General features: G+C 31.8%; 8 protein-coding genes and 1 pseudogene across 10 annotated transcripts; 6 read left to right on the forward strand and 3 right to left on the reverse strand.

Moving 5' to 3' along the window:
- Window positions 1-3423: 3423 nt before the first annotated feature.
- On the reverse strand, window positions 3424-4356 carry LOC106366538 (mitochondrial import inner membrane translocase subunit TIM9). Its single transcript, XM_013806150.3, has 2 exons — window positions 4153-4356; window positions 3424-3788 (listed from the first exon to the last, which is right to left on the reverse strand). The coding sequence occupies exons 1-2, from the start codon at window positions 4245-4247 to the stop codon at window positions 3602-3604; spliced, it is 282 nt and encodes a 93-aa protein (XP_013661604.1). The 5' UTR covers window positions 4248-4356; the 3' UTR covers window positions 3424-3601.
- Window positions 4357-11993: 7637 nt separating this feature from the next.
- On the forward strand, window positions 11994-14679 carry LOC106366539. The gene has a single exon (XM_013806151.3). The coding sequence runs from the start codon at window positions 12247-12249 to the stop codon at window positions 14485-14487; it is 2241 nt and encodes a 746-aa protein (XP_013661605.2). The 5' UTR covers window positions 11994-12246; the 3' UTR covers window positions 14488-14679.
- A 15602-nt stretch (window positions 14680-30281) lies between these two features.
- On the forward strand, window positions 30282-32236 carry LOC111197987 (peptidyl-tRNA hydrolase ICT1, mitochondrial-like). The gene is made up of 7 exons (XM_013806153.3): window positions 30282-30723; window positions 31216-31275; window positions 31369-31451; window positions 31569-31633; window positions 31714-31747; window positions 31822-31892; window positions 31976-32236. Exons 1-7 carry the CDS (start codon window positions 30426-30428, stop codon window positions 32064-32066), a joined length of 702 nt encoding a protein of 233 aa, XP_013661607.1. The 5' UTR covers window positions 30282-30425; the 3' UTR covers window positions 32067-32236.
- A 107-nt stretch (window positions 32237-32343) lies between these two features.
- Window positions 32344-34782, forward strand: LOC106366542 (lysine-specific histone demethylase 1 homolog 1-like). The gene has a single exon (XM_013806155.3). It carries the CDS (start codon window positions 32407-32409, stop codon window positions 34501-34503), a length of 2097 nt encoding a protein of 698 aa, XP_013661609.1. The 5' UTR covers window positions 32344-32406; the 3' UTR covers window positions 34504-34782.
- A 3116-nt stretch (window positions 34783-37898) lies between these two features.
- On the forward strand, window positions 37899-41269 carry LOC106364273 (aspartate aminotransferase, cytoplasmic isozyme 2). Its single transcript, XM_013803889.3, has 12 exons — window positions 37899-38052; window positions 38206-38277; window positions 38386-38447; window positions 38534-38617; window positions 38766-38865; window positions 39132-39252; window positions 39412-39575; window positions 39661-39798; window positions 39945-40066; window positions 40319-40413; window positions 40499-40619; window positions 41074-41269. Exons 1-12 carry the CDS (start codon window positions 37999-38001, stop codon window positions 41156-41158), a joined length of 1218 nt encoding a protein of 405 aa, XP_013659343.1. The 5' UTR covers window positions 37899-37998; the 3' UTR covers window positions 41159-41269.
- Window positions 41270-41943: 674 nt separating this feature from the next.
- Window positions 41944-44131, reverse strand: LOC106366544 (non-specific lipid transfer protein GPI-anchored 7). Of its 2 annotated transcripts, none has more exons than XM_013806156.2 (3): window positions 43567-44131; window positions 43444-43485; window positions 41944-42235 (listed from the first exon to the last, which is right to left on the reverse strand). In XM_013806156.2, exons 1-3 carry the CDS (start codon window positions 43877-43879, stop codon window positions 42138-42140), a joined length of 453 nt encoding a protein of 150 aa, XP_013661610.1. In that variant the 5' UTR covers window positions 43880-44131; the 3' UTR covers window positions 41944-42137. The 2 variants fall into 2 exon arrangements, with proteins under 2 accessions (XP_013661610.1, XP_048595728.1); XM_048739771.1 differs by having other exon boundaries at window positions 43564-44131.
- Window positions 44132-49829: 5698 nt separating this feature from the next.
- LOC125578869 lies at window positions 49830-49948 on the reverse strand (annotated as a pseudogene).
- A 10462-nt stretch (window positions 49949-60410) lies between these two features.
- Window positions 60411-62310, forward strand: BNAA09G12720D. Of its 2 annotated transcripts, none has more exons than XM_048739772.1 (8): window positions 60411-60610; window positions 60699-60845; window positions 60936-61033; window positions 61192-61264; window positions 61356-61416; window positions 61506-61591; window positions 61668-61757; window positions 62065-62310. In XM_048739772.1, the coding sequence occupies exons 1-8, from the start codon at window positions 60518-60520 to the stop codon at window positions 62155-62157; spliced, it is 741 nt and encodes a 246-aa protein (XP_048595729.1). In that variant the 5' UTR covers window positions 60411-60517; the 3' UTR covers window positions 62158-62310. The 2 variants fall into 2 exon arrangements, with proteins under 2 accessions (XP_048595729.1, XP_013661611.1); XM_013806157.3 differs by having other exon boundaries at window positions 60412-60610; window positions 62081-62310.
- Window positions 62311-66693: 4383 nt separating this feature from the next.
- LOC106364274 (pectinesterase inhibitor 9) lies at window positions 66694-67776 on the forward strand. Its single transcript, XM_013803890.3, has 2 exons — window positions 66694-67066; window positions 67244-67776. The coding sequence occupies exons 1-2, from the start codon at window positions 66798-66800 to the stop codon at window positions 67584-67586; spliced, it is 612 nt and encodes a 203-aa protein (XP_013659344.1). The 5' UTR covers window positions 66694-66797; the 3' UTR covers window positions 67587-67776.
- Window positions 67777-71567: the final 3791 nt, after the last annotated feature.

Raw genomic sequence — 71567 nt, forward strand, 5'->3', positions numbered from 1 at the left:
GGCAAGGATGACTGATGAAGGTGAGGAGTCAGCTGTGAACACACGAGCATTACACTCTTTCCACAGCAGGTAGATGGCTGACTGAAAGTAGAGCTTGATGACTGGAGTAGCATGCGGATCTGCATTGACGCGAGATTGAATGATCCAGGCTGCAACAAAGTATAGATCAGCCGGAGGAGAAATCCAAACTTCAGGAGCAAAAAGCTCTCATATCAAGCGAGAGAAAGAGCATTCAAAGAAGATATGATGGTGAGTCTCTATTTCCAGATTACAAAGGACGCACGTTCCTGAGACATTTAACTCCCAACGCCTCAAGCGATCCTTGGTTGGCAGTCTTCTCCGCAAAGCCAGCCTTGATATAAACACATTAAGTGGAATATGTTCATTGAACCAAATAGTCTTGTGCCAATATCTGTTGTTGATAGTGTTTATATTCTTTTCTGACATTAGTATCCATATTTTTTAGTAAACTGATCCGAAGAGATTAGTTTATGGAGTTAACCAAACGAGGATTATAGTGTTTACTTTAGAAAAAGTAATAGGTTGAATGATAGATGGCGTGCATGCTTTTTCACATGGAAATCTGCACATATATTAAAATTGTAAGATTTGAATCATAGAGAAAATATAGTGTATATGACTGAAGTTGGGCCATTCTGAAACTAAAGATGGCTAAAATTCTTCTTTGTCAAAATGCATAGATGTGAATCTTATATGAATAGAGTTCTCCATTGCTTATAGCAGTGTAATAAACTCCGTGTGTAAAGGAGAAAAAATGTTATATAAGTGAAAACAAAAATTATGATTTTTTTTCTTGTGTCTATAGGCTCTTCGCAATTTGAAGAAGAAAGAACATATTGTGTGAAAATCTTTGGTTCGGTCAAATTTTATCCAGTTGTTTATAAAACTGTTGTTATCTGATTCATGTAATTTTTCAGTGTTGATTTAAAAGCCAAAAAAAACCATCTATACTAACTTTTTGATATTTTTCTGTGATTTGAATTTAAAAAGAGATAAAACTTTCGATAAGTTATGTAAACTCAGAACAAGTATTTTGCTTTAGAAAGCATTTACATGTTTCAAACTTATAATATATACATATATAATTTTTAAAATTATGAATATATAACATGTATAAAATGTGCCTAAATATGTTTCTCTTCTTTAACGTGTTAATCGTACTATATATAACATTATTTTAAAATTTCAAAAAGTTTATCACATACAAAAAACCATCAATAAAAAATATAATTCTCCATCTACAACAACAAAAATGAAAAATTATAAACATATAAATTTAAATTAAGAAAAACTAACATTAGAAAAACAAGAAGTTAATGTAAAAGAAAAAAATCGACAACTAATATTATAAATAAAATAAATTTATAAGACACAATCCGCGCGAAGCGCGGAAAAAATCTCTAGTATATATATATATATATTTAGTTTGATGTATTTGGCGATGTTTGTAGTGGACTAAATTAAATTGTCAAGTTTCAGACTAAATTAATATAAGAAATGTATGATGGTAAACATATATTTGTTTTATCACTTGCCCCTAGACTTAAAAATGTATATTGACATTTTTCTAATAAAATATAATTATCAGATGTTTCCTTGTAAACATGTTAAAGTTATTCACTTTATTATTTTCAATTTTTGGATTTATTGATTCTTTCATTTAAACTAACATATATTCTTTTTTCTATAATGACATTCTCAATTTTAGAAAAGAGAAGGATTTAAGGACTATACTAGATACAAATGTTACAAAATATGCAAATTACCAAAATATATACTTAATTTTGTTATGAAAGTATATACTTTATAGCATTACCTACTTAATTATAGTTTTAACTTTGTATTTGCACCCAGGCCGGCTCAGTGGGAGGGACAAGCGGTGCGACCGCCCCGGGGCCAAGCCCTTGTCCCCCCGTATAATAATAATTAAGGGGCTCAATTTTTTTATAAATCTATATTTTTATATATAAAAATATTATAAATATAATAAATCAAAATAAAAAAGATCCAAAATTATTTGATATGTATATAGTTTTATTTTCATTACAAATATATACAAAATATTACATATTAAATTTTATATATATTTTAAATATTATATGTATATAAATTTTAGAGGGTAAATTTTTTTTTTTTTGCTCTAAGGCTCCTAAGAACGTTGAGCCGGCCCTGTTTGCACCCTAACTCAATTTGTGGACTCTCCCCACTGTAATTTAACTTGTAACCACTGAAAAGGAATGAGTACTAACTGCTCAGTTACGGCCATGTGAGAAAGGGACCACGCAGCCAATGACCACAATATACCGTACGTGGAGAGGCAACAGTCATGCGGCTAGATGGAGTGCATGATGCATTTGAACTTGTATTTTGAAGAAACTCAAAGGTCTCGTATGATATCCAAACAACCAAACAAAATGAATCATACCAAATAAGTAATGATTTGGACTTTCACATGCTCATCTTCGCCAACGGCCATTAAACCTCCCACGTTACTATACCCATAAGAGACATCCACTTTACTTGTATGTTATGGTTCCTTTTTCCAACAAAAATATCGTCAAGATACATGAGAGTCAGAGAGTGCATACGTGGTTTGTGATGGCGAAAGTAAGTCATAAGACACATCAGCTCCAATAGTTGATCTTAATTCGAATTAAAGATTCCACTAGGACTATGAACTTATGTGATATTTATGGATTTACTTATGATTTAGTTGTATTAAAGTTTTACTTGTAAACTTCATTTTATGATATCTTCTAGTATAGAATTTTAAATTTATGATTTATTTGTATTAAACCTTTACTTGTAAATGTCATCTTTTTGTGATATTTTCTAATATATAATATATTAGATGTCAAATTTAAAATTTGATATTGTTTTATTTCAATTATTTATGTTATATTTTCAACAAATTCTGGTAACATGATGAGTTTAAGATAATATTCAACTTTAGAAATTTTAAAATATAAAATATGTAAACCTGAAACCAATCAACAACTAATAAACTAAAATTTAATGACTATTTAAACGGATCCAAAAATCTTTGGATACTAAATCGTACCAAACGCTTAAGAACAACACCAAACCTGAAGCTAAACAACAAGACTACTAGAATAACTTAAAGGATACTAGTGCAGGAAGCAGATGCCCAACCCCAAGAAGATAGCGTAGACACTCAAGAACCCACCACGACCAGCAGCATTAGGAATGACCCCACAGGAAGAAGCGCAAACAGAGACGGTAAGAAAGAGGGAAAAAGAAAAACATGAGCGATTCTCATTTTACAGGTAAGACGTTTTGGTACAAAAAATGTCCAAACCCAATATATCCCGTCGATCTTGAAAACACAGTACATACAAAAAGCCAACATAATATAAATATATAATGGTTTGGTCACTAGAATACCGATATGAAATGATTATTCATAGAACCTTTTGAAATGATTAATATTCAAAATCAGATACAAAATAACTTCAAAATACACGAGTATCATTCTCAAAGAACAGTATTGAGTAGTTGTCTAAACCACTAAAAACCGGTTTATTCCGTGTTCCAACACATAAACCGGTTTATTCCGTGTTCAGTCTTGAGTTGGTGCGTTCTGATTGAGCTCAGAAAACCGCTGACCAACACGCATCGTGTGCTTGAGGAACTTCTCAGCGCACCGCATAACACAAGTCTCCTCTTGTTTCTGAAGAGTCTTGCGCGTAAATGAATCCACACAGTCCACGAAACACCTCTCCACCAACGAATTGTACATCCTCAAGCTGAAAGTTTAGCAACCAAAGTTACGGTCTAGAAAAAAAAAAAAAAAAGATCGATTCTAGCCAATGCATATAGATTGTTGTTCCATTAACGTCCAGAAGCAGCGTCTGATTAGCTGAACTGGTTTTAAGGAGATCTTTTTATTATCAGCTTCACATTTCAGACAACAAGCTACAGGTTTCAAAGCTGGTTGCGAAATAAGAACCATGTGAAGCTTTCAAACTTTCAGACAGCAAAAAGACAAAAATGGAACAGAACAAATCTCAGCTTACAGAATCAAGACTATATAGATCAATACTTAATGCGTTTCTATCTACCGGTTGAATCTGTACTTCAAGAGAGAGAAAAAACACAGAGAAGACGAACCTATCACGTAGCTGAAGCTGATCGATCATGGAGGCCATTTTCGCTTTGTCTTCTTCAGCAAGACCATCGAGTCCAGCCATCATGCTCGCGTCCATTTTTCCTAACCCTTTTTTTCTCTTTCTTGGTCTAGATCAGCAGTTCTTCGTCGCCTCCTTTATTCTATTTTCATTCTTCGTAAACCCTAGTGACCTTCTTTAGTGGGCCTGATGGGCTTAGTTTCTGACATAAATGGAAAACTTTGATAAATAATGGGCTTAACTTGTATAAGTTTGGTTTTAATCAAGATGAAAGAAACCAAGCCCATCCATCTACTTGGGTTTGACAAGTATTTTTGGAAATTAATAGCAAACCATGTTTATCGGGGGAATAATAACAAAGTATTTGGAATATGCAAGTGAAAGTATAGTCGTTTTAAAATGATCTACAACATATTTAAAATTTTCCAAAAATATCATTTCCCTTAACTAATTTATTCCATAATCTTAGAACATCCACATTGATTTTTTTTTTGAAGATACTATCACCAATTATTAATATTTAAGTAAAAAAGTTTTCAAAAATGAACTTGAGAGGAACATATTAAAATCTAATTTAGACTTATGTCGGAAAAACTCTTAATAATGATGGTGTTAGATTAAAGTTAACTATTGCAAGTGTAACATTTAATACGTAACAACACTTCAGTCAAAATTAGTAATAGTTGTCCCTACATGTGCAATCATTCATAATCTTAACGGTTATATTTGTAACACCGTGTTTTTTAAGTTGAGAACCAAGGCTCAAGTTAAGAATGGTGGACTCAACTTTCTTTTGGTGGGATCCATTGACCCCTTTCGGATTGTTATACACCTATCTTAGTTTTGATGGGTCTAACAGATTTGGTATTCTTCTCTTTGCCATGGTTGCGGAAATAAGAGGAAATGAACTTTTTATGGAGGCAAATCACATATATTATACAAAGTGGTGGCACTTGCCACCTTCTTGGCTAACTTACATCCGCCACTGGTCGCTGTCATCTGCTAGATCAGATAACCAGGTTAATCTGATTACCACAATCACCTTCTCATCAGAATCAGATTAACCTTTATGGTGCATTGATATTACCCGTCAAAAACCATTCATCTCCAAGTCTATTGGGAATAGGGTCAGGGACTCTAAACCGCTGCAGCTCTGCCCTCCTTTAATCTGGCACAAGTCTATTATCCCCAAGCATGCCAATGCGACCACCTCTTGGTTATTTATAGGGGTTTGGATATTGATAATATGTATTTGCTATGTGGTTTGTTGCCTGAATGCATGAACCATTTATTTTTTTACTGCACCTACTCGCAATCAATCTGGAGAATAGTCATGTCAAGGCTATCTATCTCAAACAGCCCTCACCGATGTCATGAGCTTATTAACTGGCTTCTCTCTGCGCAATTAGATAGGAATACAAGACTGGCTGCCCATAAGGGATGGCAGACTACAATCTATACTATTTGGCAATATATAAATGATCGTTTCCACTGGGGATCTCCATCACTCCTTCACAACTTGGACACCGAATTCTTGATACAATCAAGACAAAGTGCTCAGCCATGGTTTCGTTGGGACAAAGCTGGGGATTTTGCTTATTACTCGTTGGAGTACTCCACCATAACATCTATAATCTGTTGCTTTGTTATAATCCACTATCAGACCACTGATCCTGTTATTCTATTTCTGCTTCTTTGCTTCCTTTGTAAACTTTTTTAAATAATAATAATAATTCAAGAAAACCTTTTGACAAAAAAAATACCATACTTTTACATTTAACACTCATACAAAAAAAACTCCGTATGCTGTATTTAAATGAACTAGATAGAAAATAATTAGTTTGTTCAAATTGATTTAGATGCAAATGCATTATAACTGTAAGTGGACTTGACATGGTAACGTTGTAGAGACTTGGTTCGGCTAGTGAGTTGAGACGAAGAAGTTATTCTTCTTCTGGTGTCCCCTTTCGTATTTCTCGTGCCGAACATGCAACATTTTCGATCCCAAAAAAAGGAAGTGTTGGTCTTTCTGATTGCCAATAATAGCAGCCAAGATGTCATATCAATCCGGAGAATCGGAGATTATCTACTATCGACTTAATGTATCTAGACAATCTGAATTGAAACACAATTTAATAACATACTAGATTCTGACCCGCGTTAAAACGCGGATATGTTTTATTTTATTTAATTTATTATTGAAAAATAAAATTATTGTGAATGTTAAATTGTTAGATTAGATGTTTGGTTGTTTGGACTTCTGTTACTACTTTAGTGGTTAAAAAAATATTTTTTAAACTTATGCTTTGTGTAGTTGTTAAGATCCAATTTTTAAAGTGGCTTATCTATTATTTTAATTAAGTTAATATAGAAATGATGGCTAGATATTTGAAACTTTTTGATCAGTTTTATTGTAGAAAAATTATGTGGTTTATATTTCTTTCTATAAGTAAAATATCTAAATTTTCTTATGCTGAAATTTTCATAATCGTTTAATTTTCATTATCAATATAATTTGTAACATTTTTAGAACTATATATATACTGGATATATTTCTAAGATTCGTTAGCTTTCAAAATTATAGGAAAATTGCTTAAGTAAATTTTAGGTTTATCCTTAATATTAATGTAACTGATAGTTGCATTTATTTATAGTTAAGATCTGTTTAACCAAGCAATTAGACTATTGTGTTATGATTTTATTAGATTTCATTAAAATATTAATTATGTATTTTATTTGATTATGTGATACCTGATATATATTATTATAGATAGTTATTTTTATCTTCAAATAAATAAATATAAAATGGCTTGACGATTTTGCATAGTAATGTATAATGAAAATTATGCATAAGTAATTCATACATAAATATTGATTTATGTTATGAAAAGTGTGTTTTTGTTCTTGTATATAATTTTTTTTTTAATTTTCTTAGTCATCTAACCCATTGGTTTTATAGTAGTTTGTAGATGAATTATATTATTTGGTTGATAAACCGATGTATAATGTGTAAGTTAATATTGGTTAATATGATATAGAATACGACCATATACATGACTCAACTAAGACTTCAGTATATAAAACCCAGTGACACAGTATAGAGTTAGTTAAATTATTTTCATAACTTTACATACCAATAATAGTTTGTATGTTTAAAGAAAAATAAAACTGTGTATTAATTGATAGATTAGGTGTGCTTAACATTTATTATACACACAAGTTTTTCTTCAATGGATTTTTTCAGAAAATGAATAAAAATCATAGGTAGTGATCTTATAAAATGAGTGAAAATATCTTGGTAACTTTAGAAAATTTGAGTATTAAAATAAGATCTAAAGTGTAAAATCTTTAATACCTTTAGATTGGGTTATATTATTCTATTTGTTACTATTATCATTATGACATATATATATAATACAGGTTAATTTTAGCACACAATTACTTTCTCAACATAATGCACGAAAGGGTTTCACCACCGATTTGTGAATATTGATTCCACACGTGAATTGCTTTCAATTGGATGTTCCATGCAGTTTTGAATGCCCTAATCTCTGAAAGCAAGGTTATTGATAAAATGGGAGCCATGGAAAAAGGGTGAATTAAGGTTTTTGTTTGAAAGTTTTCAGCTATGAATATAATGAAAATGTAGGTGAGTGAATTATATATTTATAGCGTTGAGATTAGGTCTTTCAGATAGAAATTATGGGATAATTTTAGTATATACCGCATATTTGATATGGCAGAATTGATTCTTATTTGTTAAGATTTTGAGGAAAAAAACACTTGATTTCTTGTTATTATTTGTTTAGGTTTTGAATTTGTATAAAAATTATGTGATCTAAATTAATCGTTTTGTTTTTTTTTGTTAGGATAATGTTAAGAAATGATTTGGTTGTTTTAGATAATATTGTTAGAGTTTTCAAAACTATAGGAAGAAGAAATACAAATCGTGTCTGGTTCTTTTTTTGTTAGCGTCATGTTAGAAACTTTTTGGTTTGTTCTAGTTGAGATTTTTAGAATCTAAATTTTTTTAAAAAATTAACAATTTTAAATTTCATATGAAAATATTTACTTTATATAATGGATGGATTTAAATGAACTTAACGATTTAAAGTAATGGAATGGATAAAATTTTTATATGAAAACGTACGTAATTCATATGAAAAATTGGTATACGAAGTAATAATTCATATTCCATTACGCAAATATCGTTTGTATACATATTGTATATACATACGAAGTAATATGATTCTTTCTTTATGTTCAAAAAAAAAAAATATATGATTCTTTCTAAGGAGGACTTTCACAACTCCACAAATTCAAACATGGAGACAATGGGGAGAAGAAGAAACAAATGAAAAGTGTGTATACATATTGTGTAAATATTTGTATATTTTAATATATAGTAAACAATCATACGATACAATTGATTAATGAACTGTCGAAGATTAAAATATAATTTACTCATGCTTGGACATATAAAGGTGAAGATTTTATTATGGATAGTCAACGATTTTTATTAGAGGGGAAGTTATTTTGTATTATTAATCTAATAATAATGAATGTTATATTTTTCTAATCAAATGTAAATAGGTTCAAACTTAAATGACACTCTAGAAAGGGTCCAATTTTAAATCATAACTTTCAAAGGTAGATAAAAAATAGGACTCTATTTTAATAGATTAGATATAATTAGGGACAATTCATATTTAATACATGGGCTCATCTATTTATACTATAGTACGATAAATGTCTTTTTGACTTAACGATCGTATAAGTGCATTATACGATCGTACACAAGAAGGTGGGAGACAGGTGTGACGTGTGGCTATACTGACACTAAGACATTGACCAATTAAATACGGACCCCTACTAATCTCCACTTGTTTACTTTAATTATCGTTTTATTTTAGTTGATTTTCTATATTTTGTTTCTCCCATATTATATAGTATCTTTTTACAAAAAGATTAGCCAATTAAAAATAGTAATTGATATCGATTTCTCATAGTTTATAGATCTTATGAAGGCATTCGATTCCTTGTGCATGAGAGGCTGGTTAGTAATATATATATAAGGATACTATTAGTTATAAAATAGTCAAGAGATTGACAGAGATAAGTTAAATACTGGGACTTCCAAAAAAAAAGAAGAGACAAGCTCAATATTGGATATTCACCTAATTTGTATGAATAAGAAAAAACATAAAGCAATCTTGAATCAATGCGACATTTAAATAAATGAAATATTCAGGGTTGACAAAAAAAATGAAATATTCAGACTACAATCTACAGATAGTGCTGGAGACCAATAAAATTAGTGATAAATAATGTGTCAAGTACATAGTACATATATAAGTTATAATCTACATATTTTTGTAAACTATGAGAATTTTGGGCAAGATCTTAATCTTCCTATAAGTTTGGGACCAACTTTTGCTAATACATGATAGTATAACATAACGTATTTTCCCACGGGAATCAAACTAAACGCATAACAAAACCAACTATTTGTGCTAACTGCTAACCCAATGTCTAACGCACCATTAGTATTTTTTCCTTTTACCATTGGTATTATTTGCATACATATGTTCTTTTTTTTTTGTCACGAAAATTTGCATACATATGTTCAAAAATCAAAACCCCACTACATATCTTTATAAACAAAAAGATTCAACAATAGATAACACATAACTGTATAAGCTAGTAGAAGTAGAGTATATATAGATAAGTCCAATAAAAGTTGGGTAAATAACTTTATAGACAAGAAAGTAGAGTTAAGAGAACAACGAAGAAAAACATGAAACGAGTGTTGTAACTTGTAACGACCATGAGACTCACGTATACCACATTAAGACAGTAAAAAGGAAGAGTAACAAAAGTCGTTGCGTGGGGAAAGAGTGAGAAGTCAAAAATCTATCCTATACTAAAAGGTGAATATGAAGTGTTTCTAGCCTGTTCACGTAGGATAATATATTAGACCAATCAAAACATTTGGTTAATACACGTAGGATTTTTGCTTGAAGTGAATTATGAAATAGGCTGATAGAATAACTTTTAATTTCGTTTGCTTATCCATCAACACGAGAAAGAAAAACGCATAAGTAGCTCAAAATATTTATGTTCACATACAATGTATCTTCCATACATTCATTTTGCTATTTTCAAATTTATTTATTTTAATATATCTTTACAATATATTAGACACACAGTTACATGTAATGATGATGCCTTACGAAAGAATATCAGAATAAACATTAAAACCTCTTCACGTAGTAGGCATTTCTCAAGTAATTTGACTCAGATTTCTCCCTTGCCCTCTCATTAACATCAAACCTCATATATTTTTTTACATTGCTGATGCAGAGAATAAAGACAAGGAATAAGCTTACACGTATTTTTTTCAAATAAGCATATGAAAAGTAAGTGTTTCCAGAGGTCTGAAATCAAGTACTCGCCTAACTCGAACCATCATAAATTTTCCTTTTATGTCTACAAAGTATTCCATATGGGTACGATCTTCTACACTCGACAAGCGAACATACCTTCGTGTGTATTACTTTTAACTTTTTAAAAAATGCTTGGTCGCTAGGTTTAGTATTAATTTGAAGGTTTTTTAGATTTCTTAATGCATACCCGATGTTATTTTTAAAGTTATATTGCCGGCATGCGTTCTTATGATTTTTTTGCTTCTCTAAATAAAACCACAAACCCTTCAGATCAATATGTATGATTTCTTTTTCACTCTTTTCATATATTCAAAATTCTTTGCCTCTAAAATTTTGTCAAGATATTGAACTTACATGAAAGATGCGTTGTAAATATAGCTTTTGGCCAAAGGAAATCATCAAAAAAAAACATTAATAAAAGAATAACAAGATAACTACCTACTTCCCAAGTTCAAAAACTTTGTAATTTTTTTAGGGCAAATTTATCAAATGATATTGCATAGGGCGGACAAATTTATCAAACTTTGTAAGTTCTTTGTATAAACTAAAAAGAAAAATACATCACCACATTATCCGTCCGTAGGGCGGACACGGACCTAGTGTTTCATAAAAATGCGGTTATACTAGTGTGTGTACATGTGTTTATTGCTTGAAATTTTCAACCATATTATAAAATCCAGTAAATATTTTTACTGAAATGAAATAATTATTTACTGGGGGAATGTCCTTTTGGTCAACAACACAGAGACACACACAGTCTTCACTTCCTCTGTCACAGACTCACAGCACAGTCTATAGAAACAAATTAAATTCATAGGTTGCCCAATTATACCCACATTCTGAATATATCCCACATAGACAACAAGACACAAATGGAAAACCCCAGTCATCATTCTTGTATTTCTTTCCTTTTTACATTAATAATTAAAAAACAGCGAAATCAATTAAATTCGTATTTTTACTCATTTATTAACACTTTCACACAATTATCTACTTTAAACCATTTAATGATTTTGTACTAAGTTTGTGAACCTGCTGCTTATGCTTATGTCATGAATGATTTCCCTAAACTGTAATCATATGGGTGGTTACCGGTTAGTTCACAACACGAATTATACCATTTCAAAATTCTTAAGATACCAAATTTGATTACGTTGATAGTTGATACTATATAATAGTACAAATTATTATTTTAATATATGCACAAATAAGAGAGATGTGAGAGAGTCTAACATCCAATGCCCTGTTTCCTTCTCGTACGACGTGGGCCTCTGGTCTCAACCTTGTTCCTATCAAACGTTCCCTTCAATGTTACATTTTCACTACACGCGCTTACCTACAACGCGTGCGTTTCAAAACTTTCCTCCCTTATTTTCTTCTCCTCTCTCTCCTGTCTCCATTCTCTGAATTTTCTCAGTTTCTTAAAAAAAAACCGAAGAAACACGATCAGTGAGAGCAGAGAAAGAGAGAGAAAAGAGAAAAAAAAGATCTAACTACACCATGAGATATCACCGGATCTCCGATTACTCCAGGCCACCGGCGAGTTTCCCGGCTAAAATTTAACATTCTTTTTTTTTAATTTACATTTTTCCGTATTAAAACGAAGGAGTTTGGTTGATTATAGAGTTGCAATGTCGACGACGACGAACGCAGCTCAATCGCAGTCGCCACAACCGTCATCAGAAGAATTAGCGTCGAAAGCGTTACAGAAGCGTTACGAAGGATTAATGACGGTGAGAACAAAAGCAATAAAAGGCAAAGGCGCGTGGTACTGGACTCATCTCGAACCGATCTTACTACACAACACCGACACTAACCTCCCCAAAGCCGTCAAGCTCCGTTGCTCCTTATGCGACGCCGTTTTCTCCGCCTCTAACCCTTCCCGCACCGCCTCCGAGCATCTCAAACGCGGGACTTGCCCCAATTTCAACTCTTTGCCCAAACCCATCTCCACCATCTCTCCTCCTCCTCCGCCGCCGCCTCCGCCGCCGTCTAGTCGGAAACGCAACTCCTCCGGTGGAAGCTCCGTCGAAGCTCCTTCGCCGTTAAATCATCTTCCTCCGGGGTCTTACCACGTGACGCCTCTCACCGTCGTTGATCCGGCGAGGTACTGCGGCAGAGAGTTGCACTTTCCGGCGGCTCAGGGGCATTTGATGCTTTCCGGTGGAAAAGACGATCTGGGTCCTTTGGCTATGCTTGAGAACAGTGTGAAGAAGCTCAAGAGTCCCACGCAGACGCAGAAGCTAAGCAGAGCTCAGATAGACTCGGCGCTTGCCTCTCTCTCCGACTGGGTGTTCGAGTCTTGCGGTTCTGTTTCTCTCTCTGGTCTCGAGCATCCGAAGCTGAGAGCTTTTTTAACGCAAGTCGGGTTACCGATCGTCTCACGGAGAGAGTTCGTCGCCGGAAGATTGGATATGAAGTACGAGGGTTCGAGAGCTGAGGCTGAGTCGAGACTCGGCGACGCAATGTTCTTCCAACTCGCTTCCGACGGGTGGAAGTTCGAAAGCTCCGGCGAGAATCTCGTGAGCTTGATGGTGAACTTACCCAACGGGACGAGTCTGTACAGACGAGCTCTGTTTGTTAACGGAGCTGTTCCGTCTAACTACGCTGAGGAAGTTATGTGGGAGACGGTGAGGGGTATTTGCGGTAATTCACCTCAGAGGTGTGTTGGCATTGTTTCGGATAGGTTTATGAGTAAAGCGTTGAGGAATCTCGAGAGCCAGCACCAGTGGATGGTGAATCTCTCTTGTCAGTTTCAAGGGTTCAACAGTTTGATTAAAGATTTAATTAAAGAGCTTCCTTTGTTCAAATCCGTCTCTCAAAGCTGCTCGAAGCTCGTCGGTTTCGTGAACAGCACGGCGCAGATGAGAGACTTGCTGTGTAAGTATCAGTTGCAAGAGCAAGGAGAATCTAGACTGCTGTTTTTCCCTTTGGAATGTTCGTTGTATAGTCTCCTTGAGGACGTGCTTAACTCGGCTAGAGCGATTCAGTTGCTGACGCAAGATGATGCGTGTAAGGTTGTTCTAATGGAGGGTCATTCGGCTAGGGAGGTAGCTGAAATGGTTGGGGATGTCGGGTTTTGGAACGAGGTAGAGGCGGTTTATTCGCTGTTGAAGCTCGTTAAAGAGATGGCTCGACGAATAGAGGAAGAGAGGCCTTTGATAGGGCAGTGTTTACCCCTTTGGGAGGAGCTAAGATCAAAGATAAAAGATTGGTACGTTAAGTTCAATGTAGCTGAAGAGAATCAAGTTGAGAAGCTAGTTGAGAGAAGATTCAAGAAGTGTTATCACCCGGCTTGGGCTGCGGCGTTTATACTTGACCCACTTTACTTGATAAGAGACAGCAGCGGGAAGTATCTCCCTCCATTCAAGTGCTTGTCGCCGGAGCAAGAGAAAGATGTTGATAAGTTGATAGCTAGGCTTGTGTCTAGAGACGAGGCACATATTGCAATGATGGAGCTGATGAAATGGAGAACTGAAGGGCTTGATCCGGACTATGCAAGGGCTGTCCAAATGAAGGAGAGAGATCCCGTTTCAGGGAAGATGAGGATAGCTAATCCACAAAGCAGTAGACTTGTTTGGGAAACTTATCTTAGTGAGTTCAGGTCATTGGGGAGAGTTGCTGTTAGGCTTATTTTCCTTCATGCTACTTCTTGTGGGTTCAAATGCAACTCCTCTCTTTTGAGATGGGTAAACTCTCATGGGAGATCATCGCGTGCAGCCATGGATAGGGCACAAAAGCTAGTTTTTATATCAGCCAATTCGAAGTTCGAAAGGCGAGATTTCTCCAATGATGAAGAGAGGGATGCTGAGCTTCTCACTATGGCTAATGGTGAAGATGTTGATATTCTCATTGACACATCCTCGGTGTGACTTGTTAATTTTTTACTTCTTTTATGTTAGTTTTCTTTAGAACTTGGCCATTTTGTAGATTGCTTGAGTTCTTTTCTTTAATTTCTTTTTTTTGCTATTACTTGGCTCCTTTTAGGAGGTGAGAAAGAGAGCCATATCATTGTATTTCTATAAGCCTATTTCGATCATAATTTTAGGCGATTTTCGTTGTCCTTTTTCGATTGTAGCAATGATCTTGAGATTGGTTTTGGAATTCATAAATACAAGAGCCATATTACCATTTAAATAATTTGTGTTTCTGCATAAGCTTGGCTTGAGTAGTGATGGAATATAATGTCAAACGACTTCTATTTAGGTTTCTTGTCGTGTCTTAATCATCAATATGTTGGTTCAAAACCTCAAAGCTTGTAGTTAAGAACATTAATGGCATCAACAGAAGATTCAACGACAGCTTCATCTTCTCTATAGGACATTGTAATGATCCCTTTCTCTGTCTCCTTTGTTCTTTTTTCACTAGCGTTAATATTCTTTAATCATGACTGAAACCAATGTCTTTCCATTTCAAGAAATTGGATTAAAAACCTTTTTTAATTTGAATTTTCACGGTTTTTCTCCATCATAAAATGATAGTTTCTCTTGATGTCGACGACGAGGAAAGATGTAAACCTTTTTGTTATCCAACCGGGGTTTTCGCTTTCACTGCCCATATGATTATGATTTATCTATCTAACTATCAATTTACCCTAGTATTTTTTTTCCTTTTACATCCTTTCTCAAAAAAGAAGAAGATATATATATATATGTGGATCCCCACAAGGAAAGCTAGTTTAGTGGGAGGTTCTTGCATCAAATCATAGCTTTTTTGATGTAATATTGAAGTTCTGAAAGTGAAACTGTTGAAGTAGAAGAACAATCTTAAAACTTAAAAGCTTAGACCCGAAAATTCCAAAACCTTGTTTGTTGTTGGTTGGGGATTACAAAAACTTGATTTGGTTTTCATGGATAAAGCTCAAAGATTCGATTCTTGTAGATCTTGTAGCACAATGTGTGTTTACCCATACTTTGTTTTGTTGTGAATGGTTAAAAAGGTCAAGTCTTTTGTCCTTTTAACCCAAGCTCATGATTTGTAGTTTTGTACTATATATATATATGACCATTTCTAGATTTTAAGAGAAAAGATTTTTTTTGCGCAAACCCATGATGTTATGATCTTGTAAATAAATTACAGTATAAGAAATAAAAAGTCAAGAACTGCTGTTTGAAAAAGTTTTAGTTGTTGTATATCTTTTGATATGCAAATCTAACCACCATAAGCTTTATCAATAGTACTGAACTTTGAAATTCTAGTGGTGAAAAATGTCATAAGGAGACTGACTCGACAACTAAAGTGAAACTACACAAATTAAGTAATAACTAATAACAGAACCACCAATAAAAATATAATAAATAATAAAATAATGAATATTTTTTTTAAAAAAAAAAAATATATATATATATATAACTATTAAGAATGTAAACAAAACACACATTCATTTTGGATGGTTTTTTTGCCAGACAAATAGATAGATCTAAGTACTCTCTCCCTTTTTTTGTATGACAATGCCTTGTCAACAACCATTTTCTTACAAATATGTATGTATCTATATTCTTCAGCATAAGATAGTATTGATAGTTTTCCAACCGGCGAGTACTAATCGATCAATTTGCAAGTGTTGAAAGTAATTGTTATGGAGTGCAAACAAATTGGATTGCTTTTAAATTATTCATCAATAATTCATTTTTACTTGCCAAAGGAGGGGTTAAAATTCTCAAGTATATATCAATAATTATACCCCACAAAACAGCATAATATGAAAAGAATACACTTTATTTTTGTCTTGCAAACTTTATACTTGATTGGTATTAGATTCACCTTACCCACCTCCATTAGCTGTTGATCTCAAGAAAATTCAAAACTCGTATATCTACAGAAAATGTTTTGACTAGAAACACAAATTATCTCAGTGTTTATACTTTATACAAATACATTAATAGTGAACACTTCTAAAAACAACCTTTAAGAGATTATTAATACTGAATTTTTATGTTTTAAATACCATCATTTTAAATTTTTTAATTAATATTATAAATATTATGAATACAGCTATCGATAAAACCTTATAATTCATATTTCATTTCAAACAAAGAGATCAAAGAAACAATGTTTTACTAAACAAAGAACACCAACCTTGAAATATGTATATATGAGTGTACATTTTAAAACTTTGGAAATCATAATTTAAAACTGTTTTGATAAAATAAAGTTCATCGATTACTGTTTACAAAACAATTTTTAATATGTTATAAAAACATTCATTCTAAAAATTTAATATATTTATAGTATTTTTCTTTCATTCTTTGAAAAGGAAATTTATACATATATATACAATTATATATTATATTTTTGTGTCGTATAACTTTCTAATAAGATAAACATTACATGGTTTAATCCGTCTCCAAGAGTTTCACCAAACTTAACAATTTTATCAACTTCAGTGTTTTAATACAATACAAATTCTACTGTATTAAAACACATATTGTATTAAAACACTGTACAATTTTAGGATGACTAACTTTTTAAAATATACAAATATTTCTAACCGTTGTTGTGGTTTTTTGTTAGGTTAAATTTTTTTGGTTTAAAATACTTTTTCAATTTTTAGTTTCCATCCAAAATTTGGATTTTAAATAAATTATTGTTTAAGGATATGTTTTCTTTAACATTGTTTGTGAAACTTTGGTAAGTAAACGTATCTCCTTCTTATTTTAACATTTTAAATCTTTTATTTAAACTTCTTAAGTTTTTCGGGTAAATTATTAATTTATTTTTCTTTAAAATTTTCCAGAAATTATTACATATTACAACGGACGGCAACATTTTGATGAAGTTCAATAGTTTACAAATTTTGAGAAAGGTTAAACATTTTATTATATTATATTGTTGTAGTTTTAGCTACAACACTAATGTTATAGACTTCCACAAGTACATTTTTGACAAGAAATTAGTATTGCTGAATCAATAATTAATAATATATATATATATATATATATATATTACATATACGCCAAAGAAAGAAGTAAAAAGTGACGACCTCAAAAAAATAGTTGGAATTATTGATTTGGTATTCTGGTGGTAAGACAGAATTTCCTGTCGGCAAATGCTGACTTCTTACCAAATTCTCTTTCATTATTTGAATTTTATTTTTAATCACTTAAATTTCATTTGTATAAAAGGTTTGAAAAGTTGTAAAGATAAAATTATAATGATATGGTAGAGGACAATCTTTTCAAATTACACAAGAATCTCGTCCTCTCCCAATGCTCTTTCATCATTATACAAATCTATTTTTGATATATAAATAATATATACATATAAACAATAAAGTAGATTCGTTTTTCTGTGACATGTTTTTTTTTATAAAAATGACGACATACCCTGTTAAATGTGGTAGAAAAATGCATTACTATTGGTGGTTATCAGCTGTTTTGAAAACTGGACCGGACCGGCCGGTCGAACCGGTCCGACCGTGACTCGTTGAAGAAACCGAGTTCGGTTCGGTTTAAAACCTGGATTTGAAAAAACCCGGTGAAACCCGGTAAAATCGGTGACCCGGTTCAACTTCAAAACCCGGTTATAAAGAAATCAACATATAATAAATATTTTTTCAATTGTTATTAAAATTTAAAATTTTGTAATTAATATTTAACTTTTACTATTTAATTGGTTTCATTTTAATTCTAATTTTATAAGAAAAATGTTTAATTTTTTTTTTGCTTTCATATTCTATTCTCATGTTTTATATTAATAAAATTTAATACTTTTAGCTGTAAAATAAATAAATACATAATTTAGACGATCAATCATTTTTTTAAAATCAATTTCAGTTGATATACTATTCACTTGTTAACTGTATATATAACTAAACTTATAGTTATTGTTTATTATTTAATTAATAAAAGAGAACATAGAAAATATTATATGTATAACTACATTTTAGATCTAAATAGTGTAGTTATATATGATTGTATATATTTATTTATTTTTAAATATAAAACCGGTCCAACCACTCAACCAGTAGCTATATATATGGAGTCGGTATCCAGTCCGGTTTAAAAACATTGGTGGTTACCTATATAAATATAATCAGTCTTATTACAGGTTGTAATTATTTTATCTGTAGTTTATTTCACCTGGTAATTTGTGTGATCACTGCTTATCTGATTAAATAATGAGACAATATATACTTTCTTGACATTAAATCTGATGATTACGCTAATGTCCTTGACATATGGTACAACGGACAGAGATCATTGCTCTTATGTATGTATCATTGCTCTTATGTATTATGTATATCTAATTTCCTTTCTATGTTTATATCAACGGTAAAACGATTCAACATATGATCATCCTAAAACGACTATACCCATCATAATCGATAATTTACCCATCATAATCGACTGAAGCAGTTCTTAGTGTAAGATAGGGGTGGGCACTTTACCCGATATCCGAAGTGGCACCCGAACCCGATCCGAAAAACCCGAACCGAAATCCGAACCGAAGTAGCAAAATACCCGAACGGGTATTGAATAAGGAGAGATTGGATACCTGAACCCGAACGGATAATACCCGAACCCGAATGGATATCCGAAGATAACCGAACATATGTATAATTAACCATATATTTCTAGTTTATATCTCTCATTTTATATAAAATATTTATATTGATACTACACATACTTTAAGTTCATATGATATACATACAATTACGGAAAAAATGATTTGTTAATCACTTAAAATGCATGTCAAGTTTTTTATTTCAAAAATTAACAAAAACTTACATAAAAAAAAACTAAATTAATGTCTTTTTAATTTTAAAATGTTATGTCCAAATCTATTAACCATTCAATCTATTAAAAATAGAAAATTAGTTAACTAAAAGTTATATTTTTAAATACAACAAACTTGAGAAATGAAAATTTTAATTTTTTTTTTCAAAATCTAAATATCCGAACCCGATCCGAATTAACCGAATCCGAACTAAAAATACCCGAACCCGACCCGAAGTACAGAAATACCCGAACGGGTTCTAGACCTCTATACCGAAATACCCGAAAATCCGAAATACCCGACCCGAACCCGAACGGGTACCCGAACGCCCACCCCTAGTGTAAGAGATCATATCACGAGATTCTCTCATGATCTCAAACTTAATGTATACCGTTCTATTTAGGAACCTTCTGTAATTACTTAACCTAGACTAGTCTCCTCTCTTGTTTATATTCTGCCTCCTATTGTAAAGTTCATATATATATCGTGATATGATCTCTTACACTTACGGAATTCGTAACGATAGAAACTATGTGAACCTTTTAAAAGTTTGATATATTAAAATTTAGTTTCATAATGTTGTTAAAATAATTGAATTATTACATAAATACCATGTGGTCTGAATTTATCAAACAAGAGATTGATTTCTATTATATGTTTTAATTAATTTCCATTATTAAATAATGTGAGATATTACTATATAGTCTTAGAAGTTAGAACGTTTCTTTCTTCTTCTTTTTTGTCAAAGAGCAATTTATTTTTGGTTTAAATGTTTCAAAAGAGCAATTCTAATAGAGAGTTGAGCTCCCAAACCAAATATCTCAAGCTATATTATCCTTTTTATTGAAGGGATTTCATCATAGGATGAAAATCCCTTTTCAAAATACTTTATTAATATGTTTAGCTCTGCTCAGTTATAAGTTTTGAGAACTCTTGTGAGAATTCCTCCTCACTAATTATGTTCTTAACAATAGCCGCTCAGTGAAAATGCTTTTTCTGCTGACAAAAAAATAAAAATAACAATAGCCGCTCAGTTACAACAGTAATTTTATAAACTCTTGTGAGAATGCCTTTTCTGATGTCGACAATCCCAAGTTTAACTAGGAATCTCACTGAGTACACGTTGTCATGTATATTCACTGAGTACACGTTGCTGAAGGAGTAGTAGGAGTAGCAGGTTATAGCTTACAATGTGTAAGAATACGTATATATAACGGCTTCGTTGATCTGACAAGGTCGTTTGTGTTTTGGCACGTGAGGTCAAACATCCCAAGTTTAACTAGGAATCTCATTGGGAACATGACGTGATTGTCTCAATCTTAATGACGTTATGTATCTCAAGTTCTTGAAGAACATATCAAATTATTAAAAAACATTTTCAACAGATTTGTACAGAAATTATTGTATTCGTATTAATACCAACTAATAAATAGCTAACGTAAAGGGTACATGTCCCTTGTTTTAAATGTTTAATTTGAAAGATAGTGGTGATTTTGAGATTTTGAGATTTCATTGTTTTTGATTTTTGAATTTCAAAAACTTAGTATAGTCCATTTTTATTAGTTTAAAATTTTCAAAATTCATTCAAATCTCCTGTAGTTTAGTTATTATTGATTCTCTAATTCTAACAAAATCTAGTGTTCTTGAGAGATGAATTCTATTCATTTTTACTCATAAGATTCAACTTTCAAAATATCATATGTAACCTTGTTATTTTCAAAATTCATGTGATAAAAAACTAGAAAACAAGATAACTATTCTTACCAATATCTATTGCACCTTTAATCCAAATTATATGTCTAAAACTATAATTCATTACATTTATATACTTTTACATTTTTAGAATATATAATTATTTTTATAAATAATTATCATTTTGAATATAAATATTAAAAATTACATCTATAATATTAATAATTTTAAAATAAAATTTTTAAAATATTTTTTAAAAAATTGAATTTTAAAAAGAAAATTTGAGAGCCAAATTCTAGGTTACGCAAACAAACCTGAATTTAGAAAATATTTTGAAAACAAAAATCCAAAATTATTAAAAAGTTAAAATTTGAAAACATATTTCCAAATTATAAAAGAAACTTATTTATTCTCAAATTTTTTATTATTTTATTACTTTTATATATATAAAGCAAAGGGTAAAATCATCTTTTGTGTTTTTCATGAATTGTTTTGGTCATTTTTCTCTTTGAATACTCTCTTTGTGACAACAACTTTAAAATGACTATTTAAGAAATTTTTAAAAACTTTTTGTATGTATCACTATTATTTTCTTTTTAGTTTGAAAGAAAAAATAATAATAATGCTATATGATTTATAAAATAAATAAATTGTATATTTACTTTACAAAAAGAATGATAGAAAATAGGTAATACAAATTCATGAAAATCTATACTAATTCAAAAAAGTTATGATCAAATTTCATAAGTCGATGTATATAAATTTTCACAATTCACATAACTTTTAAAATCTATCAACTCTTAAAATTCACAAACTCTACACAAATTCATGGAGAAATTACATGTTTACCACTTTCATGTTACCACTTTTCATTTTTACCATCACTAAGAAGATATTTTCAAAAATACATTCTTCATTAAGTGGTAAAAGACTCTTATACTCTTGTTATTTATATATATAATAAATCATTATTTAAATAAAAAATAAAAAAATAAAAAATAATTAAAAAATAATAAAAAAATAATAAAAAATAAAAACAAAAAATAAAAACAAAAAATAAAAACAAAAAAATATAAATTTTATGTTTTCGAATCATAGTTTTTCAAATTCAACATTTTTTATAAATTTTTTTTTTTAATTTTTTTTTTTCGAATTTTTTTTTTCAAATTTCTTTTTGAAAAACGAAAATTATGTTTGAAACTATTTTTAAAAATTTTTAATATATTTTTTAAGTATTTATTTATATATTTATTAAGTATTTATTTATATATTTATTAGAATCCTAAATTTCACATTCCAAAAACCCTATTTCACCCCACCCCTCAACTCTAAACCCTAAGTCTAGATTAGTTAATCCTAAGGGTATAATTGTATTTTATCATTCATTAAAAGTAAGAGTAAAATTGGTTAGTGTGAACATGAAAAATGGTATTATGAATGTACCTTTTGGAACTAGATGCTTATAATTATTATATTGTAAATTTGTCATTTTTTTTGTCAAAGAAAAATAATATGTTATGCCAAAAAAAAAAAATGTCATGCAAGTACGTCCTTACATTGTAATGTTTTTACCATGATATTACACAGAATAAATAATTGAGATTTGTAACTCTTTTTCTTTTCAAAAGGGAGATTTGTATTTTTTTTCCTACTTCATCTATAAAAATACATTTTTGTTCTGCCTGAAAATGTATTTGTAAAGTAGTTTTATTAATATATAATAATATATAAATGGGTTTCTTAGAAGTCCATATTGTTACTCCATGTTTTAGTTATATATTTTTAGACCATCTCCAATGTATTTCTCTATTTTTACCTCTAAAATAGAGAAACTCTATAATAGAGGTGGATTTTACTCCAATGTATTTCTCTAAAATAGAGATCTCTATATATAGAGCAAAATATAGAGGAATACTATTTCTTCTTCTATAAATAGAAGAGAAAATAGCAATCTCTATTTTATAGGTAAAAATAGAGATGGGTTGAAGTGATTTTGCCTCTAAATACTATTATAGAGATAGAAATAAAGGTGGGTTGGAGATGCTCAATTGCTAGAGATGCTCAATTGCTAGAGATAGATAGTATTATTTGAAATGAGGGACCATTATTACTTACGAGGGGTTGATACGAAATGCATAATGATAAAAAGAGACTGTGACTTATGTCTATCTGAATTATGATTTTGAGTAATATTATAAACATTCATTATACTTTCTTATGGAGCATGTGATGGAATTATTTCCTCTAGATTTCGTTGTTTGCAAGCAAATCATGAATCAACACTATCAATTACAATATCTTATAAACATATAATCATACTCTCATTAGCACCATAAACTAACATTATTTTTATTAGTAACTTGTTATGTGAGTTAATGTTGTAACCAATCATCACAAAACTTGTGGTTATTTATTTTGTTTTGTTAAAAACGTATGATCTTTTACTCATACAAAAAGGGGTGACGTATATTTCTCATCCCCTATATATTATTTGAGAAGCATTACAACTTCTTTTTGTAGCCACATGTCATCACTAGGATGATTCTTAGAATCATTAGAGAAATATGTTAGTCCATCTAATTATATAATAAGTTTTTTATTAAACTAACAATAAATTCATTATTAATGTATTTCATTATTTCCTTAAATAAAACTACGAAATTGCCTAATATGGTTAAAGTATATATATGACAATTAATGATTTTGAATAATAAAGATTTGATAAAAATTAGTGTATATTCTATCATATTTGTTTAATTTTAAACTATTAAATAAATTGAACAACCACAATAACCATATAATAAAAAATTTAGATTTTTCTATATATGTTATATTTTGAATTTTGAAAAACGATTATAAATTACTAAAACTGTTAAAAGTTTCACATTGAAATGATTACAAAATTATATAAGTAAAAAGTATAATTTAATTAATTATTAATATTGATATATATATATATATATATATATATATATATATATCGTTTTAAATTAAACTATAAACCATATAAAATACATAAATCTTTTAGTTTCAAAATTTACTTTGAACAATTTTTTGGTAAAAGTTTTGAACGAACATTGACAACTTATTTGTTTAAAATTATAAATTATTAAAACTATTAATCTCACAATGAAAATTTTGTTGTTAGTAATTTAAATCTTTTGCTATAAAAGATACAAATGATCAAAAACACTATATGAGTAGAAATCATCATTTAATAGACATTAATATTAAAAATATACTAAAATATACTATTTATGTTAGTATTATTTAAATTTAATTACATATCCTATCAAATATTAAAAAAAAATTGGATTAATAAAATTGATTTATATGTTCACACCAATTTAATTATATATTTAATAGTTACTGACTTTTAATTATTCAATATATATTTATTATTTCATAATATGTAAAAATATTTAATACAGAAAATAATTTTTATATAAAATGTTCATTCCGCGCAAGGCGCGGGTCTTAACCTAGTTTTCAATTATAGTTCAATAGCAACAACGCCAACATTTTTGAAATAGTATATCAGCACCAAAGTTCAGATATGTAATGTTTAATTTTAATATAGTTAATACTTGTATAATAATTTGAAGGTCAGTATAGGATCAGTATGCAGATATATATAAAACGTGTTACGATAAAGCTATAGTTAAGAGAGTGACTGAGAATCTGCTCTCTTTCATAAGTGATGTTTGTTTTTGAGACAAATCACGTTTATATCGCCTTTTCTTAATTAGGTATGGAAGATTCTACTAGTTTGACAAATATATGAACTAAAGTCAGTTTTGCTTTGTCGTTGTATGTGCTAATAATAAGTTAGTTTAAAGAAAAACTAGATTTTAATCCGCGCTTAAAAGCGCGGGTTTATTTTCAAAATTAAATATATATTTAAATAAATTTCTACATAATATATATAGTGTATAGATTTGTGTACATTTATCCGAAACCACGAACTAAACTGTAGCAAACTGAAGAAGAAAAACGAAACCTACATTAAACTGACTTTCATAAATAATCGAGCAAATCTTAATCGTGAAACATTGAAATGGTATGAAAAACATTTTATTTTTGAAAATGATTTAACTCCTTTTAGTAGGAATACATATGTAGTTTATTGACGAATTAAGATATAAACATTGTTTTCATATTTGATTCGGATCTGCAATTGGACCAGTAAACTGGTGGCCGTATATAATATGGACCGGCTTATATTCTTCATGCAAATTCTATCATGATTATACCAACTGATATGTTTCCACAAAATTCAGATTTAAGGAAAACTTATTAATTAAAAATCTGATAAAACCGAAAATCATGCCATTAACCCGTGAACCGACACAGGTTGATCCAATAAAAACTTAGAAAATTTTGATAATATTTTTTAAAAAATTGATTATAATTCTCATATATTTTATAATAATACGCAAAACTTAAAAAACTATTTGATTTGTCTTTTAAACGTAAGATTTGTGTGGATGAGAATGGGGCTTACCAATTATGAATGACAAAATCTTCAATAATTTTAATGATAGTGTGAATTCGCAAACATATTCTCGTTTAAAAATATTGTAAATTATATGATTAACCCATAGAAGGAGTAAAAATAGGTGAATGATATGGTATATAATGTTATTGAATATTGAGTTACTTATTGTTAGAGATAAATAAGGGAATACCAAAAAAATGTTAACCTAATGAAAGGGTCCAACAACTTTTTATAAGTAGATTTTTTCAGAATGTTTCTCTTTTAATAATATAGATAATAATTACTGCTCCTCGACCAATTGACACAAGATTTTCTTTTTCCAAATTGGCACACTTTCAGACTAGTAAATTTTTGCATTAGCAGATGCCAATTTAAATAAGTTATAGATTGATTTTCAATATGAGAGACTGTTTTTAGAAAATGTTGTGAAAGGCCTTAAATACAATAACAAGAGTTTATATGCATTTGGGTTTACAACTTAGCTTATTTTATGAAACAACAATCATTGGGATTGATCAAAATCTATTCGAAACTATGAATATCCAATATTTACATTTTTATAATCGCTTGGCACCCATATTTTAATAGTTTGTATACTAATGTTATCATCATATAAAATATGTTATCATCATATCATAACAACATAACTTTTTGGTCAATAAACATAACTTTTTTTTTTGAGAAAAACAATTTTAATCAAATGTAATAGTGTTTCCTCCGAAGAACTACTCCATGGAAGCGGTGCCGTCCCAAACAATTAGGTGGCTTAAAGCATTTGAAAAAGATGTGATCTTCATATAAATTTTTTGTCCCTTTTAAAACATCGTCTCAAAAACAAAATTATGTGTATCCATCGAAAGGATCAACGTTTTTTAAAAAATCATTGCTGGGAAGAGTTTTTTTTTGTTTGTCAAATAAGTTAAATTTCCTTTTATATCATTTTGATAGTTATAACATTAGAAAATAAAAACTGGTAAAAAAGAATGAGGATCATGCAGGTTTGGTATTAATATTAACTCAAAATTCAAATAGATGAAAAATGTTTGTATACAAAATTTGAGATGGGGCCTAAATTTTTTAAAAAAACTACTAGATTTTGACCCGTGCTTAGAAAGCGCGGATTTATATTTTGAATTTAATAATTTTTAATATAAATTTTTATATAAGATAGTTTATAAGTTTGGCCATATTATTCGGAACCGAATAATCAACCCGTACCAAATTGAAAAAATGAAACCAAGCTTGAACCAAAATTTATAAATAACCGAGCATATCATATATATCTAGAATCAAGATAAATAGATACCTGAATTTTTAAAATACAAAATATATACCTACAAATATTAATTATATGTAATTTCTAAATAACCAAATATCTTAAATATACTATTTATAAGCTGAAGTATCCAATAAAAATAAATTACTCAAACATTTTTTTCAAATATTAAAAAAAAATATCTTAATAAGTCCTCAACATTCGGTCTAATTTTCCACTAAAATGAACCAAAACACCAATAAGTGGTATCTAAAGTCAAACCAGTAAATGCAGTCACCATATATAATCTAGTTTCAATTTAATAAAAAATCTATTATTTAAAATCCTTTAAAATCTAAAACTCATATTAACTCGTGAATCTATACCAGATGACATGGTAAAAATCTAAAATAACATGATAATATTTTTCAAAATTTGATTAAATTTCTCATATAAATTTTACTAAGATATAAAATTGAATAAACTACATTTTCTATGTTATACATTCGAGTTTATAGGTTTTATAATGACTATATTAAGATTAAATTTTTGAGTTTTAGAAATAAAATTATTATTAAGTTGAGTATTGTTGAGTTACTATAAATGTTAAAAATAAATAATATATTTTATTTAAACATAAAAACATTCTAAAAAATGCTATAATTTCCTGAGAAAATATTTATACAAAACCCTTTCTCCTAATAAACCCAGTTGTAAAAGATTTTCATCACAAAAATAACCTAGGAAGGTTTTCAAAGAAAAAGCTATAATTTTGAAATATAATTAAGCTTGTTGTTGTACTGTAAAGTATTTCTCTAATCGTAATTGGAAGTTAATATGTTTTGACCGTCAAAAGGTATCATGTTTTTAACTTTTTGTTAACCATACTTGCATCATGTTTTTATGTTAGTTTGGGTCATAAAACATTTAATATGAATTAAAAGTATGGTATTCTTCAGACTTTAATTACCAATAAATCCAAATGTTTTTTATAGTAACTGCTTTTGTTACAGAAAAATGATCGTGGGTTGTATGATTATTAAATCAGTTATAAAATAATCTGTTTTTCTTAATAGGTTTAGTGGCACAAAAGTAATATTCCAAGGAAAAATAGGGGTAAAATATTTCAATGATTCTGAATTAATAATATTGATGTATAAATCTTTGGTGTATTATTGTAAGTTGAGTATTAAATAAGAGCATTGGTTATTTTATAGTTAGAGAAATATAAGGTAATTGATTAGTGTATAGTTAGACTAATATAAGGTGAGACCAAAAAAATAATTAAATTTAGTGAATATGTCCAACAACCTTTTATAAGTAAATTTTTTGGAACTCCTTCTCTTTTAATAGTATAGATGTGGCCTAATGCTTGTGCTTTAGCTGCCTTAAGGAGGAACGGGCCTGCATGGAAGAGAAAGACTTGATAATGTCAAAACATAACTAAAGTTCAAATATATTTGCATACGTGATGTTAAACGAGAAAAATGTAGTATTTACATGTAGATGGTAATAAAACAAAATCATGCAATGAATCAAAAACAAGAACCCTTAGAGAAACGTCAACTAAGACCATGTAATGATCTGTACATTTGACATTTTTTTCTTCTCTTTTTAATATTAGACATCATCATCTCTCTCACTCTCTTTCATCTAATTATACAACATACACTTCATTTTTAACACCCGCAAATTCTATTCACATATTAGTGTTCAGATATAATATATTAAGCTCTTATAGAATATAAATGCAGACTTGAAATATAAATGTCTGTCTAGTATATATTCACTAGTTCGATCTTTTTTTTGGGCAAGTCACCAGTTTGGTTTAAAAATCATCTAATTCTAGAACAACAAAACAAATTACTTATTTTATTAACCTACACTTTTGAGGTTTAGTTAGTTAAAAGTATACCGATTAAAAATATATATAATATTCCATATTTGTATCTTGACTTTGTATTTTTAAAATAAATAAAAAATTTAATTTCTTCGAAAAATTAAATAATCAGCGATGAAAACATAACTGATGGAAACCGTTCTCTCTCAAAACCTTTGGCGATTTTACCATCGATTCTCTGAAAGCCCCGATCATCATCATTCCTCCGGCCGACTCCAATGTTAGATGTACTCTTTCTTTTTTTAGTTCTTCGTTTGTTGTTTCGGTGAACAATTGTCTTCATCAAAATATCATGTTGTCTTCATCAATGTTTCACCTTCAATGGATTTCTGTTTATCTCTTTGTTCAAGAGAATGATTTTCCGGCCAAATTCCATGGATCCAATGAAGTTTGTGTCGGCTTTCCTCTTGTGGAGTTTTCTTCAAAGGATTTCGATGGTTCATGATAAAACCGGTTCGTTTCTCCCATTACCGAGTCCTAATTGGTTGCCAATATTTTATCTCCAATTTGGGAGAGATAATCCATAATCCGGTTTGAGATCCATGGATTAATCATCTAGTCATATCTTATGGGGTAAGGGTGATGAATCTCCAGATATATGGTTATGAACATCGTTATTTGTTACGGAATTGAAAGCTATATATTGTGAGGATGATATGCACAATTAGTTATCACCGGGACTTGGAAATACGACGTTACATCGAAAGATTGCATTCCATGGAGTTTGTTATTCGAAAAGAAGAAGATATCACTGGGAAGCAATGGATGGTGGACAAATCACTTTTGGTCGTGATAAAGGCAGCTTGTTCGTTTTGGTTAGTGGAAGTTGATGTGGCATGTTCAATGGGCGTAACAAGACTTGCAATAATGAAGGGAAAACATATTAATGTTCATTGTTTGATACAATATATGTGGTATCGGGTTATGAGCAAATCTGAATCACTAAAAAACCCTTAGAATATGCAATGGAGGAGACAATGGTTCGGAAATAGAGATGTTTTTCTTTTGTCGTATGATGATGTTCGTATAATCGTTGAAAATTGTTAACTTCAGTAAATTGGATTCTTTATGGAATGATATATTTGATCAAAATTGTGAGTTGGCCAATATTGTACAACAGATGAAATTGGTGTTTATAGGATCTATGTTGCGATGTAAGTTATGGAGTTTCATCTTATGGATTTCCATAAAGCCAAATATAATACTCACAGGAGAACCAGAGTAAAAATGCATAAGAAAATTAACAGGATAGATATCCTGAAAATTAACAGGATAGATATCCTGGTTATAGCTCGGAGAACACGCAACAACGACTCTTCAAAAAAATCATTATCAAATGTTATTTGCGTTGTGTTGCCGTTATGCTGTTGTTATGTTATTTTATTTATGTATATTTGTATTCTTTGTTTTTTGTTTGTAATTTTATGTTTTGCAATTTCCCTTATATTAATATAAATAAAAATAATTGTAGAAAAAGAAAACATAACTGATGGATACGTATACCCATTTGGGCTAAAGGATTAATACTCTCCCAAGCCCATTCTAAACATACGATTGGGCCTCGATATTTAATCTCGGAACCGGCGGTTTTGAACCGTGTAAATCAAATTCAAAACCGGCTAAGCAAACCGTGAACTTTAATAACCGAAAATTTGGCAGCCACGCAAAGCTAGGGTCTTCCTCATTTCGTCGTGTCACTGTTCATTGACATCGGAAACTTCTCAGCCACAGAGCGCCGTGAACAAGAATGGCGGCAATCAGGACGATGACGAACTTGATCATACGCGAGTTTATCCACCACCCTCTCCTCTTCCTCTCTTCGTCGAAATCGTGCCACTCTCTTTTTCCAACGCTCCGTCGCACTCCCGGGATCGCTCTGGTTCACTCCAGTTCCCGATTCGGATCCTTCCGATGCGCGGCGTCGAATTCTGGTGGCGGTGATCGGAAAGTTTCGTCACGGTTGTCTCAGGTGCAGCAGATGCTTCATGAGGCGGAGGAGAGAGCTAGCTCCGCTGGCAACGAGCCTACTCCTCAGATCACTCTAGGTAAGGTTTACTTGCTCTTCATGTGAATGTGATAACTTTAGATAAGATTGAAAGTTTGTAGATTTAGTGAAACTATGCAAGAACTGTGTTCTGTAGTCTCATTTTGATGGAAACATTTGTAGAAAATGTTAATTTTGAGGGAATTATTTTCAGAGAATGTTATATTAATTATGTTCGATAGTCATTTTGATGGAAACATTTACAGAAAATGTTATGATAACTCTATTCTGTAGTCGTTACGATGGAGACATTTACAATTTTGATTTTTGTTTACATAGTTTCATTTGTATCTCTCTCTTTGGTACTTGTAGAGGATGTTACTATCGACGGTGTTTTAGAACTCTGTTCTGTAGTATTTTTGATCTGTTCGCATAGTTTTGTTTGTATATGTGTTTAGTACTTGCAGAGTTAGTGATACTATGTATGGACAATGTTATAAAACTCTCTTTAATAGTGATTTTGATGGAAACATTTTCATGTGAATGTGTGCAGACCATGTTACGCTTAACTTTGCTAGAAGCGGTGGTCCTGGAGGCCAGAATGTGAACAAAGGTCTGACCTTTACACTGTAGTTTGTGACTACTTGATGTATCAATCAATGCTTGTATATCGTTCACATGTTACCTACTTTCTTTTTTTATTCAGTGAATACCAAAGTAGATATGCGCTTCAATGTGAAAAACGCCTACTGGTTAAGTGAGAGGATCAGGGAGAAGATCTTACAGACGGTTTGTTTCTTACGCTATTATCCCTTCTACAATACTATGACCACGAGTTTTATTTCTTGTCATGTTCCATTTAGCAAGTAAAGATAGTTGTTTGATGTTTGGAGCTGATCTCAACAGGAGAAGAATCGAATCAACAGGGACGGAGAGCTTGTGATATCTTCAACCAAAACCAGGACGCAGAAGTCAGTAACCTAACAATCTTCTCTTTCTTGTTCCATTTTCAAGCAAACATTCCCATTTTCTAACAGTGTGTTTTACGCAGAGGCAACATCGACGATGCACTTGCAAAGCTACAGGTAAACTTTCTAATTGAATGTCACAATCTTTGATTCTGTATGATGCTGAGATGTTTTGGTTTAAACTTCAACAGGCGATTATTGATGCGGCTTCATATGTCCCACCTCCACCATCAGAAGAACAGAAGAAGAAAATCGTAAAGATGTAAGATCCAATCCACCTCCATGAATCCATCTCTCTTCCTTCACATCCTCAACGCTTACCAGGTCTTTTCTTTACATTTTCAGGGCTGCAAAAGCTGATGAGAAACGGCTTAAAAGCAAAAAAGTTCTTTCGGACAAGAAAGCTGCCAGAAGAGACCGCAGTAGCTGGGATTGAACTTAAACCAATACAATGGAGTTCACGTTGAGTCCAGAAGCTTTAACTTAGATGAGCATGCCATTTTCTTGGCGTTTAATGTTACGCAACAATCAAAAAAAAATATCATTCAACACTTTATTCTATAGTTTATATATATGTTTACTGTCTAATGAAATGTCTTCTCCTGATCTTGCGTTTGTGTGTTGAATCGATACGTTTAAACCAACGCTTACTGCAATCGATATTGGGCCAGGCCCATATATAATGGAGCTTTAATTTTATAAAACGCCGTCGTCGTCGTCTTCTCTCACTCACTCAAAACCACAAACGCTACACAGATCATATAAGCTTCACTGCAATGGAGCAAAACCAAGAGATCCGACCCGAAAGCCCGGAAAATCCGAAGATGGCCACGGATAATTTGACCAACGCCGAAGCCTCTCCAACGAAGGAAGCCTCCAACACCGACGTAAACGACGGCAAAATCGACAAGAACGTCGCCGCGGCGGATCCAAACCCTACACCCGCCGCGAAGCTGCAACCAAGCGAATCCGACGAGGAGGTGGACCTCCCAAGCATCTCAGAATCCCTCGGGGAAGAAGAATCCTCCGATCTCGTAACAGAGCCACAATCGCAAAACCCTAATCCACTAGAGCCGGGACCCAGGGCGAGAAAACGACGCCGTAGGAAACGTTTCTTCACGGAGATAAACGCGAACCCAGCTTTCCCTCGTAACCGCCGCAACAGCGTCGGGAAAGAGCTCGATTCCGAAGCCATAACGGCGATGTCGGTAGGGTTTCCGGTAAACTCGCTCACAGAGGAAGAGATCGAAGCCAATGTGGTATCGATCATCGGAGGCAAAGAGCAGGCGAACTACATCGTCGTGAGGAACCACATCATCGCCTTGTGGAGATCCAACGTCTCGAATTGGCTTACGAGAGATCACGCTCTTGAGTCTATACGATTGGAGCATAAAACGTTGGTTGATACTGCTTACAAGTTCCTTCTTGAGCACGGTTATATTAATTTCGGTTTAGCTCCGGTTATCAAAGAGGCGAAATTGAGGTCCTTTGACGGTTTGGAGCCGCCTAATGTGGTTGTTGTGGGTGCCGGTTTAGCTGGTTTGGTGGCTGCTAGGCAGTTGTTGTCGATGGGGTTTAGGGTTTTGGTTTTGGAAGGGAGAGATAGACCGGGCGGGCGGGTTAAGACCCGGAAGATGAGAGGTGGGGATGGTGTTGAAGCAATGGCTGATGTTGGTGGGAGTGTGTTGACTGGGATTAATGGGAACCCTCTTGGCGTGTTGGCGAGGCAGCTTGGTTTGCCTCTCCATAAGGTTAGAGATATATGTCCTTTGTATCTACCTAGCGGTGAGCTTGTTGATGTTGGTGTTGATTCTAAGATAGAGGCTTCGTTTAATAAGTTGCTGGATAGGGTTTGTAAGCTTAGGCAGTCGATGATAGAGGAGATTAAGTCAGTAGATGTGCCGTTAGGTGAAGCGCTGGAGACGTTTAGGTTGGTTTACGGTGTTGCTGAGGATCAGGAGGAGAGGATGCTGTTTGATTGGCATTTAGCGAATTTGGAGTATGCGAATGCTACACTGTTGGGGAACTTGTCGATGGCGTATTGGGATCAGGATGATCCGTACGAGATGGGGGGTGATCATTGCTTCATCCCCGGCGGGAACGAGACGTTTGTGCACGCCTTGGCTGAGAATCTGCCTGTTTTTTATGGGAACGTTGTGGAGAGCATTAGGTATGGAAGTGACGGGGTTGTGGTTTACGCGGGGGATAAGGAGTTCTCCTGCGACATGGCTCTTTGCACGGTTCCGTTGGGTGTTCTGAAGAAAGGTGGCATCGGGTTTGTTCCTGAGCTTCCTGAGAAGAAGAAAGAAGCGATTCAGAGGTTAGGATACGGGTTGTTGAACAAAGTGGCGATGTTGTTTCCTTATAACTTTTGGGGGGAAGAGATTGATACGTTTGGGAGGTTAACAGAAGATTCGAGCACGAGAGGAGAGTTCTTCTTGTTCTACAGCTACTCTTCCGTCTCCGGTGGTCCGTTACTTGTAGCGCTTGTAGCTGGAGACGCCGCGGAAAGGTTCGAGACGATGTCGCCTACTGATTCCGTTAAAAGGGTGTTGCAGATACTACGCGGGATTTATCACCCGAAAGGGATCGTTGTTCCTGATCCGGTTCAAGCGCTCTGTTCCAGATGGGGACAAGACAAGTTTTCGTACGGTTCTTACTCGTATGTTGCGGTGGGATCATCTGGTGATGATTATGACATTTTAGCTGAGAGTGTTGGAGATGGAAGAGTGTTCTTTGCTGGTGAAGCGACGAACAAACAGTATCCGGCTACAATGCATGGAGCTTTCTTAAGCGGAATGAGAGAAGCAGCAAATATACTTAGAGTTGCTAGAAGAAGGGCGTCAGAATCGGCTTCAAACCTTGCTAAGTGAGATCTAATCGTTAGGTTCATTTTTAATATCGAATCCTGGAAGTGTCATAGATGTTCTTTGGTGCTTGAACTTGCCTTCGTCTTCTGTATCAAGTTAGTGCTCTTCGAGTTTGACTTTGGCTTGTTCTACACCACATTATCGTCTAAGTTCATTAACTATGATTGTTGTGTTGGGGAACTTGGGATCTTGAAATGATATCATAGATGTTGTGTTTGATCTTCAGCTATGATTTGTAACAGTATCCTTGGATTTTCGTCTAATCATGTGTTGTTGGGTTTCCATGTCAAGTCAAATATACGGCAGAGAAAGGGTTATAAATCTGATTTGCAAGTCATTGAAACGCAGATCACGATGAAGAAAGTGTCTTTTCATCCCATTTTTGTCTTCATGTTCTGCATCAAATCATTTCTCTTTGAGATTGGTTTTGGCTTAGACACATTATCGTCTTGTTCATTTCTTACTCTGGTGGAATGCTGGAATTTATGAGTGTGTGTGGCTATGATTGTTGAGTTGGGAACTTGTGATCTTGAAACGGTCTTAGAGATCTTGGCGTTTGATGTTCAGTTTTGTTTGCTTAATATCCTTGTAATGATTATGAACTATTGGGTTTCCTTGCTAAAGTCTAAGTTCATGGTAGAGTAAGGATTATAGACTTGATGTGCAGATCAATGAAACACAGATCATCAGGAAAAACGTTTCTCTCTTTTCATCTTGTTGTGTCTTCTTCTTCATAAGCAACAAGTGTCAATGTGTGGACATTGTGTTGCAATGACTTTTGATTCGGATCGACCTCGTTCGATTGAATATATTTATTATGTCAGTAGATTATCCAGTTTTTTGTTGCTTGATTAATGAAAACAGTGAGGGAAGTAATCTGGTTATGTTAGCTTTTGTTCTGCATTACAAAGTACAAACCATCAGAAGTCCCAGACCGAATGGGATGATCTCTAGGTGTATTGTATACGTGGTTTGGTATCAACTATCAAGAGAGAGAGAGAGAAGACCAAGTCTTTGAGCTAATATATAATATGATCCATCGTAAATTGTTAAATCTGCTTCATGTATGTATATTACTAATAACCAGGTGGAGTATATTCCTATCTCTTCTTTTAATATACACTAGATTTTGACCCCCAAGCACGTGTTTGTTTTTTAAATTAATGTATAGGTTTGAGTACATTTAGCAGGAACCGCAAACCAAACTGAAAAAATTGAAAACAAAATTTAACTAAACTTCATAAATAACCGAGCAGATTATAAATCTGTAAAACCGAAAAACTGAAACGAACTGAGAACCAAATAGATACCTAAATTTAAAAAATATAAATTATACTTAAAAATATTAATTGTATTTAATTTATAAATAACCAAATATCTGAAAATACTATTTACAAACCGAATTACCCAAAAAAAAAACAAATTACCTAATCAGTTTTTAGTCAAAAGATTAAAAATTGTCCTGATTGTCCGATATTTTTATCCGAACTATCCTATATTTAAAATGGAAACCCCAAATTATCCGATATTTTTATTTCTAAATCCGTAATTATCCGAAATACCATAATCAAATAAAAACTGAATTTGACTCATTTTTTTTTTTTTTGCATATTAGCCGGTTCCCAACTTTTCTTAGAAAGCGTGCATTTTTTTCACTTATTAATTCAAAATTAGTTTAAAACTACCATTATTTTTGTTTCAAATCTTAACAATTGAGGTTTTATGTTTTATCATTTGTTTTTTTATTCGAAATAGATTTAAAGATGATATGTGTGATTTAATAGTATAGATATTATATGCTAAAGAACAAAGTGTTTTCATTATGTAAATGTAGTAAATATATTAATTATCGATTTTTCCATTTAAAACATTTTGTAAATTTTTTATCTATTTAAAGCATTACGCATTTAAATCAGTGTTTTTAAACTCAAACTGGACCCACAGTTGAATTGATAACTTGGTGATGCGATATTTAATCTGGTTTGGATTTTAAGAGATATCCATTATCTTAAAATCCCAAAAACACTAAAACTCGTAGTTTGATCGATATCTAATCTAATTTGTTTTAAATTGCTATTGTTTAAATTCAGAAGTTACTTTTAATGTGTGCATTTTATATTAAATACTTATTATTTTCAATCTTGTTGCATTTTAATTATATGTCGTAATCTGCATAAATTAGAAAAATCTTATAATATATTTCTATAATTATAGGATGTTTTCTTTACAAAGTATTTGAGAAATTGTGTAAAGTGGTTTTCTCATAAGTTGTCTAGTAAGATATTTGCTTAGATATCAGAATAAAAAGTATATATATGTTTATTTATTTAAATGTATTTATTAGATATCAGAATAAAATGTATATTCTCTTGACTGCAGAATATTTGATAATACGGTTTTTTGTGTAATTTACTTAAATGTTTTGAACTACACGTTTTCAAAAGTTAACCTGTTGGTTAAATGGTTAGCTATGACTCGCAACAAACCCAACCCTTAAGATGATGATGGTTTAACATTTGACAACATAGTTAGGACTGTGTCTATATAATAGTCAACAAATTCAGATTGTAGTATTATGGAGTCAACATATTTCGAGATCAAAAACATTCAAAACGTAAATCTATCGACGTCTCACATAGTTTTGTTATGAAGCTGATGAAAGAAGTTGGAAGACATAGTTTTGCAAACATCATTTGTTGCTAACGTATAAACGTTGGTTTGATTAAATATAATAGGATAAGGATATTCGTTTGTTCCTATAATTGAGTTAAATTATATTTTGGTTATTATAATACGTTAAGTTGAAAATAAATAGGTCCAACAACCTTGTTTAAGTAGATTTTTTAGGAGTGATTCCCTTTTAATAGTATAGATTCATGAAGCAGATTTACACATTTTTTTAAACAGAAATGATATAATTCCAGTAAATAACAAATAAATATTCTAACAGAGATGAGTTTTTTATTTTCAATTTATAATTAAATAAATCCACTCAGTGGAAAAATTATATCCTATAGAGTTGCATACAATAATCCAGATTTAAAAAGTCAGAAAATTATAAAGAATAATGAGAAAGTTCCGTTTAAACCGCCAAGATATAAGAACACGCACCGATGATACTCGTGAACAATTAAGAAAATACTTTATCTTAGACCGTTACGTTTTTTTTTTTTGGTTTTTTTCGGTGGCATTGGGCATGCCTTTCTCTTCTCACACAACATTAAGCACGGCTCTTATCGGTACGGTACACCTAAAATCAAATTTAAAATGACCATATGTCTCAGTTTAAATATATTATTTTCATATAAATACAAGTTTTTAATTTAAGAAATGAATCTTTTATCTATTTAAAAAGGCATCTTTATATTTTAAAAGAATTTGTTTAGTTAACCTAATCACGCTTTGACTTCACATGACACTCCTTTAAGTAACTGGTCGACGGTTTCTAATGTTTATCCAAATTTACTTCAACACTTCCGCTGAGTCAAACGTTTTCTCATGGATTCTAGTTTTTCAAGCATTGTTCCTGCTCCCCAAGATCCCATACTCACTGTATCTACTAAACTTTACTCTAAGGCTCTTACTTAATGCTTCTTTCTTGTTTTACTAATGTTGCTTCAATCAATAAAGTCATCATATGGAGCTGTTAACTGATTCTATTAGTGTACAAGTTGTGTTTAACTTTAACGTTTTTATTACAAACAGGTATATTTTGCTAGTAGAGATGATCCTAGTCCGGTTAAGTTGAATTTGAGCGGAGGTTCCTATCGCTCTGAGGTAATTTTGTTTTTTGTATTTTATTTACGTTGCATGGATCTTTACAGTTCACGGTCTCAGTGACTAGGTTAATTTAGTCTTCTCTTGGATTGTTTTTTCTTATGAAAGGAAGGAAAGCCTCTTGTTCTTCAGGCTGTGAGACGAGCTGAGCAACAGTTAGCAAATGACATGTAAGCCTCTTGTTTGTAAGGTTGTGAGACGACTTGTTTCTTTGGTTTCTTGTTTGTTATTTTTTTTTTCTTGGGTTTACCTCAAGGTCTCGGGACAAGGACTACCTTCCCCTTGATGGACTTGCTGAGTTTAACAAATTGAGCGCCAAACTCATCTTAGGTGATGAAAGGTAACAGATTCACTGCTATTTATCTCATATTTTTTTGTTTAAAAATAATAATAATAATCCGAGGTTTGATTGGATTTTCTTTTGTAGCTAACTGCTGGAGTTGATGTTTTTTCATTCTATTATAAATATTATTTTTTGTTTTTGGCAGTTCTGCAGTGAAAGAGAATAGAGTTGTTACAATCCAGTGTTTGTCTGGTACTGGTTCTTTGAGAGTTGGAGCTGAGTTTCTAGCAAAACACAACCAAGAAGTAAATATTTCTCACTATTCATTTATAATTTGGTAAAATAACCTTTAAATTTTATCATACATGAGTCATGACTACGTACATGTAACTTAGTGTCGTGATTGTGTTACCAGTCTGATTCACACTTATGTAATGCATGTTGTTGAAAAACTAAAAAAAATTCTTAATATTCAGAAAGATGCAAAACGAATTAACCATATACTCACAAAACTTGCAACAAATCTCAAGAGTTCTTTTTAACTGAAAATTATGTTTCTCGTTGCTTTCAGCGTGTCATACTCGTTTCAAACCCAACGTGGGGAAACCATCCTAATATTTTCAGTTTGGCGGGTATGTCTGTAGAATATTATCGGTACTATGATCCGAAAACCCGAGGACTCGACTTCAAAGGTTGATTTTATAATTCTGTCTACATGCCAATTCTTTGTCTATCGTATTCATCATTGTCATTTTTGTTGGCTTCTATATATGCATTACTCATTAATTGACCCATTTACAAATGATGTTTAGTGGTGTTACACCAATCATAAATTCTTAACCTCAAAACAGGCATGCTCGAGGATCTTGGCGCTGCACCGTCTGGAGCTATAGTAGTATTGCAAGCTTGTGCGCATAACCCCACAGGAGTTGACCCAACACTCAAGCAATGGGAACAGATTCGACAAGTTGTGAGATCTAAAAGCTTATTGCCGTTCTTTGATAATGCATATCAGGTAATTCATATAAGTATTTGCTTTGTTTCTTTGTTTTACCAACAAACGAAAGATTTGGGTTTAAATGTTTTCCGCTAATTTTCAGGGTTTTGCTAGTGGTGACCTTGAGTCAGATGCACAAGCTGTTCGTATGTTTGTTAATGATGGAGGTGAATGTTTGATAGCTCAAAGTTTTGCCAAAAATATGGGTCTTTATGGAGAGCGTATTGGGGCTCTTACCATTGTAAGGAACCAAACTTTTTTTTTTGTGGTAAAATAAGGAACCAAACTTAAATCTATTCCACACGCAAACGTAGAGCTAGGCGCCTAGGTTTATATAACTAAAGCATTTTGAAAAGTTTATATAATCTTTGTGGGTGTAATGTGAAGGTATGCACCTCAGAAGATGTGGCTAGGAAAGTAAAGAGCCAACTGCTACTTGTTGTGAGACCTATGTATCTTAGCCCACCTATTCATGGAGCATCAATTGTTACCACAATTCTTAAAAACAGGTAGCTCTTATTATAGGAGCTAGAATAGTTCTTAAATTATTTGAAATGCCTATGATTATAACAATATTAATTGTTGGAGCTTGAATATACGGATCTTGAATTTGATTCTTGTTGTCAACAATATGCATAATGCCGGTTTGAAAACGTATAGTGATGCATGCATTGATCACACTAGCACATATAAAGGTTACATACCTTTTCTTATGTGAATTTTGATTACGCTCAAAGTTTATGTGTATACATTTTTGGCAGTGATATGTACAATGACTGGACGGTTGAGCTGAAAGGAATGGCTAACCGCATACTTCGCATGCGCAAACAGTTAAATGAAGCTTTACAAGCTAGAGGTTTGGTTTAATGATTTTTTTCCTTAAACTTTTTCGTTAATTGAATCATTCAAAAGTTCTGATATTTACCATTTTGTTCTTGAAGGCACACCTGGTGATTGGAGCCACATTATCAGACAGATTGGGATGTTTAGTTTTACGGGGTTAAATGAGAAGCAAGTTCGCTTCATAGCCAAAGAGTATCACATTTACATGAACTATGACGGGTGAGGGATATTATATAACTTATCGTCAAATTTTAAAATAGAGTTAACAGCAAGAAAGAAAACCATCTCCAATATATTTTATATTTTTCTATAAAATTAAAAAAAAATTATAATAAAAAGAGGCTCTAATACATATCTTTAAAAAATATATTACTCCTGTAAATCTAGAGAAGATACAGTAATTTCTATTTAGAGTAAAAATAGAGGTGAGTAAGAATAAATTTAATGATTTATAACATTTGAAGTTAAAAAAAGCAATGGTTTGGAGATTTTCTAAAGCAATTTATTGAGTATCATTTTATTCTGAACTACATGAGCTAAGATAGGTGCATATAAATTCTAAGAAAACAGCTGGGAAGATCAATGAATCTTGTCATCTCATTTATTCACCTACAATGTTGTAGGATGTGATTTCCTTCTTTTCATTCACTTTCGTTGTAAATGCTTATTGCAGGAGGGTAAGCATTGCAGGTCTAAGTTCTAAGACAGTTTCTCAACTCGCTGATGCTATACATGCTGCAGTTACCCGTATGGCCTAATCTAGCGATTGTGTTCTTTGTTGTATAATATCTATATGATTTCTTTTGCTTTTTACATTTCAGAAGCGAAAACAACCTGTTTAATATCTATATGATTTCTTTTTTTTTCCTGATGGACTGTTAAACCGAACAAAATGAGGACTGTGACCGTTATAACAAACGAAGAACGCATAACACTAACTCATTACTCAAACATAAACCGCCAGGCAAGCAACCAAGTTCCAATGGTTAAGGAAGCTAAGCATAACCTCTAGCTTCTTCAAGAAAAGGAAAATGGAGTTGCTGATTTCAATACCCGTAGCTATTCCTTCTGATGAATAGTTTTGGACCTCAAAAACGTAATATCTCGGCTCTAAGTTTGAATCTATTCAATTATAAAAATGGACCCTAATTTTTTATGTATTTTCATATTTTAGTGAAAAGTATTTGTAGTTTGTTATAAAAGGGCCCTTATGTAAAAAAACGTGAAAACAAAATTGAACCATGTACCCTGGATATATGCTTAGAACCGGTACTGTTTATCTAAGCTACATTACCATTAAATCATTATATAAACATGTCACAGATAGGGCCAAGCAAGCAAGCAACCAAGTACAAAACTATCTAGCTGCTTCCTTCCCGACGATTCTATGTAATTTCTCCCTTTACTCCATACGATAAGAGATACTTAAGGAATTTTTGTTGTTGTATTCTTAAATTAGTTATCTAGCAGCAATGAGCTCATTTTCTTTTTAATTTTCAATTTCTATCATAACAAAAATCATACTCGAAAGAATCACACTGAATAAACAAACATCTTCCAATCCCATCAGAAGAATTAAATCCAATAGTTATATAATGTTAGAACATGGACACAAATGACACGTGAACAATAACAAAACTTTATTTCATCCTTAATATAAGTTTACCACAACAAACAATCTCGAGAATTATGAGCTAATAATAAACCGGTAAACCTGGTAATTCCGGTTAAGTTTTTTCAGAAGAAGATGGTTGAAACCAAAGACAAGATCACGGTGGTGACTCCATAACCGGTGAGCTTGTTTCCAACTGCGGTGTCGTTTCCTCTTTTTCCTGCTGTTATTATAAATACATACGATAAAAAAGGGTCAACACACAAACAAATGAATGATAAAATATAATTTTGAATTATTTTGAAAAAAAACCATTTACCTAACATGTTATTGATTATTGTTCGAATAATTCAAGTCAATATCGGAGGCAAAAGAAAGTACAAGAAAAAGCTAGCATTCACACTCAACACTGAAGTCTCGGGAAAATAAAAATCTTTGTGTTCTTGTCTCGTTGACTTAACTTAGACCATCTCCGATCTATTTTGCTATTTTTAGACCATTTCTAATGGTTTATTCTATTTTTTACTCTAAAATAGAGTAATTCTATAATAGAGTTTGATTTTGCTCCAATGGTACTCTATTTTAGAGTAGAAAATAGAGTGATGAACAAAGAAAAAACAAATTACTCTATATTTAGAGTAAACCTATTTTTCACTCTATTATAGAGTGAGAAATAGAGTACCATTGGAGCATTTTTTACTCTAAACTCTATTTTAAAGTGAAAAATAGAGTGGGGTTGGAGATACTCTTACCTCTAAAATAAAGAAACTCTATGATAGAAATGAGATATGCTTTAATGTATTTCTCTAAAATAACAATTTTTAAATATAGAGTAAAAAATAGAAAAATGCTATTTCTTCCTTCATAAATAGAAGAAAAAATAGAGATCTCTATTATAGAGGAAGAAATAGAAATGAGTTGGAGCAATTTCACCTTTAAATGCTATTATAGAAGTGGAAATAGCTATGGATTGGAAATGCTCTTAGAGAACTCCAACTCACCCCTATTTCTATATTTATAATAGTATTTAAAAGTAAAATCATTTTAATCTATTTCTATTTATGCCTCTAAAATATAAATTGCTATTTTTTCTTCTATTTATAGAAGAAAAAAAATAATATTCTTCTATATTTTGTTTTATATGTAAAGATTTCTATTTTAAGAAAATACTTTGGAGTAAAACTCATCTCTATTATAGAGTTTCTCTACTTTAGACATAAAAATAGAAAAATGTATTAGAGATAGTCTAAAAACATATGATTTTACAACTAAATTCCAGCTAATCAATAATAAAATGGTAGTATAATTCACCAAACGAGACTTGAAATTAAATTCTAAAAATTGATAAACCAATAAATATTTGAGAAAAATATATTCGATATATTTTTTTTAGTTAAAAAAATGTGAAGAGCAGGTGAAGTTAATTTATACCTGGAGGAGGTAAAGAAGCTTTTGGCGATGAAGCTCCAGTACCTGAAAAATAAATAAAAACATTATTTCTAGTGACTAATTAAAATTAATAAATCTGAGAGATCTGAAGAAGTCACAAGCTACCGGAACAAGCGGAGAGATCAGTGGTGACGTCACATCGACGGCTGAGATTTAGAGCTTGTGCAGTACTGACGTTGAACTGAGAGAGCAAACCAGGAGTGTTGTAGACGGTGCAGAGACATGGAAGCTCATCCTCCACCGCTTCCTTTATCGAGTCACAACAATCCTTTGGTGGCTTCGTGGTCGTTGTCAGAGCACTGAAGCAGGGGACTAGCTTGTTTACGCACGTCGTAGCCGATTGCGCTTCCACCTGCTGCAATGAAACCAAAATCATCGCCGTCATCGCCGCCGCAAAGATCATCGTTGCCGTCGCCATTTTCTTCTTACTCTCTTTCTAACGGAGGTCCGTGTTTATTTTTATTTCTTGTAGGTTTGGGGTTACTTGTGGCTTTTGGTTTTGCTTTTGTTCGGTTTTAAATAATACAAAGTTGATTAAGGAGGAGACCTTTCGCATTGTTTATTTATCTTTTACACTATTAAATTTATATATGTGTGTGTGTCTTTTCCTTTTCTAGAAATAAACATTTTGTCGTTTGAAACAAATGTTATATCCCATATTTTTGACGAATAAAATTCAATGTTTGACAGGTAAATTATAAATTCATTGAAAATGATGTTCCTTGATTACATTTACGCATCTTTGTTTACTTTCCGCACTACTCCCTCCGTTCCTAAAAAATGTATGTTCTGGAAAAAAAAATTTGTTTTAAAAAGATACATTTTTTACTTTTTCAATGTATGATTTTATGAAAAATTGTAAGTTTCAAAAAAATTAATGGTGTTTATTGAATTTCTCTTGGCTTAAAGTTATGGAAAATTGTTATTCACAAAAAACAATGCATATTTAATGAGTTTTCTTAATATATGTGAAAAATCTAGAATATGAATCTTTTAAAAACAGAGGGAGTATTTAATAACATCTCTAATGGCTTACTCTATTTTTTGACAGGTAAATTATAAATTCATCGAAAATAGAGTAACTTTATAATAAAGTTTGAGTTTACTCCAATAATATTCTATTTTAGAGTAGAAAATAGAATGATGAAAAAAAAACAAATTTCTCTATATTTAGAGTAAACCTATTTTTCACTATATTATAAACTGAGAAATAGAATACTATTAGAGTATTTTTTACTCTAAACTCTATTTTAGAGTGAAAAATAAAGTGGGGTTAGAGATGCTCTAATACTCCATCTGTTTCATCCCTCCGTTCCTGGAAGTTAAATTTTTTTAAAGTGTTCACACTTATTAATAATTCAATAATGTTTATAAGTTAATTTTTTTTACTTTATTATACACTTTCCAATAACTTTTCAATAATAAAATTTAATCAATTCAAATATTTTTATGTAATGTTTTTTAGAAGTATAAAAAATACCTTAAACATATAAAAAATCTATCTTTGTAGAACAAGTAAAAAAATTAAAACATTTTACTTTCGGGAACAGATGGAGCATATATATATATATATATATATATATATATATATATATATATATATATATATATATATATATATATATATGTGTGTGTGTATGTGTTTTTAAATTTCAACTAATACTCTCTCCGTTTCGAAATAGATGATGTTTTAGAGAGTTTTTAATGTTTCAAAATAGATGATGTTTTGATATTTTATATTAATTTTATATTTATTAAAAACTATGTGACCAATGATGTTTTATACTTATTTTTAAGGATTGACTAAAATTAATTTTGGTTTATATTTTTAATGTTACTTTTTAGGAAATAGTGTATATCTTAATTCTTGTGCACACACCCAAAACTTGAAGTATTTTGAATTAGAGGAAGTATTTTGTTTAAAGCAAATGTTATGTTCCATATATTTGACGTAGAAAATTCAATATTTGACAGGTAAATTACAAATTTATTGAGAATGATGTTTCTTGTTATTATTGAAAATCCATTTCCTGTTATTTTCAAAAAACAAAATGATGTTTCTTGTCACTAGTTGTCATTTGACGTAAATGTCTAGATTCTTAGTACTACTCGCTTTCATTCTTGTACAATTCAATATGTAGATATGCATATGCCGATACGCTATCTATAACTTTATAGAAAACAATCCATGTTCCAAACGCAACTGAAGTGGCTAATTTTGCACCGGTAAAGTGTTCGGCGGAGCTTTGCCACCACGATTTTACCATAGTCAGATTAAAACCCGGTAAATTAATAAATATAATAATTTGGTAATTTCGAGTCCAAAGTAACAATTTTATAATTTTATATTTTGATAATTTAGTGTTAGTAATAAATAAACTAAGTTGAAATAAAGTAAATAGCAAAAAATGGGTATTTAAGTTGAAAACACAAAACATGGTTGCAAATTAAGTTAGACCTCGAGGAAGAAGAAGAATATCAAAATTACATTTGTATCCTTTTTAAAAAGATCATTAAACACACAAAAATGCATTTTGGTGTTTTCGAACTCGGGTTCTATCGAAAATTTAAAGATTTATTCATCACTTTTTTGATGAAATATTTAATTTATTGATCAACTTGAAAAAATATATGTACAATGTTAGAGAGCTTTAACCGAGCCGAAAAAAATAGTGACTACTCTAGGACACGTGAGCCTCAAACCAACGAGATAAAAGGCCCTGCAGCTTAGCCCTCACGTAGTACTTTGTAGACATAATACGGTTTCTCACGTCTTGTTAATTAGCCGAGCCAGTTGGTCCACCGGTTTAGCTGTATTATTGTGTTTCCTATCATTCTTCTCCCTCCAAATGAAATAGATAGTGACTTGCAGCACCAATCTTAGGAAGATGAAAGTAAACCGGTCATATTTTCCTGTGAGGAACCACAGAGAGGTGTATCCCAGTATGGATCAGGTTTGGCTCCAAATAAATTCCCCACGACCTGCAGCCATAACGTGGAAGTGTACGGACAGGCGAAAAAGGTTTCGAGTCTCATCCGGTTCACCACAGAATAGGCATTCTTGTGGCTGACCCCATCTACGAGTACGGTAACCAGTAGCAAGCCTATCTCTTAATTAAAGATGTGTTGCATGGTTTTAAAAAAACTAATTCATTTGTCATTTCATTTCCGATAGAAAAATATTTAAAAGATGTGTAGTATAATTTCTTTTTAAATAACTACTTCATTTGTCATTTCTGGATAAAAATATTTTAAAGGTATGTATGTAATATAATTTTTTTAAAGAGTTATTCTCCGAGTTCTCTTTGATTTTCTTCACTTTTCTGGTAACTCATTAGGCTCAAGTGAACCAAACGCGTTCCGCCTATCGATTTTTTGAATCTAGAAAAATATAAACAATATATAAATACACGATTAGGTGTTAAAATTAAATAGACATATGTGATATAAGTGAGTAGGGTGGGCAAAATTTGGGTTTGAGTTGGATTCATTTGAGTTTGTCTGGATCTGAAATTTTTTAACTGAAGTCAACCGAAATTAGTTTGGTTATGTTTATGTTCGGTATGGTTTGGTTTGTGTTTGTTTCGGTTTTGTTGTGTTGTGTTGGTTCAGTTTAATCAAGTTGGTTATCGTTTTGTTATAGTTTGGTCACAAAAAACTTAATTTATAAAAAATAAAACAAATCATAATTTAACACTAAATTATTAACTTCTTTATATATAAATGTACATTACATAAAAATGTAGAAGATGAAATCTAATAATTTTATATTATTATCTTCGAACCTAATATAAATATCATAGGTAATTTTTTTGGTTTTGTTGTAATTGTACAAAATTCATGTTCTTTAACATTAGAGTTATGTTTTTCTATTCATTTAAAAGTAAAATATATAAAATTATATTTAATTATTTAAATTAGATAGTTAAATATTTTTAATTTTAATATTATTAGTATACTTAATTAGTTTAATTAAATAAATGCTTCAGTGTTTCTGTTTGGTTTGCCTTAAACCCAACTAAATCGAACTATTTGGATTGATAGGTTTTTTAAGAGTTTTGGTTTGATTTGGGTCTTTTTGAGTTTGACTGGTTCAGTTTGACTTCTCGGTTTTTTCTTTGCCAACCACTAGAAATAAGCGTTGAACCCGTCAAACTGATTTAGGCTGCTGTTATATGTGAATCAGTGTGATGGTGGTCCTATACAACCATTTTATTCTTTTCTCAATTCATTTTTTTAATAAGTAAAATATTTGTGTTCACAACTACATCGTCATCGAAGTTAACCGAGAATGTTGCCATATGTTTTTTGAACATTTTCAAAAATACTCTCCATTTTAAAGTTCACAAAAATTTATATTTGAAATTTCAAGGTGGTATTCTCCAAAAATAAACTCTTAAACTTAATTTCAAAATTATTTATAATTTACTCTATGTGTCTTTATATTTGTCATAGTTAATATAAATCCATAAAAAAATTATAATATATCTAGCACATATATTAAAATATTACACTAATATTAATTAACAAAATGTTACACCAAAATATAAAATTATAAATAGAAATTTATAATTAAATATTAATTTAAAAAGCAAAATACCACAATATTCCAGAAAATTATTTTCGTAATGCTCCAACTTCGGCTACACAAAATTTGTTTGGACAACATCTTAGAGGTTCTAGAGCAAATTTACTAGGTTATTAGTGTTTATAATATTTAAACTTGGGTAATAACTATGTCTTCATGCATCTTTTAAAACGTTTTTAAGTTTCTTTTGTAATATTCTTGTTATTTTTAAAATATTATAATTTTTTTTAAAAAATTTATTTAATTTTCTGTGTAAATTTTGATTTTATAAAACTAAATGTGGAATATTTATGATATACAAAAGTTTTAAAGATTAAAACGATAAATGAAAAATTACTTAAAAATCATAAATGTGATGTGTAATTGATTATAAGGACAAAATGCAAATAAAAAAAATGAAACTTTAAATTTGGAGTTTTGAGTAATGAATGAAGTTTCACTCATTAAAACTCTAAATTTAAAGTATTGAAGTTTATTTTTGGAGAGTAAAAAACTATATATTTAAAGTTATATAATTTCTTTTGGAAATGCTCTAAATTAAATTGATCGGAGATGCTTAGATCTAAATTGAATTGATCGGAGATGCTTAGATTTACTTTTCTGTCACAGTTTAAATTTACTTTGATCAGTTTTTGTATGACCAATAATTTGATTGAACTTTTATTGATTATGTTCAGATAAAAAAAGTTTTTTTAGCGCTTTTCGTTAAGAGAATGTTGAATGTTTTATTTTGATAATTATAATATATTTTTATTTTTTTACAGATAGTTTGAGTATTGAATCTATTTAAAAACGTGTAATATATGAACTTTTATTCATGACATTTCATATGCTATGAAATTTTCTTATGATATCATGACATGTATTGTGGTGGAGACCTAATATCGTTTTCTTCAAAACTCTTAACTCGCATAGAATATTTAAATATCAACTAAACAGTAATCGGTGTTAGCACTTTCCTCAGATGGCGCTTTAGTGCTTCACATATCTATATATTAACGTTTTATGCTGGCAAAAAGAAAAACAAGAAAACAGCGATGATATAGGTGTAAAGTTATTCACGGATCTTTGGAATTATCTCAATCACATGGATGATGCATATCTTTCGTTTATGTCTTATAAAAGTTCTCATTCAAACGCAATTATTTCCTTATTAGCTGCGACGTGGTCATTCAAGTTAGAGATTACAATTTCTGCAAATAGTTGTCTGCTCATCATCTTAAGCACATTCATGCTTGATGCATATTTTAATTTATATCTTATATAGAGTTCTCAGCCAAAGGCAATTAATTTCAGAATTTCTAATAGCTGCTACGTGACCATGACACTTAGAGATTACAGTTTTCTGCCAATAGTTAGTCTGCTCATCTTTATAAAATTAGTAATGACTTCTTCTTTTATTCCAACAAAACCTCTCCATCGACGCCACAAATATTTCAACTAAACTGTCAATGATTTTAACGTTTTTTTTTTTTGCTAAAGTTTTCACCAACGTAGTTTAGTGTCCACTTGTTTACTTTCTTTTTCATCACCTTAAAATATGGAGCAAATTAGCCAACCAGTATATATATAATTGTTGTGCTATTTCAGTTCCCTTGAGGTTTGATCAGATGCTTCGTGGTCCAAGTTATAGGTTGTATTATTTTGAGTATCCTTTTATCAACTCAATTTGTTGCATACTTGCATTTATTTTAATTTTAAAGTTTTTGTAATTTTCCTTGATTATCATTTGCTTTTGACATTAAAATTGGTGGATTATTTTAACGCGTTTTTTTTAAAAAGGATACAACACGAGAACTTTCCGGGAGGTCACTTATCATAATACTACTTTCGCCCAAACACGCTTAACTGCAGAGTTCTGATGAGATCCGATGCATTAGTGCTGGTATGATCACACCCAGAGAGAGGATCCATCTGTAGCGGATACATGCCAATTGTTTACGAAATATTTTAATATCCGGAGAGAGGATCCATCCGTAGGCTGTACTTCTTCTTAGAGATTTGTTTGGGTTATTTTATAGGTCTTGGATATTATATGTTAATTATTTTTTAAAAAAATGAAAATGGTTTATCGGGGGAATTTTTATATGATTAAAAACTGTCTAAATTATCACATGGTCTAACGCCACAAGTCACACTATATGCATGCATTATTTCATTTAATGTATCCTTTCTATATCAATTGAGAAGTATTACAATATATTTTGATAGTCACATGTTATCATTAGGATGATTTTTAGAATTCTTAGAGAAATAAGTTGGTTCATCTAAATATATAATAAACATTTTATTAAACTAACCATAAATTCAATATTAAATTTGTTATTTCCTTAAATAAAATTATGGATTTGCCTAATGTGGCTAAAGTATATATGATAATTAATGATTTTCAATAATCAAAATTTGATAAAATTAATGTATCTTCTATCATATTTGTTTGATTTTAAAATATTAAAATAAATTAACATTAGTCATATAATAAAATTAAGATTTTTCTCTATATGTTATAGTTTGAGTTTTTTTTAAACGACTATAAATTACTAAAACTGTAAAAAATCTCAAATTCAAATTTCGTAATCCATGGTTTAAACTTTTTGTTATGATAAGATGCGAATGATTATAAAATCATATAAGTCGAAAGTCTCATTTAATAACTATTAAGATTAAAAGATATATATATATATAGGCATGGGCATTCGGTCGACCGTTCGGTGGACCGTTCGGTTTCGGTCCGGGTGATTCGGATTTTCTGATTTTCGGTGTTATGCTCAGAAGTACTATTCGGGTTTTACTAATTATCAGATCGGTTTCAGTTCGGTTCCTTCCGGGTTCGGTTCGGATCAGATGTAACCAATGTTTAAAATCCTCCAAAAATATATTTTTTGAACCTCAAAAATTGACAATTGTTTTTTCAAAATATAATAATTGTTTACAAATCTAATTAAAAATTAGTTAAACTATCTAAATTTAACTAAAAAGTATTCAAAATAACAATTAAAACAAACTAAAAAAATATTTTGAATATTCTAAAATATCTAAATCGTCTTAAAATATATAAAAAAATTAACATATTAAACTAATTTTGGATATCTTCGGATCCTAGTTCGGATTTCGGTTCGATTCGGGTTATAACCAAACACCAAAGTAAAACAGTTTGGATTCAGTTTCAGTTTTTCCGGTTCGGGTTTAGATAGATACTTCGGGTTGAGTTAAAAACGCCTAGGCCTATATATATATATATATATATATCGTTTTAAATTAAACTACATACCATATAAAAATACATAAATATTTTAAAAGAGAATTTGCGAAATGACTAAGTTTGCAAAGAAAATTAAGTGCATGTCATTGATTTTGACATAATTAGAAAAATAAAAATTATGCTTCCATTCGTCCGGTTTTAACCCTCTCTTGTACAAGTAGAAGACAGAGGAGAGATGTACATATAGCGTAGATAAAATGAGGTATGGCTAATATTTTAGCAAAATGTTTACATTTGGGAGAATATGAAGAAGCCATATCACATTAATAATAACCACATACAATTTACGGCTGTGTTATTCTATTTTGATGAAATAGTATAGGACACCAACATGACATCTAACCACTACGTATTAGACCCTCCCAAATCAGCTAAATAGTATACCTAAACGATTATTATATTACCCTAATTATAAAAGCTAAACCCTAATTTATACTATTATTTGCGAAGTAAATTTTTGGAATCGAACTCTCAAGTTAAAAGTTAGAGCGGTTAATATCTATTCTACCCTTAATGAATATTTAGATTAAATTTATTCAATATAATTATTTTAAAATAATATAATAACATAGATATCTATATTAGTATATATTAATTTTGGTTTTTTTTATATTGACAATAATCTCGCTTAGCCTTTCTATAGGTTTTATTATTTTCGGTTACTTAAAATTTTATTTATGACTGTAATTTTGGATAATAAGTAGGATGGAGGAAGAAGAGGTATTAGAAGACAATAGAAAGAAAAAAGATACGACCAAAGAGATGAAGTTAAATAGGTGATCATCTAATCGCTTGATCAACTTTTTTTTTCTGAAAGAGCATCGTTTGACTTTGATCAACTTTGTGTCATCTCTTTCTTAAGTTATGTTTGTCAGTAGGTATAGTTCATGCATTATGTTAAAAAGGAGAAGGATACAACCAATAAGATGAAGGTTATCTAATCGTTTAATCAACGTTTTTTTCGGTAAAAAGTTTGATCAACTTTGTGTCCTCTACTTCTTAAGTTATGTTTGTTAGTAGCATGAACTGTTTTATGTTTTCTATTTTTGGTTACATCTTCATAGCACAAAAAGGAAAAATAAAGAACAAGGAAAGAAAAAGATGTTGAATTCTATTGTAATCATGATGCTGATCAAGAAAAAGAACCATTATATATTTAATTATAGTTAACATGATAAACAATTGGCCGAGATTTGGTTGGTTTTGAGTCTTTTGACATGTGTTTCGTAGTTATCTTTTATCAGATAATAATAAATTATAGTATATCAAATATTATTTAACATTAATAAATAACTAAATATGTTAATATAATTACTTATAAATTAAAAAGAATATAATTGAGTTGATAATTATCATTATATAAAAATAGTTTATATTGTGTTATCTATAAAATTATTTAATCATAAATTCAAAGTTAAAATGAATGATTTTTCGCATTCGTTCATACCTTTAATATATTTTTATATATAATTTAATTTTACATTAATAATATTAGAATTTTAAGAAATAGGAGAACTATTATATATTGTGTTGTTATATTGAAATAATATTTTTTATAATAAAATTTTAAAAGACTAAGATATAAAATAATTTATAATTAAATAGTAATAAAGCAAAATAGTTTAGGAAATATGTGAATATTTTTGAAATTTCAACAGAATAATAAGTATGTATATTTTAATGAAAAAATTTGTCATATATATATAATTTGATGTTTGATTTAAACTTTTTTAAAACACAAATAATAATTTTAATTTAATTAAACATAAATTAATAAGTATTCGTAAGAAAATTATGCCCGCATGTGCGGGCAAAACACCTAGTCAATAGAATATAAGCTCAAACATAATGAAGAATCTAACATGTGTACTTAAAGTGAGCCGGTTATACCTTTCTCATTTGCAGTTACCCGGTAAACATAACATATCACACATAATATATGGTCAGAAATAAAGGAAGAAAGAGATACCCACGTTACACGTTAAATAGTTAATTGACCATATACATATGCATTGAGTGTTTTATTCCATATACCGAAGTAGTATATGAGGACTAAACTACACCCACAATCCTTAAATACTAAATACTAAACATTAATCCATTCTGAATTTTCTATACCATATCATTAAATTAGTATATGACTCCAAACCCACTCACAACTCGTAAATACTAAACTTTACTCCAAACTCTCATTCCTAAATACTAAACCCTAAACCTCACGCTTTCCTCTAAATACTAAACCCTAAACATTAATTACTAAACCCTAAACCAAAATATAAACCCTAAACATTACTTACTAAACCCTAAACCCAAATATAAACCCTAAAACCCAATTATCAAAATATAAACCCTAAACATTAATTGTATACTAGAAATTAGAAAAGAATAAATTTGTCAAACAATCGATGGTGATAGTAATACCAACCGTAAAAGTGTAGGTGATTGGTCGGAGTAACATGAAGTATATATGTTTGTCAATATCCCTGAAAATTAGAGATGTAAGTGTTATTCTATTTCTTGTGAATGGTACAAAAATACAAGAACTGATTCATACTATTTAGTTTGGTAATTTGATGTGTTCTACCATTAATCAAGAAAAGAGTACTAATATACAACCATTAAATGTTGCGCAAAAAACTGCAACCATTAAACATAATAGAACATGAAACTAGCTTACTATTGATTGATGAACACGTCAAAAAAGAGAAATGTCGAAATTGAAGATCACAACATATTGTTCGTTTTCACAGAAATAGTATAGAAATACAAGAGTGAGAAGATACTATATCTAATTTTGTCAATGAAATTTTTGTTATAAGTGACATAAACGTTTTGCTATAAAAGATACAAATGATCAAAAAACATATATATGAGTAGAAATTATTATTTAACAAATATTAATACTAAAAATATACTATATATGTTAATATTTTTTAAATTTAATTATATACCATATTAAGTAAAAAAAATTGTTTGGATTAATAAAATTTATTTACATATTCGCACCAATTTAATTGTATATGTAAAAGTTACTGATTTTTTAATTATTCAATATATATTTATTATTTATTAATTAAAACATAAATTATTTTTTTATATATAATGTTTATTTCGTGCAAGACGTATGTCTTAACCTAGTGTTTATATTATATGAATACGATATATACAAATGATGTATATCAGTAGATATACGCGTTGCTGACACGGTTCTTCGTGTTATTATTACTGACTTATATTATTACTTGTCAATTTTGAATGTTTTTCCTTAGAAAATATGGTTCTTGGATTGTTATTGAGTCAATTATAAATTTATTTTCTTCAATAAAATTTAATTAGCTATTTAAGTGGTTATTTGTAAAAATTGATTTGGTTATCAATATCACTAAAATACATTTATATTTCTAATATGTTTTTTAGAAAATACATTTATAATGGATGATTTATCAAAAAAATGATGTTTCGTTACTGTATAAGTGAGACATAATACGGAAAATGATTTGATGATCACAAAATCAATTATAAAGTTTTAAATTCGTCCCTATGGACCTCCTATCTCTGCAGCCTCCAACCTAAGGGTTAGTGATCTCCTCTTCCTAGAAACTAACGAGTGGAATATAGACATAATGAGGCTTCACCTACCTCACCATGACGACCAAATTCGTCAAGTAATTCCGACCTCTTTCCGCTCACCAGCCAAACTGATCTGGCTGGCTGATAAAGTGGGTGCTTATACCACCAAATCAGGCTACAAACTAGCACCTTTGGCTACGCCGAATCTAGCAGCACATGCGATAAATTGGAACAAGTGTGTCTAGAAAATCCCCACTTCACCCAATATCTAACACTTTCTTTGGAGGATTCTAAACGAGGCGCTCCCTATAGGAAACTTGCTTGCTATTCGAGGACTTACTGAGCATATCCATTGCAAGAGATGCGGAGAAATGGAAACTATGAATCATCTGTTTTCAGAGTGTTATTTCCCTCCAAAGAGGTTTGGCTTCAAGCTCCTCTGTCTTTCACAGACCGCCAACAGGCTGGTACCCAAAACATTCAAAACATGTTAGCAAGGATCCCATATGACATCAACCTGCCAGCTTTTACTCTGGTCTCAACTCCGCTGATCCCTTGGTTCCTTTGGACGCTATGGACGGCCAGGAACTTACTTCTTTGAAGACAAATCCATCTCAGTCCAAAACTGTATCAGAAAGGCAGTCCTAGCTGCAAAAAGATGGGAGGAGGCCCTCCAACCAGTTCCAAATCTTGCCTCTTCGCCAACTCCTCTTATGGCTGGTGATAATTTACGATTTCCATCCTCTCTCCGGTGCATTAGTTCTAGTATGATCGCACCCGGAGAGAGGATCCATCTGTAGCGGATACATGCCAATTGTTTATGATATATTTGAATATCCGGAGAGAGGATCCATCCGTAGGCTGTACCTCTTCTTAGAGATTTGTTTGGGTTATTTTATAGGTCTTGGATATTATATGTTAATTATTTTTTTAAAAAAGAAAATGGTTTATCGGGGGAATTTTTAGATGATTAAAAATTGTCAAAATTACACATGGTCTAACGCCACAAGTCACACCACATGCATGCATGATTTCATTTGATGTATCCCTCGTATATCAATTGAGAAGCATTACAACATATTTTGGTAATTACATGTTATCATTAGGATGATTTTTAGAATTTTTAGAGAAATAAGTTGGTCCATCTAAATATTTAATAAACATTTTATTAAACGAACCATAAATTCAGTGTTAAATTTGTTATTTCTTTGAATAAAATTACAGAATTGCCTAATGTGCCTAAAGTATATATGACAATTAATGATTTTCAATAATCAAAATTTGATAAAATTAATGTATCTTCTATCATATTTGTTTGATTTTAAAATATTAAAATAAATTAACATTAGTCATATAATAAAATTAAGATTTTTCTCTATATGTTATAGTTTGATTTTTTTTAAAACGACTATAAATTACTAAAACTGTTAAAAATCTCAAATTCAAATTTTGTAATCCATAGTTTAAAATTTTTGTTATGACAAGATGCGAATGATTATAAAATCATATACGTCGAAAGTCTCATTTAATAACTATTAAGATTAAAAGATATATCGTTTTAAATTAAACTACATACCATATAAAAATACATAAATATTTTAAGGGAGAATTTGCGAAATGACTAAGTTTGCAAAGAAAATTAAATGCATGTCATTGATTTTGACATAATTAGAAAAATAACAATTATGTTTCCATTCGTCCGGTTTTAACCCTCTCTTGTACAAATAGCAGGCAGAAGAGAGATGTATATATAGCATAGATAAAATGAGGTATGGCTAATATTTTAGCAAAATGTTTACATTTGAGAGAATATGAAGAAGCCATATCACATTAATAATAACCACACACAATTTACGGCTGTGTTATTCTATTTAGACGAAATAGTATAGGACACCAATCTGACATCTAACCACTACGTATTAGACCCTCCCACATCAGCTAAATAGTATACCTAAACGATTATTATATTCCCCTAATTATAAAAGCTAAACCCTAATCAATAGAATATAAGCTCAAACATAATGAAGAATCTAACATGTGTACCTAAAGTGAGCCGGTTATACCCTTCTCATTTGCGGTTACCCGGTAAACATGACATATCACACATAATATATGGTCAAAAATGAAGGAAGAAAGAGACACCCATGTTACACGTTAAAATCGTTAATTAACCATATACATATGCATTGAGCGTTTTATTCCATATACCGAAGTAGTATAGGAGGACTAAACTACACCAACAATCTTTAAATACTAAATACTAAACACTAATCCAATCTGAATTTTCTATACCATATCATTAAAGTAGTATATGACTCCAAACCCACTCACAACTCGTAAATACTAAAATTTACTCCAAACCCTTGTTCCTAAATACTAAACCCTAAACCCTAAACCTCACGCTTCCCTCTAAATACTAAACCCTAAACATTAATTACTAAACCCTAAACCGAAATATAAATCCTAAACCCAAATATAAACCCTAAAACTCAATTATCAAAATATAAACCCTAAACATTAATTGTATACTAGAAATTGGAAAAGAATTAATTTGTCAAACAATCGATGGTGATAGTAATACCAACCGTAAAAGTGTAGGTGATTGAGTCGGAGTAACATGAAGTATATATGTTTGTCAATATCCCTGAAAAGTAGAGATGTAAGTATTATTCTATTTCTTGCGAATGGTACAAAAATACAAGAACTGATTCATACTATTTAGTTTGGTAATTTGATGTGTTCTACCATTAATCAAGAAAATAGTACTAATATACAACCATTAAATGTTGCGCAAAAAAATGCAACCATTAAACATAATAGAACATGAAACTAGCTTATTATTGATTGATGAACACGACAAAAAAGAGAAATGTCGAAATTGAAGATCACAACATATTGTTCATTTTCACAGAAATAGTATAGAAATACAAGAGTGAGAAGATACTATATCTAATTTTGTCAATGAAAATTTTGTTATAAATGACATAAACGTTTTGCTATAAAAGATACTAATGATCAAAAAACATATATATGAGTAAAAATCATTATTTAACAAATATTAATACTAAAAATATACTATATATGTTAATATTTTTAAATTTAATTATATACCATATTAAGTAAAAAATTGTTTGGATTAATAAAATTTATTTACATATTTGCACCAATTTAACTGTATACGTAAAAGTTACTGATTTTTTAATTATTCAATATATATTTATTATTTAGTAATATGTAAAATAAATAAAACATAAAATAATTTTTATATATAATGTTCATTCCGTGCAAGGCGCATGTCTTAACCTAATGTATATATTATATGAATATGATATATACAAATGATGTATATCAGTAGATATACGCATTGCTGACACGGTTCTTCGTGTTATTATTACTGACTTATATTATTACTTGTCAATTTTGAATGTTTTTCCTTAAAAATATGGTTCTTGGATTGTTATTGAGTCAATTATAAATTTATTTTCTTCAATAAAATTTAATTAGCTATTTAAGTGATTATTTGTAAAAATTGATTTGGTTATCAATATCACTAAAATACATTTATATTTCTAATATGTTTTTTAGAAAATACATTTATAATGGATGATTTATCAAAAAAAATGATTTTTCGTTACTGTATAAGTGAGACATAATACGGAAAATGATTTAATGATCACAAAATCAATTATAAAGTTTTAAATTCCGTCCCTATGGACCTCCTATCTCTGCAGCCTCCGACCTAAGGGTTAGTGATCTCCTCTTCCTAGAAAATAACGAGTGGAATATACACATAATCAGACTTCACCTACCTCACCATGAGGACCAAATTCTTCAAGTGATTCCGAGCTCTTTCCGCCCACCAGCCAAACTGATCTGGCTGGCTGATAAAGTGGGTGCTTATACCACCAAATCAGGCTACAAACTAGCACCTTTGGTTACGCCAAATCTAGCAGCACATGCGATAAATTGGAACAAGTGTGTCTAGAAAATTCCCACTTCACCAAGATCTAACACTTTCTTTGGAGGATTCTAAACGAGGCGTTCCCTATAGGAAACTTGCTTGCTATTCGAGGACTTACTGAGCATATCCATTGCAAGAGATGCGGAGAAATGGAAACTATGAATCATCTGTTTTCAGAGTGTTATTTCCCTCCAAAGAGGTTTGGCTTCAAGCTCCTCTGTCTTTCACAGACGGCCAACAGGCTGGTACCCAAAACATTCAAAACATGTTAGCAAGGATCCAATATGACATCAACCTGCCAGCTTTTACTCTGGTCTCAACTCCGCTGATCCCTTGGTTCCTTTGGACGCTATGGACGGCCAGGAACTTACTTCTTTGAAGACAAATCCATCTCAGTCCAAAACTGTATCGCAAAGGCAGTCCTAGCTGCAAAAGGATGGGAGGAGGCCCTCCAACCAGTTCCAAATCTTGCCTCTTCGCCAACTCCTCTTATAGCTGGTGATAATTTACGTTTTCCAAATTGCTTTGTGGATGGAGCTTGGCAAGAATCATCTTTGCTTGCAGGTATGGGATGGACCTTAACATGCTCAGCTACTGCTCCCACCATAAAAGACTCCTCCTTCCGCTCCAAGGTTGGATCCGCCCTCACTGCTGAAGCTTTGGCTTTCGAGAAGCTCTTTGAAGCCCACTGAAGGCGAATGTGTGTAACCACTCTCCACATTTACTCAGACTCAATGGTCTTAGTCTCTACCATGTGCTCAGGGACCGTTCTGAACGAAATTGCGGGCATCTTATCAGATATTCGAAGCTTTATGTCTTTCTTTTAGTTTCTATCTTTAAGTTTATCTCTAGCTCTGCAAATATTGTTGCAGATGTTTTAGCTAAAGCCGCTCTGGTTTGTTTAACCGTTGTTTCCCATTTACTGCAAGAGTAATTTTCCTTCAGTTTTAATGATATATAATAGAATGTTGATAAAAAAAAAGTTTTTAATGGACTTTCCAACGACCATCAGACGGATGATGTACTTTGATATAGATAGAGTGAACGCACGTGATAACCCACTGACTATGGCAGGCGTACATTATCATTAGCTAAAATCCAGAAAAATGATATTTATTTCAGTTATACAGTTATCTGTGCGACCAATTGCTTGAATAACACTAATCAAGCAAAGGAAATAGTGGCCTTGATTGAGAAGAGTTAATGTGGGAAAGCCTCCACGGCAAGGAGAAAGGAGAGGGTTTCACACAAGTCTTGGTGACAATGTGTGATTAGTTGTTAACTGTAGCCAAAAAAAAGGATTAGTTGTTAACCAGTAACAACACTGGGGCTATAGAATAAGTCAGTTCATCATAATCATATGTTCATGTCAAACTTGAAAGGCTTCAGAATGTATATATTCATTCGGGCCATAGAAAGGCCGCCCAAGATTCAGCTTAACTGGGCCTTTCCACAAAATTAATACTTGTCCTCCTCATATTGTCACGTGGACGAACGATGATCATCAGATCAAAACGTTTCAACGGTTACAGTCTGATCCAACGCCTCTAATCAATCGTAATTCAACGGCCACAAATAGTCCCGCCATAAAAAAAAAACAGATAAGAGATAGTTAAGGAGATAACGTAACGTAGCTAGTGAAAGCAAAGCCGCCCACAAAAAAATAAAAATAACAATGGCTTCGCTCTCAATAGGAATCGCCTTTGCTAACACCGTCCGTACAATCCCGAGATTTAATACAAGAAGGGGCAAAATCTCCTGCGAATGGGTAAAGAACGAATCATAATCCATCTTTTTTTTTTTACGATTCTTGTTCTTGACTTTGTCTGAAAATTTTCTTGTTAATCACAAGGAAGGATCCGAAAGGTATCTTAGGTCCTGCTCAAACTGGTCATATCGCTCGCCTTGAGTTCAAACGCAGGCTAGAGAGAGACTCCGAGGCTAAAGAGGCTTTTCAGAAACAACTCCGTGAAGAGAGAGAGCGTCGTCAAGCTCTTAGAGAGGTAAATGAAAACTGAAACTGGTTTTTACATATTCATATATGGATAGTATTGTTTGACTGATGATGCTTGTCTCGTCATGGGTTTTGTCAGTCTAGAGTTGTACCAGACACTTCCGCTGAGCTCATTGAGTTCTTTCTTGATACGGAAGCTCAGGAGATTGAGTTTGAAATCGCTAGGCTTCGTGGAAGGTTAGTGAAAATGTTTTTAATTATTTAAGTGAGTTCATCGAATTATATTAACGCCAAAGTGTAACATGTTGTTTGGTTTATTACAAGACAGAACTGAGTTAGAAAAGGTTTGAGTCTTTGTGTTAATAAAGTTCATGTTTTAATGAAATTTTTTGTAGGTTAAATGACGAGTTTTTTGCGCAAATTCGACTTGAAATCGGGCAAATCCGGTTTGCGGTTACAAAAACCGCGGTACAATGTTCTTCAAACAACATTTGAATCCATCACCAGTGGAGTAGTCAACGGCCACTTAACTAATCTTTTGTTTTTTTTCATCATGTAGGAAGATGAAGACAGATTGATTGAGCTTGAATCACTTCAAAAAGCCTTAGAAGAAGGAATAGGTTTGTGTTCTGTCTTTATGGTCTTAACTATTGTATCATCTTACGGGTTTTGATTACTTCTCTTGACTCTTTGTTGTGTTGATATGCAGAGGCTTATGACAAAATGCAAAAGGAGCTTATGACCGCTACAAATAGCTTAACCAAGATATTAACCTCAACCGACATAAAAGCAACAGTATGTGTGACCTTAAAACATTATGATGATGTTTCATGATATCATTTTGAACCATTGTTTTTGATTCTTATTACAGTTGTTGGATATGGTGGAGAAAAACGAGATCAACAGGTCTTTGTTGACACTTCTTGATGAAAACATAGCAAATGCATACAGAGGAAACCAGGTTAGTAGACCCGGTGGATGTTTGAATTGACAAAAGAACATGGTTATGGTTTGAATTTGGATTTTAAACTAAACCGGAAATCTCTAATCGAATTGACCGGAGCTAGGCATAAATGCATAATAAACGTACTAAACCGAACCAAACCAAACCCTATATACCCGCAACAGATCTGCTCTTTATTAGTAGCCTGAACGAACACTAGAGAAGTATTTATGCTGAATTAACCGAATTGCAAACCGAAATAAGATTCGGTTACGTTAAACGTAACAGAAAACCGAATGTGGAACCCTATTTAAAATTTTTAAAGCTTTTCATCTTTGCAGAAAGAAGCAGGAGATTACATGGAGAAGGTGCGTGCTTCAGTTCTAAAGTACTTGACGGTGTAGAATCATATGAGTGATGAGTCTTCAAAGATTTCTCAATCTTTGAAATGTTTACTATGCTCGGGTAAAATGTATTTATATTTATTTTGTTGAGTAAAATGTATTTCTTTTTTCCCGAACGAATGATTATGTCTTTAAGGTCATATTTTCTAAATTTTCACATTTTAACATGCACCAAGTCTCGAAATATCGACTTTCATAATAAACGGAGAGAGAAAAAAGTTAAGCGATCTCCGAGCATAGTTCTCGGCCGACGATGGTGGGCTCCTTTAGCCACGTCGTCGGTTGGGCTTCTTCCTTTTTATTTCAGTTCTGTTTATCTTGTTTAGTTTCTGGTCCGTCATGCGGTATCGTTGGTTCTTCGGTACTGTATGTTTAGTTTTTTTGTTCCAGTATCGCACCGATCGTTTGGTGGATGACTGGCTTTGTTTCTGGGGCCGTGCCGTTTCTTCTTCGGTGGTGGTTGCCGGCTATCGAATCCTCGGAAGTGATCGAGCTGTATGACGTTTTTCGTTTTAGTGATTGGGTGGTCTGGGTTTGGATGAGATCTTGAGTTTATTTGATTGATGCTATCCAAAACTTAGGCGTATGTGTGGAAAGATGCTGAATCCGTAAAACTTCCAACACAGTCGTCGGATGTGGTTTTCGGTGGTTGTGGTCGTGTTCCCGGTTAATTCCGGAGTTAAAGTGATCTGTTTGTTCCGATAACGACTTTTAAGTCGGTGAAATCGATGGTGGCTCGCGTTTTCGGTGTGATTCCGGTGGTTTCCGGTGGTTTTTGGTTCAGTTGCAGCGACGATTCGCAGGTGGAAGAAGACGGTGATATTGTCTTTGCACGTGTCCCTTTTTTCTCCTGAGTTGAACACGTTGTTTTGCGTCATCTGTTTGTTAGTGGATATGGGCCTGTGTTTGGTTTTCTAGTGTTGTAGTTGGGTCTTGTTGGTAGGCCAGGAGCCCTTTTCTTTTTGATCTTTTGTTTGTAAAAAATCTTTGTTATATAAAATATCAGATTTGAGAGAAAAAAAAAATATCGACTTTCATAAGCTGGGCCCTTTTTCGTTCATTGCATGTCTGTGTCATTATGGGACCATGTTCGCTGTAACGATCAAATCTCTTCTACTCGTAATAAGTGAAATGAATCAATCATTATAAAGTTGTGGAAAAAGAAAATAAATGAATCAAGTATGGTATACTATAAAGGGAACAATAATTAAAGAAACACAATTGTTATGAATTTGAAAACTTATTGGTTCCAGCTTCCAAGCATGGCCTTTCATTATCACCTTTAGCTTTTATTTTATTTTCCACAGTGACAAAATTATCCTAATTATTACGTTCACATGCATATGTTTTTTTTGTGGGTTATCTTTTGGGCTATGCAGTAACTATAGTAAAAGCAAAATGACTTGATAAAAGAATCATGTCTACGTGCCTATCTTCATCTTTGGGCTACCGAAGTACGGTTTCCGAGTAGATTCACATGATCTTTTTTTTCTTTTCTTTTTTTTTTTGTAAAAGGGCTTATTCACATGAACTTATTCTATCAACCATATACTTAATTACACTATTATATCTTTTTCCAAAATTTTCAGAAACTATATGATTTATTAGTATGGATCTAAAGTATCTCTATTGAGAATTTCTTTTTAAGAATTACTATTTTTAAGTAACTAAGATAATAATAATAATAATCTATCAAATGAATGTCAAATGTTAATAAATTCATTTGAAAATATTTCATGAGATATTTTTAAATATTTTAGATAATAGTTTGTAATATTTAAGATATTATTCAATAAAATAGTTTTTATTATCTAGAATATTTAAATTTCTGATAGTAGGAAAATAAAAATAATATTTTTTACAAACAACTTTTTGAATAATGAATTATATATATATATATATATATTTTTTTTTGCTTCATATAAAATATGATGTGTTTGTTAGAAATTTTTCTAAAAAAAATCTAAATCAATTATGACAAACTGGATAAATGATTACTTATTATATATATTTTATTAAAAAGTTTTAGACTCTGAATTGTACATATATCAGTTTTCTTGCTAAAAATATATACTATTACCTCATTTTTGTATATCATCGAGACTGATAAGAGGACTGGATGAAAACTAAAAATCATAAAAATAATATCTTTTTTTGTAAAATTCGACAATAAAAACAATCATATATGTGAGCATTTGTGGTATTTTCTTTGATAATAATTCGACAATAAAAACAATCATATAAGAACATATGTAATATGATATTATATTTTTGTAAAATACAGCGTCAATATTCTATTCTCTAGATCCAAAAATTCCTTGGTCAGTTTCTCAATATTTATGATTCGCTATTTTCATCATGTCAGATATGTAAAAAAATTCTTTTTTTCATGTCGGATATGTATGTTTACATAATTTAATAATTATAAAATTATATCAATTATTATATATGCTTGTAAAGAATCAGTCGATCATATCGAAGATTCACATCATTGTTAATTAAACTTTTTGTATCTTAATCTACAAAAACAAATATCAGATAAACATAATTTTAAAATTGATAGTAATCTATAGTTAACATCTTAAATAAAAGATAATATAATTTAAAATATAGATAACAATTTTCTTTAATTCCGTAATTTATTTCAAAGCTATTACTAAATTAGTTTGTTTTTCTTAATTTTCATGATCAAGAAATTGTCATTGTAGAGTTTTTCTTTTATGAGACTATAAATAAAAAAACCTCTCCCCTTTTGCTCTGTCTTCTCTCTAAAATATGAACACAGAGGAAGGATCGAGAGGTTTCATGTTCTGGTATTCACCTGTCGTTTGGTGGATGACTGCTTCTTGACTCTGGGGCCGTGCCGTCTCCTTTGGCGGTGGTCGCCGGCTTTTGGATCCTGGGAGTGAAAGCTTCCAAAGCTTTACATCGCCGGTTTGTTTTTTCTTATGAAAACATAGATGGGGTTTGGTGAGTTCCTTCGATAGAGATCTCGAATAAATCGAGGTGATACTCTCCGATGGTGATGAAGCGAAAGGGTTGAAGACAAACAAGATGGAGATGTGGGATTTAATCCAGCGACGGACGGTTTGGGGGCTCCGGATGAGATCTCGACGTAGTTCGATGGAAACTCTCCGTGGAAGCAGCTCAGCCGTGGTCGGTGGTGGTGGTTTAGCCGGTGCGTTTTTTCTCGACGACGTGTCGCTTGATTTCTCCGGTGATGGGGAAAGGCGTCAGGATGTGACGACACGTGTACCTCGCTGTTGAGGTGTTTACACGTGTGCCGTAATGTGATTTGGGGCGGTGTTTCCTTTTGGACTTAGCGATTGGGCTTTAATTTTCTGTTGTTGTTTGGTTTTAATGTAAAGTTGGGCCTGTCTTGGGCTTTTCTGTAATGTTTTTCGGAGTTGGATCTTGCTCCTTTAATAAATCAACAGATGGAAAAAAAAGAGTTTTTCTTTTATGATGGCAGACAATATAATGTATCCGTACCGCACATCAAACTGGGTTTCACTCAATAAGACCAAATAATATTCTATTCAGCTGTCCTGATTACCCGGATTCAACGCTCATCCGTTCGCGCTGAGAAATAAATAGTAACCCAAAAAATGCGCATGAACCTCTTGTCGTTATTCCACATGGTCTGGATAAGCATCCTAAAAACACAATAATGCGTTGGAAAAAACTAATTAAATACAAATTGCGAAAACTTCAAACGTTAAACCACGGCTGTGAGTGGTCTGTGAGGGAGCGTAAAAGTAATATAATCTCCAAACTTATTTGCTATCTTTTTCCTCTCTAAAATAGAAGTATAATATATTCCAATATATTTTCCTAAATAATACTTTCTATATGTAAAATAAAAATAAATAATTTCTAGTTATTCGAAAATCACATAAAATAAAATTGTTTACTCTTTATATTCAATGTTATAAGATTTCTTATATTAAAATACAGTATTCATAAAAAAATATAAAAAATCATATAAAATTTAAAAGTCTTAAACATCTTAAAAATGTGATGGAGAATATTTACTTCAACTTAAAAATGGCGCAAACCAACTAAAAACGCATTAAAAATATTAAATTTATTAAAAACTATAAACGCATTTTTGTACTCTAAAATAGCGGTTTTTAACTTTTTTAATTAAAAGTTAAGAGACGGATTCTTATATTCCGCTAAGAACCCCATCCTAAAAATCTTCCATTAATCATGCTTTAACATGTCATACCGGTCACAACAAACATTTAACTCTTAACTTTTAAAAAATTAAGAGACGGATTCTTATATTTCAATAAGAACTTCATTCTAAAAATTTTCTATTAATCATGTTCTACCATGTCATACCGGTCACAGCATACATTTATTTTAGTACTCTAACATGTGTTGATCGATGACTCATCTTGAAACTATAATCTGCACACTCATACATGTAAAATATTACTTAATTAGATTAAAATTGTAGAACAAGATTGTCAGTGAGATTTACCCCAAACATTTTTCTTTGTTTTTGTTTTTTAATAAAAATATATGCAAAAGTCTCTCTACTTTGATTTTTTTGACTTGAATCAAGTCCCATAATAATACCAATCCCTTATAAACCTCCTCTTCACTTCAAACAAACAAAAATAAAGCAAGAACATTTAAACACATCATGGAGCCTAAAAATACAATCTTTCTCGTTCTACTCCTCTCAACCATTCTCCAGTCTTCATCCGCAACTCCAAATCGGTCCGACCTTGATCGGTTCATCGTGACATCATGCCAAACCACCCGATATCCACTACTATGCGTGCATACACTCTCTGCTTACGCCACCATGATTCGACACAAAAACGACCAGGATCTTGCCCAAACGGCTCTCACCATCAGCTTGTCTCGAGCCAGATCCGTTGCTATATTCGTCGCTAAACTAACCAAAGAGTATGTTCTCGTATACCATTAATAATTACGTGTTTGCTTCACAATCACTTAATTAGATTCCATGACAAAAGAAACTAGACTCATCTCTGGAGTTTTTGTATGTTTTCTGAAATACGTTATATTAGCATAACAGTAGATTTGATTTTATTTTTGGATAAACTTTTTATGTATATGTAGAACGTCAAGTTTCAAACGTAGAGAATATTTAGCAATCAAAGATTGCATCGAAGTGTTAGGCAACAGCGTGGACCGGTTAGGCCAGTCGGTTAAAGAACTAGGTCGAGCTGGTCATGCTGTGGCTGGTGAGGACTTCATGTGGAAGATGAGTAACGTTCAGACGTGGGTTAGTGCCGCTTTGACAGACGAAACCACGTGTCTAGATGGATTCTCAGGTCGAGCCATGGAGGGCAAAGTGAAGAGGCTGATTCGTTTGAAAGTGGTTCACGTAGCTCAAGTCACTAGCAATGCTCTTGCGTTGGTTAACCACTTTGCTGAGAAACGAAGCGCGAAGATTCCTTAACTGGAGCTGAGTCCTTTTTTTTGGTATGACTAATTAATGTAAAAGTTTTGGCTTGTATGTAAAATCTCGAATCTTTAAACTGTGTAAAATGTTTATCATCTTTTTGTCGGTCGGAAAGAAAACTCAACCTTTGTTGTTCTTTAATATTGTATCATAATTAAATATACATGTGCTTTTGTTTTTGGATAAATTTTAGATATATTTTCTTATTGGCAAATTCTCTAATTTCAAAGTAAAGATATTACCGAATCGTATTAACAAACTATGCACTATATATTATTTCAGTTTTATTTTGCTACGTGTAATCATTGATAAAGGTGAAGGTTAAATGAATTCACTCGCTATAATGTTCTTCTGAACTTTATTTTAGTCGACACTAGTCACTAGCCAATTATTTTAGATTTTAGATATTGTTTTTGTAGTAATTAACTGAAATAAAAAAACATAATCAAGGTAGAAAGTTAGGAGACAAGATTTTGTCCGGTGACAAAAGTCTTGATTTGTTTCTAGTGATTCAGGACAAAATTAACGTGTTCTATACATAATAATTGAGGAACAACCTAATTTTTAGCTAAACAAATACTGATATCACATAATTATGATTTATGCTATCTAATAAACTAAAGCCATTTTGCTAGCAATCTCTGCACTAACAACAGGCTAACAACCGTATAATTGACCACATTGTCATGAACTGTGTAATATATGATAACAATTTCCCCTTGAAATATCGACTCAACATTTTTAATTTAAAGATTAAAGTGAGTCATTGATTCGACTATATTATTAGATAGTAGTATAGCACTTTTAACCTCCTTAGTGTTTGTCTTAATAATTGTGTTCACAAGCTCAAAAATATTCTTATAGGACAAAGTTTCAACGACAACTACCCACCTTTGTGATATGAAAATTACGTATATCAAATACGAAATCTTGTTCCCGCAATTGACGGTTTAGAAACACAAAATATAAGACTAAGAAAAAAAATTATTTGATAGACACTAGAGATTTTTTTTTTTTTTTTTTTTACAACAAAACATTCACATAGACTCTCTAAATCAAAATGGTAACTCCGTATCTATGTAAACGACGAAAGACGGTTGTCTCCTAGCACTGCGTGCTAAGCTATTCGCCCGTTGGTTCTCCGTTCGAAATACGTGAACGATGTCTGAGTTGAGAAAACTTCTTTGTAAAAACTTGATATCTTTCAGATAACTTTCAAATGCTGATCATTCTTCTGGTTCCGAAACCATCTTCACCAATTGAGAACAACCAGTAGCAAAAATAACCTGAAACTATCTTAAATTCTTCATACATTCCATTGGCCAAATTAAAATTTCCACCTCCAAATGAAAAGGTGAAAGACATGCCCTTACATTCCTCACCTCTAATAAACCATCAAAATCCGGTAGGGTACTATACCAGCCTTGTCCTAAAAATAGTTCTTTATCTTTCCATAAACCATATATAAAGCACCAACGTCCTGACGTTACTAATGGAATTCTAGTCTGCACCTGAAGTTCCTTCTTTTGATCGGTGAGTATTTGTGCTTCAACCCAAAGCGTTGATTTCAATTCTACTAATTTAAGTGTTTCTCTTGGGTCAGTATCCAGATTACTAAATACTTTATTATTCCGACCTTTACATATATACCATAATTTCCAAGCAAATTAATGGTATCTATCTTTGGATTAACTCTCTAAAAAAAGATGATCCATATTACCAAAAAAAGACCTTGTAGGAAAAAAAATTGGGATTTGATGGTATTTTAGATAATGCCCACACTTGACGTGTTGGAGGACATTCAAAAACACACATGATTTATTGATTTCTCCGAGTCTTCACATCGAGCACAATGTATATCCCCTTGTATTTCTCTCGCTTTGAGGTTTTTCATTACCGCTATACAACCTGAAAAGAGTTGCCATAAAAAATGCTTAATAGTCGGCGGACACCGCACTTTCCAACATAAAGCTTTAAGTAAATCCACTGTGGATCCAATAAATTTTGATGGTTTTTCCTTATCAGGATATACCTGTTCCACTTGATACCCTGATTTAACCGAATATTTTCTATTGTTAGTAAAATGTCATTAATTCCTATCTTGCATCTGATGTTTACTCAATGGGATACTTTCAATGATTTTTACATCACGAAGATCCACTAAAGTCCTAACTGCCTGAAGGTTCCAAGTTCGGGATTCCAAGTTGATGAGAGAATCCACTGTGAGATCCAGGTAACTGTGTTGAAGGTTTTTGTTTGCTGATTTTTGACGAGTGGCTAGGATATAAGGATCATTACATACCGAAATAGACACTAGAGACTATCATACAATAAGTAAAAGGGGGATATCCTCATCGTTTAGGCCATCCACGTCGGATAAAATATTTAGCCAATGGCGTCGCGTGTTTCTTCCACGTCGGAACCGATTGGGCCTCGATGTTTAGTTTGATACAGAGTTGGCCCGTAAGCCCGTTACTTACGCAAAACAGACAAGACCTTCCTCTAGCCGTCTCGACGATCTCTAGATTCTTTTCTCTTGCGCAGACAACGATCTGATTCCTTCTGTCCTTTCCATTTCTTCCGTCAATCGGTTCGTGACTGTTCAATCAATCCTCCATCAGATCTGCCTTAAACCTCCATTAATGGGTTCGTTTCGCATCCTTCTATCTTATTTCTTTTATAACCCCGATCATTCCCCCAGTTTTATTACGCGCAATACTCTCTCAACCGATGAATTCCAACAGCAAGAACTCCGCTTCCGGCGATCTTCTCTCCAAGAAACCTAACGGCAAGGATGCTGTCTCCTCCGCCTCCTCGACGAAACCATCCGTGCCCCCGACAAAATCCTCCGCCGCTCCGGTGAAACCCTCCGCCGCTCCGGTGAAACCCTCCGCCGCCCCAACGAAACTATCCGTGCTTCCGATGAATTCCTCCGCGGCATCCATGAAGCCCTCTGCCGCACCTATGAATCCCTCCGTGGCACTGATGCCCCATACCGTCGCACCGATGGAATCTACTGGCCAATCTGGTGTCTCCGGTTATACCTCTACGAAGAAACGTAACGGCAAGGCCGTTTTCGGCTCCGATGTCTCTTCCGACAAAAACGATGGCGTCGTGATGTTCAGAAATGTGACGTTTGGACCACAGGAAAGCGAGTTGAGGTTTCGTCTGATCCATTTTTGGGAGGCCAGGAACGCAATCACAAAGACCCTTATTGGTCTAGAGATGCTTCTGATTGACTAAGAGGTTTGTTACGATAGCTTTCGCTTTTTGTCATTTTCGATAGATTGATAACGATCGTTACTTCGTTGTTTTGAACAGGGCACTGTGATTCAGGGATTCATCCCACCATCGAGGATTGAAACCTATCTGCGACACATGATTCCCGGTTCCACTTACAGACTCAACAACTACTTTGGTTCTAAGACCAAGAAGGTGTATCAGGTTGCTGATCCAGACGTCACCATTGCTTTCTCATGGAACTCCGTACTATCTGTTCTCACAGATAGTTCTATACGGTTTCCTGAAGATCGATTCCGTTTCCATGGTTATGAAGAGTTCGAAGCGGTTTGCGGCCTCAAAGGGGATCTGTTTGGTAAGATATCTCAGTCTCATCTGTTTATGTTGATCAGATAATTACGTGTTGTTTTTATACACAAGTTTTGTTTGAACACACAGATTACATTGATCATATTAGATTGGTGAATGAGCAGACTCTTACCGAGGATCTTGTGCTGGACGAGGACGAAATAGCTTCCATGCGGCGAATTCTGATTCATGTTCAGACATATGAGTAAGTTCTTTTTTGGAGCTCTATATGTATATGATTTTGCGTAGTACATGTGTCTGCTTTGATACAGTGGACCTGTGATGAAGCTCTACTTATGGGACAAGGCAGCTACAGACTTGTGTGAGAAGTTTAAATCGCTTCGAAAACCTCCAAGTGTTATTTTAGTAACAACTGTGAATCCTAAGATT

The sequence above is a fragment of the Brassica napus genome, chromosome A9, assembly GCF_020379485.1.
Source record: "Brassica napus cultivar Da-Ae chromosome A9, Da-Ae, whole genome shotgun sequence".
Lineage (NCBI taxonomy): Eukaryota > Viridiplantae > Streptophyta > Magnoliopsida > Brassicales > Brassicaceae > Brassica > Brassica napus.

Excerpts from the sequence above, each read along its gene's own strand:
- LOC106366538 (XM_013806150.3), bottom strand. The coding sequence starts at position 4,247 with ATGGACGCGAGCATGATGGCTGGACTCGATGGTCTTGCTGAAGAAGAC. Across the intron at positions 3,789-4,152 it reads CAGCTTCAGCTACGTGATAG|CTTGAGGATGTACAATTCGT; the intron begins GTTCGTCTTCTC and ends CTAAACTTTCAG.
- LOC106366539 (XM_013806151.3), top strand. The coding sequence starts at position 12,247 with ATGTCGACGACGACGAACGCAGCTCAATCGCAGTCGCCACAACCGTCA.
- LOC111197987 (XM_013806153.3), top strand. The coding sequence starts at position 30,426 with ATGGCGGCAATCAGGACGATGACGAACTTGATCATACGCGAGTTTATC. Across the intron at positions 31,634-31,713 it reads ACCAAAACCAGGACGCAGAA|AGGCAACATCGACGATGCAC; the intron begins GTCAGTAACCTA and ends TGTTTTACGCAG. Across the intron at positions 31,893-31,975 it reads AAGAAGAAAATCGTAAAGAT|GGCTGCAAAAGCTGATGAGA; the intron begins GTAAGATCCAAT and ends TTACATTTTCAG.
- LOC106366542 (XM_013806155.3), top strand. The coding sequence starts at position 32,407 with ATGGAGCAAAACCAAGAGATCCGACCCGAAAGCCCGGAAAATCCGAAG.
- LOC106364273 (XM_013803889.3), top strand. The coding sequence starts at position 37,999 with ATGGATTCTAGTTTTTCAAGCATTGTTCCTGCTCCCCAAGATCCCATA. Across the intron at positions 38,278-38,385 it reads GAGGTTCCTATCGCTCTGAG|GAAGGAAAGCCTCTTGTTCT; the intron begins GTAATTTTGTTT and ends TTCTTATGAAAG. Across the intron at positions 40,620-41,073 it reads ATTTACATGAACTATGACGG|GAGGGTAAGCATTGCAGGTC; the intron begins GTGAGGGATATT and ends TGCTTATTGCAG.
- LOC106366544 (XM_048739771.1), bottom strand. The coding sequence starts at position 43,879 with ATGGCGACGGCAACGATGATCTTTGCGGCGGCGATGACGGCGATGATT. Across the intron at positions 43,486-43,563 it reads TCTCTCCGCTTGTTCCGGTA|GTACTGGAGCTTCATCGCCA; the intron begins GCTTGTGACTTC and ends TTTATTTTTCAG. Across the intron at positions 42,236-43,443 it reads AGCTTCTTTACCTCCTCCAG|CAGGAAAAAGAGGAAACGAC; the intron begins GTATAAATTAAC and ends TTATAATAACAG.
- BNAA09G12720D (XM_048739772.1), top strand. The coding sequence starts at position 60,518 with ATGGCTTCGCTCTCAATAGGAATCGCCTTTGCTAACACCGTCCGTACA. Across the intron at positions 60,611-60,698 it reads GCAAAATCTCCTGCGAATGG|GATCCGAAAGGTATCTTAGG; the intron begins GTAAAGAACGAA and ends ATCACAAGGAAG. Across the intron at positions 60,846-60,935 it reads GTCGTCAAGCTCTTAGAGAG|TCTAGAGTTGTACCAGACAC; the intron begins GTAAATGAAAAC and ends GGGTTTTGTCAG.
- LOC106364274 (XM_013803890.3), top strand. The coding sequence starts at position 66,798 with ATGGAGCCTAAAAATACAATCTTTCTCGTTCTACTCCTCTCAACCATT. Across the intron at positions 67,067-67,243 it reads GTCGCTAAACTAACCAAAGA|AACGTCAAGTTTCAAACGTA; the intron begins GTATGTTCTCGT and ends ATGTATATGTAG.